At 42.1% G+C, this 72,089-nt stretch overlaps 2 protein-coding genes across 3 annotated transcripts; both read right to left on the minus strand.

Moving 5' to 3' along the window:
• Window positions 1-22,539: 22,539 nt before the first annotated feature.
• Window positions 22,540-26,203, minus strand: LOC145867248 (NLR family CARD domain-containing protein 3-like). Of its 2 annotated transcripts, none has more exons than XM_082971321.1 (4): window positions 26,044-26,203; window positions 25,688-25,916; window positions 23,536-25,301; window positions 22,540-23,191 (listed from the first exon to the last, which is right to left on the minus strand). In XM_082971321.1, exons 2-3 carry the CDS (start codon window positions 25,869-25,871, stop codon window positions 23,752-23,754), a joined length of 1,734 nt encoding a protein of 577 aa, XP_082827447.1. In that variant the 5' UTR covers window positions 25,872-25,916; window positions 26,044-26,203; the 3' UTR covers window positions 22,540-23,191; window positions 23,536-23,751. The 2 variants fall into 2 exon arrangements, with proteins under 2 accessions (XP_082827447.1, XP_082827446.1); XM_082971320.1 differs by having other exon boundaries at window positions 22,540-23,241; window positions 26,044-26,202.
• Window positions 26,204-31,782: 5,579 nt separating this feature from the next.
• Window positions 31,783-48,350, minus strand: LOC145867249 (uncharacterized). Its single transcript, XM_082971322.1, has 4 exons — window positions 48,232-48,350; window positions 45,681-45,824; window positions 37,461-37,577; window positions 31,783-36,848 (listed from the first exon to the last, which is right to left on the minus strand). Exon 4 carries the CDS (start codon window positions 34,636-34,638, stop codon window positions 33,259-33,261), a length of 1,380 nt encoding a protein of 459 aa, XP_082827448.1. The 5' UTR covers window positions 34,639-36,848; window positions 37,461-37,577; window positions 45,681-45,824; window positions 48,232-48,350; the 3' UTR covers window positions 31,783-33,258.
• Window positions 48,351-72,089: the final 23,739 nt, after the last annotated feature.

Genomic DNA, 72,089 nt, shown 5'->3' on the forward strand with positions numbered 1-72,089 from the left:
CTGCAGACAGATTGTGAACCTTGGAATGATGGGATGGAATCATGGAGATCATTGGTACTCAGCCACTTGCAGACATCATCAAGGGACCAGTCTTCCACAGCCACACTCTAATTCAAGTTGACACTAAAAGCAGAAGTGAAATGTATCAGTGTTGAGGCTAAAACAAAACCTCTCCTACTCTTTCCAGACAACCACCTTTCCTCCTAATGTGTATTCATGGTTGTTCTATAACGAAGCAGAGCTTGTCAGGAAAGGTGAAGATGTCCGTCTCTTATTTATCTGACTCCATATTTCTTAGTTTGGGACATGATGGGATTCTGCAGTCCCACATTTAAGTGTTCAGATAATATGATGGTCCAAATGGGGCATTAAGTTCTTCTTTCATGTCGACCCAAGTTGTCCTATTAGAGTTGTCAATAAAGAGCCTATCAGGGCAGTTATAAAGTCTTCTTGATATAATTACATGTTAGGGAGCTTTAATCCTCCCTTCTAAGTGTTTGTCTGTAAACTAGCTTGGTTCATCCTGGTCCTTTTAATAGTCCAGATTAATAATTTTGTCTCTGGTGTTAAAGGTGTAGTCAGGTATGGACAGTGGAAACATGCTGATGACGTCATTCAGTTAAGGAGCTTTAACCATCTTTATAACATGTGTCCATCATTCAGTTTAGGAGCTGTAACCATCTTTATAACATGTGTCCGTCATTCAGTTTAGGAGTTTTAACCATCTTAATAACATGTGTCCTTCATTCAGTTTAGGAGCTGTAACCATCTTTATAACATGTGGTCTTCATTCAGTTTAGGAGCTGTAACCATCTTTATAACATGTGGTCATCATTCAGTTTAGGAGCTGTAACCATCTTAATAACATGTGGTCTTCATTCAGTTTAGGAGCTGTAACCATCTTTATAACATGTGTCCTTCATTCAGTTTAGGAGCTGTAACCATCTTTATAACATGTGGCCGTCATTCAGTTTAGGAGCTGTAACCATCTTTATAACATGTGGCCGTCATTCAGTTTAGGAGCTTTAACCATCTTAAAGCGTCCCACCTACTCAACAGCCAGTGTAATCCCGTGGCGCAATATTCAAATACCTCAAAAATGCAAAAACTTCAATTTTTCAAACATATGACTTTTTTACACCATTTTAAAGACAAGACTCTCGTTAATCTAACCACACTGTCCAATTTCAAAAAGGCTTTACAACGAAAGCAAAACATTAGATTATGTCAGCAGAGTACCCAGCCAGAAATAATCAGACACCCATTTTTCAAGCTAGCATATAATGTCACATAAACCCAAACCACAGCTAAATGCAGCACTAACCTTTGATGATCTTCATCAGATGACAACCCTAGGACATTATGTTATACAATGCATGCATGTTTTGTTCAATCAAGTTCATATTTATATCAAAAACCAGCTTTTTTACATTAGCATGTGACGTTCAGAACTAGCATACCCCCCGCAAACATCCGGTGAATTTACTAAATTACTCACGGTAAACGTTCACAAAAAACATAACAATTATTTTAAGAATTATAGATACAGAACTCCTCTATGCACTCGATATGTCCGATTTTAAAATAGCTTTTCGGTGAAAGCACATTTTGCAATATTCTCAGTAGATAGCCCAGCCATCACGGCTAGCCATTTAGACACCGACCAAGTTTAGCCCTGATCAAACTCCGATTTACTATTACAAAAGTTTGATTACCTTTGTTGTCTTCGTCAGAATGCACTCCCAGGAATGCTACTTCAATAACAAATGTTGGTTTGGTCCAAAATAATCCATCGTTATATCCAAATTGCGGCGTTTTGTTCGTGCGTTCCAAGACACAATCCGAAATGGTAAATCAGGGTCGCGAGCATGGCGCAATTCGTGACAAAAGATTTCTAAATATTCCATTACCGTACTTCGAAGCATGTCAACCGCTGTTTAAAATCCATTTTTATGCCATTTTTCTCGTAAAAAAGCGATAATATTCCGACCGGGAATCTCCGTTTAGCTAAACAGAGGAAAGAAAACAAAGCTTTCGGTCGACGCGGGCACGAGCCTGAGTCTCACAGTACTGTAACCAGCCACTACCCAAACACGCTACTTTGTTTCAGCCAGAGCCTGCAAAGCCACGATTCAGCTTTTTGCCGCCTTCTGAGAGCCCATGTGAGCCGTAGAAAGTGTCACGTAAGAGCAGAGATCCCCTGTAATGAATAGAGATAATCAACAAGGCCAAGAAATGGTCAGACAGGGTACTTCCTGTACAGAATCTTCTCAGGGTTTGGCCTGCCAAATGAGTTCTGTTATACTCACAGACACCATTCAAACAGTTTTAGAAACTTTGGAGTGTTTTCTATCCAAAGCTAATAATTATATGCATATTCTAGTTTCTGGGCAGGAGTACTAATCAGATTAAATCGGGTATGTTTTTTATCCGTCCGTGAAAATACTGCCCCCTATCCATAACAGGTTAAGAAATCATGTAAAGCGCAATGCCTTATTTTTATATTGCCAAACAGCTTAAAACAGATTTACGTCAACTTCTGCAGATCTCAGTGGGGAAATGATTTATGTCTCTCATGGTTCTGAACTCTCTGCTGGAGTTACCACTCTAATGAATCAGTTCAATGGTTTCTGTCTCTCTCATGGTTCTGAACTCTCTGCTGTTGTTACCACTCTAATGAATCAGTTCAATGGTTTCTGTCTCTCTCATGGTTCTGAACTCTCTGATGGAGTCACCACTCTAATGAATCAGTTCAATGGTTTCTGTCTCTCTCATGGTTCTGTACTCTCTGATGGAGTTACCACTCTAATGAATCAGTTCAATGGTTTCTGTCTCATGGTTCTGAACTCTCTGCTGGAGTTACCACTCTAATGAATCATTTCAATGGTGTCTTGTCATCAACTGTAACAACATCATTATAACCAACATTTATTGGTTCAATTCCAAACTTGAAAATGATCAGTGACTTGAATCTTTGGAAAAGCGTATTCTCCATTGGCTAACCAAGTTCCCTAATGCTTTACTTATAGTAGGTGGGGATATTATTACTTTGAGGCAGTTTATGTAAAGGTTTGATATTATAGATATTTGGAGAGTAAAGTTTCCTAATGACTAGTCTTCCACTTGGAGTAACTAGACCCGGTCCAGACAATCACCACAGATCTTTGGTTGGTGTCTCAATGTTTTGATAAACAGGCTATTTCTGTTAACATCCTGGTCACTCCCCTTACTGACCATAGAGCTGTTTATATTGACATTACACTGTTTATCTCTGATAATGTCCCTTACTGATCATAGAGCTGTTTATATTGACATTACACTGGTCATCTCTGATAATGGCCCTTACTGATCATAGAGCTGTTTATATTGACATTACACTGTTTATCTCTGATAATGGCCCTTACTGATCATAGAGCTGTTTATATTGACATTACACTGTTTATCTCTGATAATGGCCCTTACTGATCATAGAGCTGTTTATATTGACATTACACTGTTTATCTCTGATAATGGCCCTTACTGATCATAGAGCTGTTTATATTGACATTACACTGTTTATCTCTGATAATGGCCCTTACTGATCATAGAGCTGTTTATATTGACATTACACTGTTTATCTCTGATAATGTCCCTTACTGATCATAGAGCTGTTTATATTGACATTACACTGTTTATCTCTGATAATGGCCCTTACTGACCATAGAGCTGTTTATATTGACATTACACTGTTTATCTCTGATAATGGCCCTGGCAGAGCATCCTAAAGGAAGATTAATATCTCTATTAAAACATGAGTTGGTCAAGATGGAGATAAACAATGTAATTACTTCTGGAATAAAGCTATAAATAACAATTCATACAGTAATAACTGGGAGCTTTTTAAATATGAGGTTGGAAAATATGCAAGTAAACATGGGAGTATTGTTGCCAAGACCAGGAGAGCTGAAGTAGAAAGTGTAATTACAAAGATCACCTGTCTTGTTCAAAAGCCTGTTGAAAGTGTTTCAGAGGAGGATAAATCTGTTCTGTTTGATCTACAACACCAGTTGGATGATATTTATAGACTGAAAGCAGACGGAACCTTTGTCACATGTAGGTAGAAATGGCTAGAGGAGGGTGGACAAAATTAATCCCGCCAAAAAATTCAGGTTGGAAAAATACCACTCTAGAAATAATACAATTTAGCAATTAAATATGACTGGTCTCATCACAGATGATACCACATTATTCTCCATCTTTAGTTCAACTACTACAGTATTGTGAGGTGTCCTCAACTCTTTGTTTTGATTGTCTGGGGGATGTGAAATCAGTTGGTGAGGCTGACAGGGAACAGTGTGATGACCCTATTATAGTTGAACACATCATTTATTCTATTGAACAACTTAAAATAATACGTCTCCTGGGACTGATGGTGTATCTGCTGAGTTTAACACAACTGTTTCTGTTGGAGGTCTCCTGGGACTGATGGTGTATCTGCTGAGTTTAACAGAACTGTTTCTGTTGGAGGTCTCCTGGGACTGATGGTGTATCTGCTGAGTTTAACACAACTGTTTCTGTTGGAGGTCTCCTGGGACTGATGGTGTATCTGCTGAGTTTAACAGAACTGTTTCTGTTGGAGGTCTCCTGGGATTGATGGTGTATCTGCTGAGTTTAACAGAACTGTTTCTGTTGGAGGACTCCTGGGACTGATGGTGTATCTGCTGAGTTTAACACAACTGTTTCTGTTGGAGGTCTCCTGGGACTGATGGTGTATCTGCTGAGTTTAACAGAACTGTTTCTGTTGGAGGTCTCCTGGGACTGATGGTGTATCTGCTGAGTTTAACACAACTGTTTCTGTTGGAGGTCTCCTGGGACTGATGGTGTATCTGCTGAGTTTAACAGAACTGTTTCTGTTGGAGGTCTCCTGGGACTGATGGTGTATCTGCTGAGTTTAACAGAACTGTTTCTGTTGGAGGTCTCCTGGGACTGATGGTGTATCTGCTGAGTTTAACAGAACTGTTTCTGTTGGAGGTCTCCTGGGACTGATGGTGTATCTGCTGAGTTTAACACAACTGTTTCTGTTGGAGGTCTCCTGGGACTGATGGTGTATCTGCTGAGTTTAACACAACTGTTTCTGTTGGAGGTCTCCTAGGACTGATGGTGTATCTGCTGAGTTTAACACAACTGTTTCTGTTGGAGGTCTCCTGGGACTGATGGTGTATCTGCTGAGTTTAACAGAACTGTTTCTGTTGGAGGTCTCCTGGGACTGATGGTGTATCTGCTGAGTTTAACACAACTGTTTCTGTTGGAGGTCTCCTGGGACTGATGGTGTATCTGCTGAGTTTAACAGAACTGTTTCTGTTGGAGGTCTCCTGGGATTGATGGTGTATCTGCTGAGTTTAACAGAACTGTTTCTGTTGGAGGACTCCTGGGACTGATGGTGTATCTGCTGAGTTTAACACAACTGTTTCTGTTGGAGGTCTCCTGGGACTGATGGTGTATCTGCTGAGTTTAACAGAACTGTTTCTGTTGGAGGTCTCCTGGGACTGATGGTGTATCTGCTGAGTTTAACACAACTGTTTCTGTTGGAGGTCTCCTGGGACTGATGGTGTATCTGCTGAGTTTAACAGAACTGTTTCTGTTTGAGGTCTCCTGGGACTGATGGTGTATCTGCTGAGTTTAACAGAACTGTTTCTGTTGGAGGTCTCCTGGGACTGATGGTGTATCTGCTGAGTTTAACAGAACTGTTTCTGTTGGAGGTCTCCTGGGACTGATGGTGTATCTGCTGAGTTTAACAGAACTGTTTCTGTTGGAGGTCTCCTGGGACTGATGGTGTATCTGCTGAGTTTAACAGAACTGTTTCTGTTGGAGGTCTCCTGGGATTGATGGTGTATCTGCTGAGTTTAACAGAACTGTTTCTGTTGGAGGACTCCTGGGACTGATGGTGTATCTGCTGAGTTTAACACAACTGTTTCTGTTGGAGGTCTCCTGGGACTGATGGTGTATCTGCTGAGTTTAACACAACTGTTTCTGTTGGAGGTCTCCTGGGACTGATGGTGTATCTGCTGAGTTTAACAGAACTGTTTCTGTTGGAGGTCTCCTGGGACTGATGGTGTATCTGCTGAGTTTAACAGAACTGTTTCTCACCAGTTGGTCCCTTTTCTGTTGGAGGTCTCCTGGGACTGATGGTGTATCTGCTGAGTTTAACACAACTGTTTCTGTTGGAGGACTCCTGGGACTTATGGTGTATCTGCTGAGTTTAACACAACTGTTTCTGTTGGAGGTCTCCTGGGACTGATGGTGTATCTGCTGAGTTTAACACAACTGTTTCTGTTGGAGTACTCCTGGGACTGATGGTGTATCTGCTGAGTTTAACAGAACTGTTTCTGTTGGAGGTCTCCTGGGACTGATGGTGTATCTGCTGAGTTTAACAGAACTGTTTCTCACCAGTTGGTCCCTTTTCTGTTGGAGGTCTCCTGGGACTGATGGTGTATCTGCTGAGTTTAACAGAACTGTTTCTGTTGGAGGACTCCTGGGACTGATGGTGTATCTGCTGAGTTTAACAGAACTGTTTCTGTTGGAGGACTCCTGGGACTGATGGTGTATCTGCTGAGTTTAACAGAACTGTTTCTGTTGGAGGTCTCCTGGGACTGATGGTGTATCTGCTGAGTTTAACACAACTGTTTCTGTTGGAGGACTCCTGGGACTGATGGTGTATCTGCTGAGTTTAACAGAACTGTTTCTGTTGGAGGTCTCCTGGGACTGATGGTGTATCTGCTGAGTTTAACACAACTGTTTCTGTTGGAGGTCTCCTGGGACTGATGGTGTATCTGCTGAGTTTAACACAACTGTTTCTGTTGGAGGACTCCTGGGACTGATGGTGTATCTGCTGAGTTTAACAGAACTGTTTCTGTTGGAGGTCTCCTGGGACTGATGGTGTATCTGCTGAGTTTAACACAACTGTTTCTGTTGGAGGTCTCCTGGGACTGATGGTGTATCTGCTGAGTTTAACAGAACTGTTTCTCACCAGTTGGTCCCTTTTCTGTTGGAGGTCTCCTGGGACTGATGGTGTATCTGCTGAGTTTAACACAACTGTTTCTGTTGGAGGTCTCCTGGGACTGATGGTGTATCTGCTGAGTTTAACACAACTGTTTCTGTTGGAGGTCTCCTGGGACTGATGGTGTATCTGCTGAGTTTAACAGAACTGTTTCTGTTGGAGGTCTCCTGGGACTGATGGTGTATCTGCTGAGTTTAACACAACTGTTTCTGTTGGAGGTCTCCTGGGACTGATGGTGTATCTGCTGAGTTTAACACAACTGTTTCTGTTGGAGGTCTCCTAGGACTGATGGTGTATCTGCTGAGTTTAACACAACTGTTTCTGTTGGAGGTCTCCTGGGACTGATGGTGTATCTGCTGAGTTTAACAGAACTGTTTCTGTTGGAGGTCTCCTGGGACTGATGGTGTATCTGCTGAGTTTAACACAACTGTTTCTGTTGGAGGTCTCCTGGGACTGATGGTGTATCTGCTGAGTTTAACAGAACTGTTTCTGTTGGAGGTCTCCTGGGATTGATGGTGTATCTGCTGAGTTTAACAGAACTGTTTCTGTTGGAGGACTCCTGGGACTGATGGTGTATCTGCTGAGTTTAACACAACTGTTTCTGTTGGAGGTCTCCTGGGACTGATGGTGTATCTGCTGAGTTTAACAGAACTGTTTCTGTTGGAGGTCTCCTGGGACTGATGGTGTATCTGCTGAGTTTAACACAACTGTTTCTGTTGGAGGTCTCCTGGGACTGATGGTGTATCTGCTGAGTTTAACAGAACTGTTTCTGTTGGAGGTCTCCTGGGACTGATGGTGTATCTGCTGAGTTTAACAGAACTGTTTCTGTTGGAGGTCTCCTGGGACTGATGGTGTATCTGCTGAGTTTAACAGAACTGTTTCTGTTGGAGGTCTCCTGGGACTGATGGTGTATCTGCTGAGTTTAACAGAACTGTTTCTGTTGGAGGTCTCCTGGGACTGATGGTGTATCTGCTGAGTTTAACAGAACTGTTTCTGTTGGAGGTCTCCTGGGATTGATGGTGTATCTGCTGAGTTTAACAGAACTGTTTCTGTTGGAGGACTCCTGGGACTGATGGTGTATCTGCTGAGTTTAACACAACTGTTTCTGTTGGAGGTCTCCTGGGACTGATGGTGTATCTGCTGAGTTTAACAGAACTGTTTCTGTTGGAGGTCTCCTGGGACTGATGGTGTATCTGCTGAGTTTAACAGAACTGTTTCTCACCAGTTGGTCCCTTTTCTGTTGGAGGTCTCCTGGGACTGATGGTGTATCTGCTGAGTTTAACACAACTGTTTCTGTTGGAGGACTCCTGGGACTGATGGTGTATCTGCTGAGTTTAACACAACTGTTTCTGTTGGAGGTCTCCTGGGACTGATGGTGTATCTGCTGAGTTTAACACAACTGTTTCTGTTGGAGTACTCCTGGGACTGATGGTGTATCTGCTGAGTTTAACAGAACTGTTTCTGTTGGAGGTCTCCTGGGACTGATGGTGTATCTGCTGAGTTTAACAGAACTGTTTCTCACCAGTTGGTCCCTTTTCTGTTGGAGGTCTCCTGGGACTGATGGTGTATCTGCTGAGTTTAACAGAACTGTTTCTGTTGGAGGACTCCTGGGACTGATGGTGTATCTGCTGAGTTTAACAGAACTGTTTCTGTTGGAGGACTCCTGGGACTGATGGTGTATCTGCTGAGTTTAACAGAACTGTTTCTGTTGGAGGTCTCCTGGGACTGATGGTGTATCTGCTGAGTTTAACACAACTGTTTCTGTTGGAGGACTCCTGGGACTGATGGTGTATCTGCTGAGTTTAACAGAACTGTTTCTGTTGGAGGTCTCCTGGGACTGATGGTGTATCTGCTGAGTTTAACACAACTGTTTCTGTTGGAGGTCTCCTGGGACTGATGGTGTATCTGCTGAGTTTAACACAACTGTTTCTGTTGGAGGACTCCTGGGACTGATGGTGTATCTGCTGAGTTTAACAGAACTGTTTCTGTTGGAGGTCTCCTGGGACTGATGGTGTATCTGCTGAGTTTAACACAACTGTTTCTGTTGGAGGTCTCCTGGGACTGATGGTGTATCTGCTGAGTTTAACAGAACTGTTTCTCACCAGTTGGTCCCTTTTCTGTTGGAGGTCTCCTGGGACTGATGGTGTATCTGCTGAGTTTAACACAACTGTTTCTGTTGGAGGTCTCCTGGGACTGATGGTGTATCTGCTGAGTTTAACACAACTGTTTCTGTTGGAGGTCTCCTGGGACTGATGGTGTATCTGCTGAGTTTAACACAACTGTTTCTGTTGGAGGTCTCCTGGGACTGATGGTGTATCTGCTGAGTTTAACACAACTGTTTCTGTTGGAGGTCTCCTGGGACTGATGGTGTATCTGCTGAGTTTAACACAACTGTTTCTGTTGGAGGTCTCCTGGGACTGATGGTGTATCTGCTGAGTTTAACAGAACTGTTTCTGTTGGAGGTCTCCTGGGACTGATGGTGTATCTGCTGAGTTTAACACAACTGTTTCTGTTGGAGGTCTCCTGGGACTGATGGTGTATCTGCTGAGTTTAACACAACTGTTTCTGTTGGAGGTCTCCTGGGACTGATGGTGTATCTGCTGAGTTTAACAGAACTGTTTCTGTTGGAGGTCTCCTGGGACTGATGGTGTATCTGCTGAGTTTAACAGAACTGTTTCTGTTGGAGGTCTCCTGGGACTGATGGTGTATCTGCTGAGTTTAACAGAACTGTTTCTGTTGGAGGTCTCCTGGGACTGATGGTGTATCTGCTGAGTTTAACACAACTGTTTCTGTTGGAGGTCTCCTGGGACTGATGGTGTATCTGCTGAGTTTAACACAACTGTTTCTGTTGGAGGTCTCCTGGGACTGATGGTGTATCTGCTGAGTTTAACAGAACTGTTTCTGTTGGAGGTCTCCTGGGACTGATGGTGTATCTGCTGAGTTTAGCAGAACTGTTTCTGTTGGAGGTCTCCTGGGACTGATGGTGTATCTGCTGAGTTTAACACAACTGTTTCTGTTGGAGGTCTCCTGGGACTGATGGTGTATCTGCTGAGTTTAACAGAACTGTTTCTGTTGGAGGTCTCCTGGGACTGATGGTGTATCTGCTGAGTTTAACACAACTGTTTCTGTTGGAGGTCTCCTGGGACTGATGGTGTATCTGCTGAGTTTAACACAACTGTTTCTGTTGGAGGTCTCCTGGGACTGATGGTGTATCTGCTGAGTTTAACACAACTGTTTCTCAACAGTTGGTATCTTTTCTGTTGGAGGTCTTTTCTGAAAGCATTGTAAATAATGCTCTCCCTCCCAGTTTGACTCAAGCTCTGACTACATTAATACCTGACCCCAAGAAAGACCTGTAAATGTATTAAACTGTGATAGAGGTTCACTCTGTAAATGTATTAAACTGTTATAGAGGATCACTCTGTAAATGTATTAAACTGTGATAGAGGATCACTTTGTAAATGTATTAAACTGCGATAGATGATCACTCTGTAAATGTATTAAACTGTGATAGAGGATCACTTTGTAAATGTATTAAACTGTGATAGAGGATCACTTTGTAAATGTATTAAACTGTGATAGAAGATCACTCTGTAAATGTATTAAACTGAGATAGAGGATCACTCTGTAAATGTAGCATAAAAATTGATTTTAACCTGTTGGGTCTAGGGGGCAGCATTTGCACGTCTGGATAAAAAAAATGTACCCGATTTAATCTGGTTACTAATCCTACCCAGTAACTAGAATATGCATATACTTATTATATATGGATAGAAAACACTCTAAAGTTTCTAAAACTGTTTGAATGGTGTCTGTGAGTATAACAGAACTAATTTGGCAGGCAAAACCCTGAGACATTTTCTGACAGGAAGTGGATACCTGATGTGTTGTATTACCTTTAAACCTATCCCATTGAAAAACACAGGGGCTGAGGAATATTTTGGCACTTCCTATTGCTTCCACTAGATGTCACCAGCCTTTACAAAGTGTTTTGAGTCTTCTGGAGGGAGATCTGACCGAACAAGAGCCATGGAACGATGATGTCCCATTAGACACCTGGCGCGCGAGTTGATGTTGGGTACCCTCGTTCCAATACGTTATAAAAGAGTATGCATTCGTCCACCTTGAATATTATTCATGTTCTGGTTAAAAAAGGCCCTAATGATTTATGCTATACAACGTTTGACATGTTTGAACGAACGGAAATATATTTTTTCCCCTCGTTCATGACGAGAAGTCCGGCTGGCTTACATCATGTGCAAACGAGACGGAGATTTTTGGACATAAATGATGAGCTTTTTTGAACAAAACTACATTCGTTATGGACCTGTGATACCTGGAAGTGACATCTGATGAAGAGAATCAAAGGTAATGGATTATTTACATAGTATTTTCGATTTTAGATCTCCCCAACATGACGTCTAGTCTGTATCGCAACGCGTATTTTTCTGGGCGCAGTGCTCAGATTATTGCAAAGTGTGATTTCCCAGTAAGGTTATTTTTAAATCTGGCAAGTTGATTGCGTTCAAAAGATGTAAATCTATAATTCTTTAAATGACAATATAATATTTTACCAATGTTTTCTAATTTTAATTATTTAATTTGTGACGCTGACTTGACTGCCGGTTATTGGAGGGAAACGATTTCCTCAACATCAATGCCATAGTAAAACGCTGTTTTTGGATATAAATATGAACTTGATAGAACTAAAAATGCATGCATTGTCTAACATAATGTCCTAGGAGTGTCATCTGATGGAGATTGTAAAAGGTTAGTGCATCATTTTAGCTGGTTTTATGGTTTTGGTGACCCTGTCTTTGACTTGACAAAACATTACACACAACTCTTGTAAATGTACTGTCCTAACATACTCTAAATTTATGCTTTCGCCGTAAAACCTTTTTGAAATCGTAAAACGTGGTTAGATTAAGGAGATGTTTATCTTTCAAATGGTGTAACATAGTTGTATTTTTGAAAAATTTGAATTTTGACATTTATTTGGATTCAAATTTGCCGCTCTTGAAATGCACCTGCTGTTGATGGAGTGCACCACGGGTGGCACGCTAGCGTCCCACCTAGCCCCAAGAGGCAACAAATTCTTATTTACAATGATGGCCCAGGGGCGAAAATCTGATATCAACTTTGGAGGGGACAATTACATTACATTTTCTCAAGAGCAATTCCTGAGGGGGACACCAAAAGTAGTGCTGTAACACATAGCCTACGTTTAATATGGTAAATGTATATTGAGGAACCAAAGAAATAAGGTGTTTGCCGTACTCCTAACTACCGGTACCCAAAACTACACAACTAATCACAACAGCAATACCATTGCCTTTAACACATCTTAGTTCAGTCACCAGTTTAAGTTGAGAGTGGGGGTATCCATGGCATTTTCCAATTATGTTCCTATTTTACAAGTAAAAAAAATTGAGAACCTTTCATAATGTTGCCAAACAAAGACTCAACAAACTTACCTGAGACTCCCTGTCTCTGCCAGTCTGTCCCTGCATATCTGTCCCCAACTCTGCTGTCTGTGTGCCATCTGTTGCCTGCTCTGCCTAATGACATCATTGTGAAACATTTCCATTAGAATTTCATTTCTTTCTTATGAACATTTTATCAACTAGTCTTTGAGATATTAGGCTACGAGGGTTCTTACTTTGCGTTTTGGTGTACTGAAAAATACTCTGATGTCCGTCTTTTTTCTGCCATTTTTCTGCCATTTTTCTACCTGGTTGGCTACACACACACAGTATGTAGGTTATTTACAGTAGGAGATGGGCTTCTATCATCTTATCTTCTATCATTCTATATGGGCTTCGATCTAAAAGGTAGCTAGCAAATGTGAAACGGATTGCAGTGACAAGAGTTGACAGCTGTATGAGTTCACCATTTACACAACATATGCTGCAACCTTTTGTAATTTTAATCGTTTGTTTCATATTGGCTGGCTTCTAACAATAGCTGAATTTGCAAAGCTAGCGAGCACCAATTCAGTGGTGTTTGCTATAATCTTTGCTACCCAGGTTAAATAAAGGTGAAATAAAATATATTAATAAAAGTTCCCTTGCGACAATTTAGCTTTTGCAACGAGACCATTAAATATATTTAAAACAATGGTAGAAGAGAGTGAAGTTCTGTTCAGTTTATCGCTAACCTTATCACAGGGACTTTGAAGCACTAACTTACATGCATGCTGATCTTGGAATAAATTGACGATAGCAAAGATTCCATCTTTGACGACGCCACATACATGGAATAGGTACTAGCTAGCTTAATAGTTAATATTTGCGCGCTAGCTCTGCATATTCAGCTAGTGTGTGTGCGCGATTGACTGGATTAACCTCACGTCAGTTACGTGTATTGAGTGCCTTTCAGACAGTAGATACGACCTCTACGTTACCTCGCAAGCTAAGGAACTGGCAGTGGATCAAACCATTGTGAGGCAAAGGGTGGGGGGGGTCGCAATCTTTTGAAACTTAAAAACAAGCTATTAAGTGTCTATAATCAGCACAATTGCTTTCATTGCATATTATTAATATTATTTAAATTACATAGTTATGTTTCAGTGATATATTGGGGGGGACAAATCATATTTTTCCCAGGATGGGGGGGTTGTGTCCCCCCCGTCCCCCCCGGCATTTCCGCCCCTGTGATGGCCTACCGGGGAACAGTGGGTAACCTGCCTTGTTCAGGGGCAGAACAACCGAATTTTACCTTGTCAGCTTGGAGATTCGATGCAGCAACATTTCAGTTACTAGCCCAATACTCTAACAACTAGGCTACCTGCCACCCCCATTAAAAGTGTGTGGTTGTTAACAAGTGTTAAAAAAAACTGTACATATAGGCATACAACTACAATTAAAACATATATATTAATAAAGACACTGTATATTCATAACGCTAGCAAAACTTATTTTAGATTGTTGTTGCAAAGGCTTCTGTTAATTTCACCCAAAAATGTGGGTCTTTTCTCATGAAGTCAAAATAAAATCTGCTACAATACTTTTTGTAAATATTTGCAGGTATTGAGTGTGAGATTTTGTTGCCTGAGATGTCTGTCTGTTTAGTGCTGCATGCTTGATATTGCTGACCCCTTATTGGGAGGTGGCTTACTAGTTTGTATATTGTACTGATTCATATGGATACCTGTCCATACATTGTCTGTAAAAGTGTATAAAAACAGAAAAGCATATAACTGTAGCTATGTGGTCTTTACTTGAGTGTGTTTCAGCAGGGTGAGGTCAGAGAGATGCTTCCAAGTCACTGTTTTTCTGAACTCATAAAATCCTTTACACAATCTGATGGGATGGATGTTCAACCCCATTAAAATGACCATAAGGTCAATATAGAACCTTTAAGTTAAGACCTCACAGATCTGTTCATGGCAAAGCAGTTCAATGAATGATACTAATTGATTCTGTGACAGTATTCATAAAGAGTAGGACAGCTGATCTAGGATCAGTTAAGTATTTTAGATCATAATGTATTAGATTACATGGAGTGGGGGACCTGATCCTAGATCATAATGAATCAGATTACATGGAGAGGGGGAACCTGATCCTAGATCATAATGAATCAGATTACATGGAGAGGGGGGACCTGATCCTAGATCATAATGAATCAGATTACATGGAGAGGGGGGACCTGATCCTAGATCATAATGAATCAGATTACATGGAAAGGAGGACCTGATCCTAGATCATAATGAATCAGATTACATGGAGAGGGGGGACCTGATCCTAGATCATAATGAATCAGATTACATGGAGAGGGGGAACCTGATCCTAGATTATAATGAATCAGATTACACGGAGAGGGGGGACCTGATCCTATATCATAATGAATCAGATTACATGGAGAGGGGGGACCTGATCCTAGATCATAATGAATCAGATTACATGGAGAGGGGGGACCTGATCCTAGATCATAATGAATCAGATTACATGGAGAGGGGGACCTGATCCTAGATCATAATGAATCAGATTACATGGAGAGGAGGGACCTGATCCTAGATCATAATGAATCAGATTACATGGAGAGGGGGACCTGATCCTAGATCATAATGAATCAGATTACATGGAGAGGAGGGGACCTGATCCTAGATCATAATGAATCAGATTACATGGAGAGGAGGGACCTGATCCTAGATCATAATGAATCAGATTACATGGAGAGGGGGGACCTGATCCTATATCATAATGAATCAGATTACATGGAGAGGAGGGACCTGATCCTAGATCATAATGAATCAGATTACATGGAGAGGGGGGTTATGAGAGAACTCCCACATCATAGCTTATCTTTATTCAACCTGCCATCTACCCACCTGGGGACTGAGGGTTATGAGAGAACCCCCACATCACTAGCTTCTCTTTATTCAACCTGCCATCTACCCACCTGGGGACTGAGGGTTATGAGAGAACCCCCACATCACTAGCTTCTCTTTATTCAACCTGCCATCTACCCACCTGGGGACTGAGGGTTATGAGAGAACCCCCTCATCACTAGCTTCTCTTTATTCAACCTGCCATCTACCCACCTGGGGACTGAGGGTTATGAGAGAACCCCCACATCACTAGCTTCTCTTTATACAACCTGCCATCTACCCACCTGGGGACTGAGGGTTATGAGAGAACCCCCACATCATAGCTTCTCTTTATTCAACCTGCCATCTACCCACCTGGGGACCGAGGGTTATGAGAGAACCCCCACATCACTAGCTTCTCTTTATTCAACCTGCCATCTACCCACCTGGGGACTGAGGGTTATGAGAGAACCCCCACATCACTAGCTTCTCTTTATTCAACCTGCCATCTACCCACCTGGGGACTGAGGGTTATGAGAGAACCCCCACATCACTAGCTTCTCTTTATTCAACCTGCCATCTACCCACCTGGGGACTGAGGGTTATGAGAGAACCCCCACATCACTAGCTTCTCTTTATTCAACCTGCCATCTACCCACCTGGGGACTGAGGGTTATGAGAGAACCCCCCCACATCACTAGCTTCTCTTTATTCAACCTGCCATCTACCCACCTGGGGACTGAGGGTTATGAGAGAACCCCCACATCACTAGCTTCTCTTTATTCAACCTGCCATCTACCCACCTGGGGACTGAGGGTTATGAGAGAACCCCCACATCACTAGCTTTCATGTTCTGCAGCCTTGTAAAGATAAGGAGGGGACGACTGGGAGGCAGGTTGGCATTTATTGTCATGAATTACATTTTACATTTACATTTTAGTCATTTAGCAGACGCTCTTATCCAGAGCGACTTACAGTCGTGAATGTATACATTTCATACATTTAAAAAAAAAAAAAAATTGTTCTGGCCCCCCGTGGGAATCGAACCCACAACCCTGGCGTTGCACACACCATGCTCTACAAACGGAGCCACAGGTAAGACTTGCCCTGGAGGTAGGTTGGCATTTATTGTCATGAATCTTGCCCTGGAGGCAGGTTGGCATTTATTGTCATGAATCTTGCCCTGGAGGCAGGTTGGCATTTATTGTCATGAATCTTGCCCTGGAGGCAGTTCAGCAAAGTGGTTACTAGCTGGCACAGGCACAAAGTAATACAATCCGATTTTAATCCTAACCTCAACCCTAACCACACTGCTAATCCCTCCCTTAAATTAAGACCATAAAACAACATTTTCCACAGCCAATTCTGACATTGCAGCTGACATATCTAGAGGAAATCGCACAGTTCTGCCTCCAGGTCAAGATTCATGACAAACGTCAACATGAGACAGGGAGAAGCAATGTAAAAATCAATAACAAAATTGTTTTCCACTATTAACATGCTTTTTCTTGTTTCAAGTATGTTTTATTATGAAAAGTACAATATATCCATGTATACTTGTACAACTATGGAGCGTATGTCTACATATAATTGTACAATTTGTTTTTCCAACATAAAAGACAAGAAATGATCACATTGGTATTTTAACAGTGTTATTGTAAGAGTTTAAATGTTTAAACAGAGGATACATCTAAAACAGGATAAAACAAGTGCAGTATGTTGTGAGAATGTTACTTTAACGTCGACTCATAACGTCACACTATAACTTCATGGGAGTCTTGTGGAAAGACTGCATGTTGTTTTGGGTGGATTGAGTGACGTCTTCATCAACATTTTGCAGAATATTCCGGTAATATTTTCACCTCTGTGTTTGTGGTGGAAGTTATTGCTGGAATGAGGTGTCTGTTTGTTCCCAATTTGAAGGTCCTGGGTCAAGGTCCAATTATAGGAAGATGCGTATGTCTGAATGTGTCCAGTCGTGTGTGTGTGTGTCCAGCATGTGTGTGTCCAGTTTGTGTGTGTCCAGTTTGTGTGTGTCCAGTGTGTGTGTGTGTCAGTGCGTGTGAGTCCAGTGTGTGTGTGTCCAGTGTGTGTGTCAGTGCGTGTGTGTATGAGTCCAGTGTGTTGGTGTGTCAGTGTGTGTGTGTGTGTGTGAGTCCAGGATGTTTGTGAGTCCAGTGTGTGTGTGTGTGTGTGTGTGTGTGTTGGTGTGTCAGTGTGTGTGCCCTTGCAATTGTGCCAGTTCAAGTAAAGATGGCAAATGGAAGCAAGTCTGTGTTAACCTATGCGTTTCTCGAATCTGGTAGCTCAGCAACATTTTGTACAGAGAGACTCATGAGGCAGCTCAAGGCAATGAGATGGAAATTCTGCTACACACAATGGGGCAGGAGCTTTGAGATTAGAGATTGGCAATGTGGAGGGCGTCACATTTCTTGCATTACATCTACACCCAGAGTAAGATCCCAGTGACAAAAGAGAGCATTCCCACTCAGAAAGAACTCAAAAGCCATACCTGAAAGAGGTTCAGTTGAAGGAGATTGATGCCGACGTCGAACTCCTGATTGGCGTAAATGCTCCAAAGGCAAGTGTGTGTGTGTGTGTGTGTGTGTGTGTGTGTGTGTGTGTGTGTGTGTGTGTGTGTGTGTGTGTGTGTGTGTGTGTGTCCATTGTGTGGGTGTGTGTGTGTGTGTGTGTGTCAGATTATTATTTACAGGGACACTGAGGAGTCATCATACCAAACCCTAAACCCTGGATAGAGGGGCTCAGTGAATGTGGAGGTGAATGTGATCAGGTGGGTCAGTGTGTCAGAGGAGGCTCTATAGAAGGACAGAGTGCCAGCTGGCCAGTCCAGATACACTCCTACTCTGTGGAAGCTGGAGGAGGGGACGTCTATGGTAGTGGAGTTATTATTATGACAGGCAGAGTAATTGTTGTCAGAGCAGAACAGACTCCAGGACTTGTCATTCCATCCAATCACACAGTCCTCAACCCTTCCTCTCCTGCTGATTCCTTTATATGTCACTCCTATACCAGCCCCCCCACTCCACTCTACCTCCCAGTAACAGCGCCCAGTCAGACCCTCTCTACACAACACCTGTCCACAGTCCTCAAATCTCTCTGGGTGATCAGGATACGGCTGCTCCTCTCTCCTCCATGTCACCTTTCTGTTCTCCTCAGACAGAGAGAGGCGTCTGTCTACTGTGTTTGGGTCCAGTGTGAGATCACAGACATCTGATGGATGAAACCAGACACAATATTAGAAATCATCATCATTCACATTAGAATGTTAACTCACTTTTCACTAATTCATTTAATGTAGATGTTTCTAGGTATCAAAAGGAGAAGTTAAGGTAACTTGAGACTTGTTTAATGATCACATGTTATACTGTATGGTAATATAATACACACTTATTCACAATAATTACACACACACACACACACACACACACACACACACACACACACACACACACACACACACACACACATTGTCAAAGCAACTCTTTGTAAACTTTGGTGTCCCTGATTTCTGTTTCTGTAGAACTACAGCTGATATTTAATATGACCAAGTCAGTAATGATGGTGGTCTTTGACTTTGACTTAACTTGAATTAAGACTTATTCTTAGTCATAATCTTCACAGCAGTCAACACTCACATTGTCTAAGCCCAGGTCTCATTGTGTTCTCTCCACCATGTTCCACACTGTAGCGGTAAGCAGAAGAACAGACAGTCAATAAGTACACCTGAACTAACACACAGACTGGACACACACACGGTCAGCAGATAACTTCAAGCGAATGTTTGTGTTTGTGTGTGTCCTGTGTGTGTGTGTTTGTATTTCCAGTGTGTGTGTGTGTGTGTGTGAGTGTGTGTGTGTGTGTGTGTGTGTCTGTGTCCTTTGTGTGTGTTTGTCCAGTGTGTGTGTGTCCAGTTTGTGTGCGTGTCCTGTTTGTGTGTGTGTGTATGTCATTGAGAGATTGTCACTGGACACACACACACTGCACACACACTGGACCCATACACACAGACGACACACACACACACACTGAACTCTCTCACACACACTGAACTCTCTCACACACACACACACACACACACACACACACACACACACACACACACACACACACACACACACACACACACACACACACACACACACACACACAGTCAGCATATAACTTTGTCCAAGTGGTGGTCAGAATGTTTGTCTTAAATAGCCTGATAAGTCAAACATGTCTGATATGAACATTGACATAAACCCTCCACATACTTGAGTTTCTCCAGTCTGCAGTGTGGATCCTCCAGTCCAGCAGAGAGCAGTCTGACTCCTGAGTCTCCTGGGTGATTGTAGCTCAGGTCCAGCTCTCTCAGGTGTGAGGGGTTTGACCTCAGAGCTGAGACCAGAGAAGCACAGCCTTCCTCTGTGACTTGACAGCCTGACAGCCTACAAAGAGTCAAATCTCACCATTACCAATACCATTGAAGCTCGTCTAGAGGTTAGTTAACACAGTGTCCAAAGAAGGGCCAGAAGTATACAGAATAACACCAATAACAGAGGGGGTCTGATCTTTGTGCCTCTGTAACTTTCTCATTCATCATCATTAATGATTCATTCATGATTATTCATAATCATGGTAGCATCCACATGAATGTAGAAGTGTTCAGAAACATCTTCTATTCTTACTGACAATACAAGAGAAGTGACTCCAAAATGACAGGACATTATTCACCATTCAGTTTCTATTAGGAAAAACATAATCCAAAACACAACCAAGACAAACTACAAATGCATTCAACAAGTTAGTAGAATCACAAGCTTGATGTAATCACTGCAGGCATGGAATATGGGACTAAATACTAAACTTATGGCTACTTTAATACAATATAAGTGAATTTGTCCAAATAATTAAGACTTCTTCAAATGGGAGAACTACGTACAGAAAGTGCTTTCATTTCTAAACGGTAAAACAGATATGTATGAAAATACCCTCAAATAAAAGGTGACATTCTGTACTGTCACCTAATATGAAACATCTCAAATCCAAAATGCTGGAGCATAGCACCACATTTAGAACTGTAAGCTTCACTGTCCAAACACATATGGTGTGGACTATGTGTGTCTGGTAAAAACATGTGGATCTGGTGAACAGTTATCACTTGTTGACCAACTACAGGAATACTGACCTCAGAGTCTCCAGTTTACAGTGGGGATTCCCCAGTCCAGCAGAGAGCAGCTTCACTCCTGAATCCTTCAGGTCATTGTTACTCAGGTCCAGCTCTCTCAGGTGTGAGGGGTTTGAACTGAGAACTGAGGCCAACACTTTACAGGATGTCTTTCTGAGTTTACAGCCTGACAGCCTGCAAAGAGTCAAATCATATTAAAATCACACTGCTATTCTTTGGTGGTGAAAAAAGTGGCAGTATATTTCTTCAACATATTCAGATATATCAGTGTCCTGAAACCTGCCATATCTAATAATAAATTAATGTATCATTATTATAAATGAAAAATTATCAAAGTATTGCTTGTAGATAGAAAAATGCATATTACAAATATTTGAGTAGACTGACCAGACCAGTTTAAAAGCAGTATCAGTCAAAAGACAGACAGTGAGGTATCAGATTTAGATTGTATTGAGTATACAGTCCACATCATATCTATGTTGACAGTGAAGATAACATTTTAAATGTGGCTTTATACTCCAGCATTTTGGATTTGAGATCAAATGTTTCATATGAGGTGACAGTATATAATGTCACCTTTTATTTGAGGGTATTTTAATACATGCACTACCGTTCAATAGTTTATGGTCACTTAGAAATGTCATTGTTTTTGAAAGAAAAGCACATTTTTTGTCTATTAAAATAACATCAAATTGATCTGAAATACAGTGTAGACATTGTTAATGTTGTAAATGACTATTGTAGCTGGAAACAGCTGATTGTTTATGGAATATCTACATAGGCGTACAGAGGCCCATTATCAGCAACCATCACTCCTGTGTTCCAATGCCACGTTGTGTTAGCTAATCCAAGTTCATCATTTTAAAAGGCTAATTGATCATTAGAAAACCCTTTTGCAATTATGTTAGCCTGTTAGGGCTAGGGGGCAGTATTGACACGGCAGGATAAAAAACATACCCGATTTAATCTGGTTACCACTCCTACCCAGTAACTAGAATATGCATATACTTATTACATATGGATAGAAAACTCCCTAAAGTTTCTAAAACTGTTTGAATTGTGTCTGTGAGTATAACAGAACTCAAATGGCAGGTCAAAACCTGAGAGATTCCTTTACAGGAAGTGGCCTGTCTGACCATTTCTTGAACTTCTTTTCCATCTCTATCATTTACTAAGGATCTCTGCTCTAACGTGACACTTCCCACGTCGTCCATAGGCGCTCAGAGCCCGGGAAAAAACAGAATGTTGTCATTCCAGCCCCAGGCTGAAACACATTATCGCCTTTCTCAAGTGGCCGATCAAGGGACTCTGGGCTTATGCGCGTGACCCCGACCGCCCCCGCCTTTATGATTTTTTCCTCTGTTTGCCGAAAAGGAGATTCCCTGTCGGAATATTATCGCTTTTCTACGAGAAAAATGGCGTAAAAATTGATTTTAAACAGCGGTTGACATGCTTCGAAGTACGGTAATGGAATATTTAGAATTTTATTGTTACGAATTGTGCCATGCGCGCGACACTTCTTTACCATTTCGGATAGTGTCTGGAACGCACGAACAAAACGCCGCTATTCGGATATAACGATGGATTATTTTGGACCAAACCAACATTTGTTATTGAAGTAGACGTCCTGGGAGTGCATTCTGACGAAGACAACAAAAGGTAATCAAACTTTTATAATAGTAAATATGATTATGGTGAGTGCTAAACTTGCCGGGTGTCTAAATAGCGAGCCCGTGATGCCTGGGCTATGTACTTAGTATATTGCAAAATGTGCTTTCACCAAAAAGCTATTTTAAAATCGGACATATCGAGTGCATAGAGGAGGTCTGTATCTATAATTCTTAAAATAATTGTTATGCTTTTTGTGAACGTTTATCATGAGTAATTTAGTAAAATGTTAGCGAATTCCCCGGAAGTTTGCGGGGGGTATGCTAGTTCTGAACGTCACATGCTAATGTAAAAAGCTGGTTTTTGATATAAATATGAACTTGATTGAACAAAACATGCATGTATTGTATAACATAATGTCCTAGGGTTGTCATCTGATGAAGATCATCAAAGGTGAGTGCTGCATTTAGCTGTCTTCTGGGTTTTGGTGACATTATATGCTGGCTTGAAAAATGGGTGTCTGATTATTTCTGGCTTGGTACTCTGCTGACATAATCTAATGTTTTGCTTTCGTTGTAAAGCCTTTTTGAAATCGGACAGTGTGGTTAGATTAACGAGAGTCTTATCTTTAAATGGCTGTAAAATAGTCATATGTTTGAGAAATTGAAGTAATAGGATTTTTTAAGGTTTTGAAAATCGCGCCACAGGATAGCCGTGGCTGTTACGTAGGTGGGACGAATTCGTCCCGCCTAGCCTAGAGAGGTTAATAGACGCTGTGGGTACGACATCGCCGAAGCTATAAACTCGCACACCGAATCAGCATATTCGTCAATGTTGTTGTTCGCCGCAATGCGGAACATATCCCACGTGATCGAAGCAATCTTAAAGCGTTATCACTTGTTGACCAACTACAGGAATACTGACCTCAGAGTCTCCAGTTTACAGTGGGGATTCCCCAGTACAGCAGAGAGCAGCTTCACTCCTGAATCCTTCAGGTCATTGTCGCTAAGATCCAGCTCTCTCAGGTGTGAGGGGTTTGACTTCAGAGCTGAGACCAGAGAAGCACAGCCTTTCTCTGTTACTCCACAGCCTGACAGCCTGACAAAGAGATCATCATGACTTCACAAACACACTGTTAATTTAACGAGTAGTGTGGAAGGACAATGGCAGATGCATTTGGTTTATTCTTCCAAACAACATATAGATTAATCTTCCATCTCCTAGATTTGTATGGACATATTGTTATACTAATGTGAACACCAATGCACTGATTCAGTAATTTTTTCATATTAATATATTTCATATTAATATTATATTTTAATACATATATTTTCTCTAAACGGAATATTTGTTCCAGATGATTAGTTCTCAAATGTCATTTTATTTACTCACAGAACAGCTCTGGAGGCTTTGACCACTGGCAGCAGCCTCAGAAGACCTTCCTCCGATCCAGAGTATTTCTTCAGGTCAAACACATCCAGCTCCTTTTCTGAAGTCAGCAACACAAAGACCAGAGCTGACCACTGTGCAGGTGACAGTTTGGCTCTAGAGAGACTTCCTGATCTCAGGTAGCTTTGGATCTCCTCCACCAGAGAATGGTCATTCAGTTCATTCAGACAGTGGAACAGATTGATGCTCCTCTCTGGAGAGGGATTCTCCCTGATCTTCTCCTTGATGTACTGGACTGTTTTTTTCATGGGTCTTTGAGCTGCTTCTTGTCTTTGTCAGTAGATTTTGTAAGTGCTTCTGATTGGACTCCAGTGAGAGGCCCAGAAGGAAGCGGAGGAACAGGTCCAGGTTTCCCGTCTCACTTTGTAAGGCTTTATCCACAGCACTCTTGTAGAAAGTAACTTTAGGCTCATCTTTTGTTTGCGGTTCGGCCATTAGATTCTCATTGTTGTTGATGAATGAGAGGAACACATATAAAGCAGCCAGAAACTCCTGAATGCTCAGATGAACAAAGCAGTACACCTTGTCCTGGTACAGCCCACATTCCTCTTTAAAGAGCTGTGTGCACAATCCTGAGTACACGGAGGCTTCATTGACATCAATGCCAGCCTCTTTCAGGTCTTCTTCATAGAAAATCAGATTGCCATTCACAAGCTGTTGAAAAGCCAGTTTTCCCAGTGACAGAATGCTCTCTTTATTCCATTGTGGACCTGTCTCTTCGTTCCCAAGATACTTTTCATTCTTCTGTTTGGTATGAAACACCACAAGGTGTGTGTACATCTCAGTCAGAGTCTTGGGCATCTCTTCTCTCTTATGTTTCAGCATGTGTTCAAGGACTACTGCAGAAATCCAACAGAAGACTGGAATGTGGCACATGATGTGGAGGCTCCTTGATGTCTTTATGTGTGAGATGATTCTGCTGGCCAGGTCCTCATCACTGAATCTCTTTCTGAAGTACTCCTCCTTCTGTGGGTCATTGAACCCTCGTACCTCTGTCACCTGGTCAACACATCCTGAAGGGATCCTATTGGCTGCTGCAGGTCGGGTAGTTATCCAGAGGAGAGCAGAGGGAAGCAGATTTCCCTTGATGAGATTTGTCAGCAGAACATCCACTGAGGTTGACTCTGTGACGTTACAACAGATCTTGTTCTTCTGGAAGTCTAGGGGCAGTCGACACTCATCCAGACCATCAAAGATGAACACAACTTTGTACTTGTTGTAGATGGAGATTCCTGATTGTTTGGTTTCCATTGAGAAGTGATTAAGAAGTTCAATCAAAGTGTGTTTGTCCCCTTTCATCAAATTCAGCTCCCGAAAAGGGAATGAAAACACAAATTGAACATCCTGATTTGCTTTTCCTTCAGCCCAGTCCAGAATGAACTTCTGCACAGAGACTGTTTTTCCAATGCCAGCGACTCCCTTTGTCAGCACAGTTCTGATACGTTTGTCTTGTCCAGTTAAGGGTTTGAAGATGTCGTTACATTTGATTGCAGTCTCTGGTCTTGCTTGTTTCCTGGTTGTTGTCTCAATCTGTCTCAGCTCATGTTCATTATTGACCTCTCCTGTTCCACCCTCTGTGATGTAGAGGTCTGTGTAGATCTTATTGAGAAGTGTTGGGTTTCCTTGTTTAGCGATCCCCTCAAATACACATTGAAACTTCTTCTTTAGATTAGATTTGAGTTCACGTTGGCAAATCACAGCAAGCTCATCTGAATGAAGAAATAACACAGAGGATATTAATATTACGTCTGTTTTAATGTCTACAGTATTGAAGGACTGTTAAAGTTTTAAAATAATAATTTATTCTCTTAAGTGACTGTATAAATGTATCAATGTTTTCTTAATGCATTACAGACTGGTGTGACTGATTATATTATTATTGGTGTTATTGATGGTATTATTAATGTTGTCTCTCTCTGTCTCTCTCTCTAAATTAATCAACACAACACATCCCTTCTGCTACTTGATGAGGTCACAAGGTGTTGTGTTAAGGTTGCTACAATATCATTGAGTTACACAGCTACTTTAGCTGTACTTTAGCCACAGCTTTTAAATGTTATAAAACAGCATTCAACATGAGGCAGACATATCTTACATTTCTCCAGTGTGTCAGCAAGCTCCTTCCGGTTCATTTTCCTCAGGACGTGCAGTGTGATCTTCAGAGCCCCCTCTCTGGCACTGCTCTCCTGCTTCTCATCTTCAGCATCCACCACTTCCTCCTCCTGCTTCTGACTCTCAAAGCCTTCTGGGAGTTCAGGACCAAGAATCCTCTTGAACATCTTCAGCTCGTTCTTCACAAATGTTATAATTTTCTCTTCAAGCAACTGAAATAAATCAAGTAAATAAGTTAAGCAAGAGAAGAAATGCTTTCTCATTAACACATGAATTAATAATTGAAAGAAACATTACTTGAGGAAAACAAAAACAAATGTACATAACAGGATCACATACACTGAATATAGAGTCCAGGTCTGTTTGATGACTCTGGGAAGACTGACCACTGAGAATCTCTGACTCTGATCTCTCCTGTTGGTTTCTGTGGACAAAACATGAGATTACAGTACACACACACACACACACACACACACACACACACACACTGTTTTAGGACTATGAAAATGGACTAAAGTAGGAGAAATGACTAGAGACAGTGTTGTTTAACACACTGACCATGACCCATGAGTTCTTCTTACCTTTGTTCAGTAGAAAAGTCTCCCTCTCTAAAGTGTATAGGATGATTCATAGACTTGTCACTCTTCATGGACACACAGCTGGGAACAGGGGAGGCTGGTCTCTCCTGCTTGATTGGTCTTCAACACAACAGAGACAAACATTACATCTCTCATCTACTCTGATCTCAGATGGGGAACATAAGAAGAGTTCCAAAACGCAACATATCACTTTACAGAAATGAGCTTTTATTGTTTAAAGAAATTATGTATAAATTATTACATCTCTCACAGACAAGGATTTGTTTCAAATCTATCACTTGATGGTTTCATTTCAGAGAGACAAAAATCTTTTTTTTTATGCAAAATGCTATATATCTCCCTCACTCTCAAATGTGACCGACCGGCTCAATTTGGTCATTAACTAAATAACTACATATATAGTGATTTTGGTTTATGTCAGTTTAATTGTTTGTTATGTATAAGTTGTTATTTTATGATTGTAAGTGATAAAATTAACTAGTAATTCTCAGTAATTACTACTTTAGTAAGGAATAACACATTTTTTCAGCACTACTGCAGTTGCTAAATAATTCCAATAGATGGGAACATAAGACCACAATGACATTTCAGAATATTAGTTTAGTTTTCTCCCTGGATACACCACCACTCCCCGCGCTTCCTGCAGAACCCCTGCAGTACCTCCGCAGACCCCGGATTGAGAACCCCTGATTTAGCAGATGCTCTTATCCAGAGAGATTTACAGTAACTGCATTCACCTTAAGATAGCTATTTATTTAGGAAATAAACTTAGTTAATTATTCATAAAATTGTCATCTTACCTCTTAGCTTTGGTGTTATGTCCGCCAGAGAGATGCATTTTGGAGGCAGGGCCCCCCTTCTCTCTCTCGCCAGAGAGACTCATTTTAGAGGCAGGGCCCCCCTCCTCTCTCTCCCCAGAGAGACTCATTTTAGAGGCAGGGCCCCCCTCCTTCCTCTCGCCAGAGAGACTCATTTTAGAGGCAGGGCCCCCCTCCTCTCTCTCCCCAGAGAGACTCATTTTAGAGAACTGACCCCTAAACAGAGATCCAACATGTTGGTTGTGGTTAACACAGTGACGTCCTAAACAGAGATCCAGCATGTTGGTTGTGGTTAACACAGTGACAACTAAACAGAGATCCAGCATGTTGGTTGTGGTTAACACAGTAACAACTAAACAGAGATCCAGCATGTTGGTTGTGGTTAACACAGTGACAACTAAACAGAGATCCAGCATGTTGGTTGTGGTTAACACAGTGACAACTAAACAGAGATCCAGCATGTTGGTTGTGGTTAACACAGTGACTAATTCTTGAATGTCAATTGTTCTCATTCATTCATTATCTCTTTGAGAAATATATTTTTAACAACTTTCTCTTTTACTTCACTACATTCATGAAGAAAATGATGTACTTTTTACTCCATACATTTTCCCTGACACCCAAAAGTACTCGTTACATGTTGAATGCTTAGCAGGACAGAAAACGGTCCAATTTGAACACTTATCAAGAGAACATCCCTACTGCCTCTGATCTGGAGGACTCACTAAACAGAGAACATCCCTGGTCATCCCTACTGCCTCTGATCTGGAGGACTCACTAAACAGAGAACATCCCTGGTCATCCCTACTGCCTCTGATCTGGAGGACTCACTAAACAGAGAACATCCCTGGTCATTACTGCCTCTGACCTGGAGGACTCACTAAACACAAATGCTTCATTTTTAAATGATGTCTGAGTGTTGGAGTGTGACCCTGGCTATCCGTAAATTAAAATAACAAGAAAATTGTGCCGTCTGGTTTGCTTAATAAAATGATTTTTAAATGATCACTACTTTACTTTTACTTTTGATGCTTAAGTATATTTTAGCAATTACATTTACTTTTGATACTTAATTATATTTTAAACCAAATACTTTTAGACTTCTACTGAAGAAGTATTTTACTGGGTGACTTTCACTTTTAATTGAGTCATTTTCTATTAAGGTATCTTTACTTTAACTCCAGTATGAGAATTGAGTACTTTTTCCACCACTGTTCTAACGTTCTAGAGACATATGAGCCACAGTTTCAACAGACATTTTGTAACTGCGTGGGCTACAAAGTTACTTTCAGTTTCATATAAGGAAATAAAGTAACGGTCACTGGGTGAATTCGTTTTGCATTGCCCGGCTCCCCGGGTGCGCAGAGTTTACGCATTTTAGACCATTCCATTGTGCCTTAAAATAAAACTCCACTCACCTGTAGCACCGGGCCATGCAAAACGAACTTCCCACTGTCGCAGGGCACTGAGACACAGAGTTCTAAACCCAGAGGCATTTACAACAGTAACCAGAGGTAACAGTCAGTTGCATGCGACAGCAGCAAATCATGACATTGTACCGAATCTTGCTTCAGTTTTTTTATTATAGTCCTTCTTATGTTATTTTTGCTAAACATATAATTTACTCGTAACCAAGTTTAGCTGTGTTTTTTTCCTCCAAAATATGAATTACTGTAGGACTTTAATAATTGTAAACAGGCCTACAAACCCAAAAGGTTTTAATGATGCCTTAAATCTATCTTCAAATATATATTTGATGATTAGTTGAATCCGGTGTGTAAGTGCTGGTAAGAACAAAAGGATTGAGAAACCCTGAGATAAACATAAAACTATATAATGTAAAAGCTCCTCCACCATCTTTACCAGACGTTTTACTGATAACATGTAGACCTACTGATTAGTTTCCACTTTGAAAACTGCTGTCAGCAAGTCAGCTCAAGAAACAGTTCTACTAACTAGTAATATCTTATTCCAGGTATTTATTCTCTTACTCTGTCCAGTAGAATCAATTATTGTTCAGAAATTCTTACTTTATTATTTAATTTAATAATTTTTATTTTATACTTTACTTTACCCTCAAAACACCAGTCTCAACGTCAACAGTGAAGAGGCAACTCCGGGATGCTGGCCTTCTAGGCAGAGTTGTAAAGAAAAAGCCATATCTCAGACTTGCCAAAAAAATTTAAATATTAAGATGGGCAAAAGAACACAGACACTGGACAGAGGAACTCTGCCTAGAAGGCGAGACGTTGAGACTGGTGGTTTGTGGTTACTATTCAATGAAGCTACCAGTTGAGGACTTGTGAGGCGTCTGTTTCTCAAACTAGACACTCTGATGTACTTGTCCTCATGCTCAGTTGTGCATCGGGGCCTCCCACTCCTCTGTCTATTCTGGTTAGAGCCAGTTTGCGCTGTTCTGTGAAGGGAGTAGTACACAGTGTTGTATGAGATCTTCAGTTTCTTAGCAATTACTCGCATGGAATAGCCTTACTTTCTAAGAACAAGAATAGATTGATGAGTTTCAGAAGAAAGTACTTTGTTTCTGGCCATTTTGAGCCTGTAAACAAACCCACAAATACTAATGTTCTAGATACTCAATTAGTCTAAAGAAGGCCAGTTTTATTGCTTCTTTAATCAGAACAACAGTTTTCAGCTGTGCTAACATAATTGCAAAAGGATTTTCTAATGATCAATTACCCTTTTAAAATTATAAACTTGGATTAGCGAACACAACGTGCCATTGGAACACAGGAGTGATGGTTGCTGATAATGGGCCTCTGTACGCCTATGTAGATATTCCATAAAAAATCAGTGTTTTCCAGCTACAATAGTCATTAACCTCTTGGGTATGTGGGACGTGACTGTCCCAACTGCGGGACACACTATTCAACAGCCAGTGAAATAGCAGGGCGCCAAACTCAAAACAACAAAAATCTCATAATTCAAATTTCTCAAACATACAACTATTATATCCCATTTTAAAGATAAACTTCTCGTTAATCCAACCACAGTGTCCGATATCAAAAAGGCTTTACGGCGAAAGCATAGCATTAGATTATGTTAGGACAGCACCTAGACAAGAAAAACCACACAGCCATTTTCCAAGCAAGGGGAGGCGTCACAAAATCCAGAAATACAGCTAAAATTAATCACTAACCTTTGATGATCTTCATCAGATGGCACTCATAGGACTTCATGTTACACAATACATGTATGTTTTCCTCGATGAAGTTCATATTTATATCCAAAAACCCCATATTACATTGGCGTGTAATGTTCAGAAATGTCCCAAAACTTCTGGTGAATGAGCACATCAATTTACAGAAATACTCATCATAAACGTCGATAAAATATTAAACTGTTATTCAAAGAATTATAGATACACTTCTCCTTAATGCAACCACTGTGTCAGATTTCAAAAAAACTTTACAAGAAAACACACTTTGCAATAATCTGAGTACGGCGTTCAGACACGAAACCAAACCCGCCATTTTGTGGAGTCAATAAAACTCAGAAATAATATTATAAATATTCCCTTACCTTTGATGATCTTCATCAGAATGCACTCCCAGGAATCCCAGGTCCACAATAAATGTTTGTTTTGTTCGATAAAGTTCTTCATTTATGTGCAAATACCTCCTTTTTGTTCGCGCGTTCAGTCCACTCCTCCAAATGCAGGAAGCGCGCAAAAAAGTCACGAAGAAAAGTAAAAAGAAGTTCTATTTACGTTCGTAGAAATATGTCAAATGATGTATAGCATCAATCTTTAGGATGTTTTTAACATAAATCTTCAGTAATATTCCAACCGGACAATTCCAATGTCTTCAGAAAAGAAAAGGAACACAGCTCACACTCACGTGAGAGCGCACCTCTGAGCTCATGTCATTTCGTCACTCATCTGACTCAATATTCACAGTAGAAGCATGAAACAACGTTCTAAAGACTGATGACATCTAGTGGACGCCTTAGGAAGTGCAAAATTAACCCTAAGTCACTGTGTAGGCAATAGGCAATCACTTGAAAAAACTACAACCCTCAGATTTCCCACTTCCTGGGTGGATTTTTCTCAGGTTTTTGCCTGCCATATGAGTTCTGTTATACTCACTGACATCATTCAAACAGTTTTAGAAACTTCAGAGTGTTTTCTATCCAAATCTACTAATACTATGCATTTCCTACCTTCTGAGCCTGAGTAGCAGGCAGTTTAATTTGGGCATGCCTTTCATCCGGACGTCAAAATACTGCTCCCTACCCTAGAGAAGTTAACAATGTGTACACTGTATTTCTGATCAATTTGATGTTATTTTAATGGACACATTTTTTTACTTTTCTTTCGAAAATATGGACATTACTAAGTGACTCCAAACTTTTGAACGGTAGTGTACATGTAGGTAGGGGTAAAAGTGACTAGGCAATCAGGATAGAGATTACATCTCCTCATCCAGGGAGTGCACACACACACACACGGAGGGAATGTTGTGTTTGTTTAATATTGTTTAAGGACTATGAAAATGGAAAAAAAGATTAGCCTACGGATTATGAAAACAACAAAAAGAAATGGGAAAATGGGAGAGGAGAAATGACTAGAGACAGTGTTGTTTAACTCACTGACCATGACCCATGAGTTCTTCTTACCTTTGTTCAGTAGAAACGTCTCCCTCTCTAAAGGATATAGGAGGCGCCATAGACTGCTCACTCTTCATGGACACACAGCTGGGTACAGGGGAGGCTGGTCTCTCCTGCTTGATTGGACTTCAACACAACAGAGACAAACATTTCATCTCTCATCTGCTCTGAGCTCAGATGGGAAACATAAGAAGAGTTTTATTCCAAAACGCTATATATAACTTTTCAGAAATGTTCGTAAATTAGCTTTTATTGTTTAAAGATATTATGAAAGAGATTGGTGTGATTTTTCACTATCTAATCATGGCATTGGATTATTCAATGACAGACATGTATTAGTTTAAAATCTATCACTTGATGGTTTCATTTCAGAGTCAAATGTTTTTTTTTGCAAAATGCTATATATCTGCCTCACTCTCAGAGAAATCGGTAGTACTGCTAGGTTTTACACAGTAATAATATATATCTGCCTCTCTCTCAGAGAAATCAGTAGTATTGCTAGGTTTAACACAGTAATAATATATATCTGCCTCACTTTCAGAGAAATCAGTAGTACTGCTAGGTTTTATACAGTAATACTATATATCTGCCTCACACTCAGAGAAATAAGTAGTACTGCTAAGTTTTACAAAGTGAAATGTAACAAATAACTACATTTTTAATAAAGAACTGTACAAATGATACACTTGTGACATCAATATTAAAACATTTAAATATAATAATCCAATACAGAAATATGAGATCAGTTTGTAAAACATTTACATTTGACATTTTAGTCATTTAGCAGATGTTTTTATTCAGGGTCTGGTTTCCCAAATGCATTTTAAGGAAAAGTTAATAATTTGAATATTCGCAGGAGCATTGTTAAATCTCTGAGCTGTTTAAAAAAAAACATTGTTATTAACGTTGAAAGCATCGTCGGAAAAGGAGGACCAATATGCAGCAGAATTGTTTTGGCTCATCTTGAACATTTATTAGACTCAAAATTAACATACAAAATAACAAAACAAACTCACGATATAGACAGTCTTCTCAGGCTCACATACGCTAGACAAGAAACAATCTCCCACAAATGACAAACACACCCTAATATATGGAACTCTCAATCAAAGGCAAAGAGAAAACACCTGCCTTCAATTGAGAGTCCCAACCCCAATTAACCAAACATAGAAACACACTCACTAGACTCCACATAGAAATATATAAACATAGACCATAAACCAAAAACCCGGAAATACTAAATCAAACGCCCTTTTACCAAAACACCACCCCGAACCACATAAAACAAATACCCTCTGCCACGTCCTGACCAAACTACAATGACAATTAACCCTTATACTGGCCAGGACGTGACAGTACCCCCCCCCCCTAAAGGTGCTAACCCCGGAAGCACCTCAAGAAAAACAAAAACCCCAAACAACAACAAAAATCCCCCTAAAGTAAAGGGAGGGAAGGGAGGGTGGCTGCCGTCACTGATGGCACTTGTGCTACACCCCCCCTCCCCAACCCACCTATGCAAGTGGTGGTTCAGGCTCCGGCCTATTGTCCTCCAGAGTGCCGACCCCGATCAGCCTCGGACCGTAGGCAGACTCCCCTTGCTCTGGATCCTGGGCAGACCTCCTCCTCTCCACCCTGTATACAGACTCATTAATTGAACAGTTAATCATTTTAAGTTCTGGATTGTCAGGCTTACTCAGTTCAGGGTTGCTGCTCGACTCCCTTGGTTCTTCGTAATCGGCAGACTCTGGGCCGATGGGGCAGTCTGGCAGCTCCGGGCAGTCTGGCCACTCTGGCAGCTCCGGGCAGTCTGGCCACTCTGGCATCTCTGGGCAGTCTGGCCACTCTGGCATCTCCGGGCAGTCTGGCCACTCTGGCAGCTCCGGGCAGTCTGGCCACTCTGGCATCTCTGGGCAGTCTGGCCACTCTGGCATCTCCGGGCAGTCTGGCCACTCTGGCATCGCCGGGCAGTCTGGCCACTCTGGCATCTCCGGGCAGTCTGGCCACTCTGGCATCTCCGGGCAGTCTGGCCACTGGCATCTCTGGGCAGTCTGGCCACTCTGGCATCTCCGGGCAGTCTGGCCACTCTGGCATCTCCGGCCACTCTGGCAGCTCCTGACTAGTGGGTGGCTCTGGTGGCTCTTGACTGGCGGGCGGTCTGGCGACTCTTGACTGACGGGCAGCTCTGGCGACTCCGGACTGACGGGCAGCTCTGGCGACTCTTGACTGACGGGCGGCTCTGGCGACTCTTGACTGACGGGCAGCTCTGGCGACTCCTGACTGACGGGCGGCTCTGGCGACTCTTGACTGACGGGCAGCTCTGGCGACTCTTGACTGACGGGCAGCTCTGGCGACTCTTGACTGACGGGCAGCCCTGGCGACGTCGGACTGGGATGACGCACTTGAAGCCTGGTGCGTGGTGCTGGTACTGGACTTACCAGACTGGGAACACGTACCTCCAGGCTAGTGCGGGGAGCGGGAACAGGACGAGTCGGACTGGGCTGACGCACTTCCGGGTCCGCACGAGAGACAGGAACTGGAAACACCGGGCTATGGAGGCGCACAGGCGGTCTTGATCTTACCTCCTGCACAACCTGTCCTGGCTGGATGGAACTAGTAGCCCTGTATGAGCGGGGTGCTTGTACAGGGCGGACTGGGCTGTGCAGGGGCCTGATGGTAGCCGTGCGTAGAGCGGGAGTTGGGTAGCCTGGTCCTCGGAGGCGTACCGGCGACCAGATGCGCTGCGCAGGCATCCTCCTACCAGGCTGGATGCTCACTCTAGCACGGCACCTGCGAGGGGCTGGAATAACGCGCACCGGACTGTGCGTGCGTATGGGTGAGATATTGCGCTCTTCAGCGAAACATGGCGCCCTCCACCTCATACGCTCCTCCATATAACCACGGGTAGCTAGCTTCCGGCTCTTCCTAGGCCTAGCCAAACTACCCGTGTGCCCCCCCAAAAAAAATTATTGGGGGTGCCTCTCGTGCTTCAACGCCAGTCGTGTTCCTCGGAAACGTTCCCGGTCCTTACCAGCCATTCTCCATGGGCCCTCTCCGGCCATAACTTGCTCCCATGTCCATCTCTCCCGTTTGTCCAATTCAAAATCCCTCTGCTCCTTCCTCTGCTGCTTGGTCCTGGTTTGGTGGGAGATTCTGTCAGGGATTTCGTCGTCGTCAGACGATATGGCGAAATCATCGTCGGAAAAGGAGGACCAATATGCAGCAGAATTGTTTTGGCTCATCTTGAACATTTATTAGACTCAAAATGAACATACAAAATAACAAAACAAACTCACGATATAGACAGTCTTCTCAGGCTCACATACGCTAGACAAGAAACAATCTCCCACAAATGACAAACACACCCTAATATATGGGACTCTCAATCAAAGGCAAAGAGAAAACACCTGCCTTCAATTGAGAGTCCCAACCCCAATTAATCAACCATAGAAACACACTCACTAGACTCCACATAGAAATATATAAACATAGACCATAAACCAAAAACCCGGAAATACTAAATCAAACGCCCTTTTACCAAAACACCACCCCGAACCACATAAAACAAATACCCTCTGCCACGTCCTGACCAAACTACAATGACAATTAACCCTTATACTGGCCAGGACATGACAGCAAGATGCAGTAGATGGTATAGAGTACAGTATATACATATGAGATGAGTAATGTAGGGTATGAAAACATATAAAGAGGCATTGTTGAAAGTGGCTAGTGCTAAATTACATCAAGATGGCAAGATGCAGTAGATGGTATAGCGTACAGTATATACATATGAGATGAGTAATGTAGGGTAAGTAAACATTATATAATATAAAGTGGCTAGTGATGAATTGAATACATCAATTTTTTATTATTAAAGTGGCTTGAGTTGAGTCAGTATGTTGGTAACAGCCACACACACAGACCTCACTTCCCTCTGGAGAGCCTTACGGTTATGGGCGGAGCAGCTGCCGGACCATTTCAGTTTGTCCGTGATGTGTACGCCTAGGAACTTAAAACTCTCCACCCTCTCCACTACTGTCCCATCAATGTAGATAGGGGGCTGCTCCCTCTGCTGTTTCCTGAAGTCCACGATCATCTCCTTGTTGACATTAAGTGCGAGGTTATTTTCCTGACACCACACTCCGAGGGCCCTCACCTCCTCCCTGTAGGCCGTCTTGTCGTTGTTGATAATCAAGCCTACCACTGTAGTGTCATCTGCAAACTTGATGATTGAGTTGGAGGCGTGCATGGCCACGCAGTCGTGGGTGAACAGGGAGTACAGGAGAGGGCTGAGAACGCACCCTTGTGGTGCCCCAGTGTTGAGGGTCAGCGGGGTGGAGATGTTGTTACATACCTTCACCACCTGGGGGCGGCCCGTCAGGAAGTCCAGGACCCAGTTGCACAGGGCGGGGTCGAGACCCAGGGTCTCGAGCTTAATGACGAGTTTGTAGGGTACTATGGTGTTAAATGCTGAGCTGCAATCAATGAACAGCATTCTTACATAGGTATTCCTCTTGTCCAGATGGGTTAGGGCAGTGTGCAGTGTGATGGCGATTGCGTCGTCTGTGGACCTATTGGGTCGGTAAGCAAATTGGAGTGGGTCTAGGGTGACAGGTGATATGGTCCTTGACTAGTCTCTCAAAGCACTTCATGATGACAGAAGTGAGTGCTACAGGGCAGTAGTCATTTAGCTCAGTTACCTTAGCTTTCTTGGGAACAGGAATAATGGTGGCCCTCTTGAAGCATGTGGGGACAGCAGACTGGGATAGGGAGAGATTGAATATGTCCGTAAACACACCAGCCAGCTGGTCTGCGCATGCTCTGAGGACGTGGCCGGGAATGCCGTCTGGGCCTGCAGCCTTGCGAGGGTTAACACGTTTAAATGTTTTACTCACGTTGGCTACGATGAAGGAGAGCCCGCAGTTTTTGGTAGCGGGCCGTGTCAGTGGCGCTGTGTTGTCCTCAAGGTGAGTAAAAAAGCTGTTTAGTCTGTCTGGGAGCAAGGCATCGTGATCAGCGACGGGGCTGGTTTTTCTTTTGTAGTCCGTGATTGACTGTAGACCCTGCCACATACCTCTCGTGTCTGAGCCGTTGAATGAGGCTATAAGGAGTACCAGTACTGAGTCAATGTGCAGGGGTACCAGGTAGTTGAGGTAATAATGAGACTATAAGGAGTACCAGTACTGAGTCAATGTGCAGGGGTACCAGGTAGTTGACGTAATAATGAGACTATAAGGAGTACCAGTACTGAGTCAATGTGCAGGGGTACCAGGTAGTTGAGGTAATAATGAGACTATAAGGAGTACCAGTACTGAGTCAATGTGCAGGGGTACCAGGTAGTTGAGGTAATAATGAGACTATAAGGAGTACCAGTACTGAGTCAATGTGCAGGGGTACCAGGTAGTTGAGGTAATAATGAGACTATAATTGAGGTAATATGTACATGTAGGTAGTGGCAAAAGTGACTAGGCAATCAGGATAGAGATTTCATTTCCTTGTCCAGGGAGTGCAAACACACACACTTTCACACACACACACACACAGGGAGGGAACGTTGTGTTTGTTTAATATTGTTTTAGGACTATGAAAATGGACAGAAGGATTAGCCTACGGATTATGAAAACAACAAAAAGGAATGTGAAAATGGGAGAGGAGAAATGACTAGAGACAGTGGTGTTTAACTCACTGACCATGACCCATGAGTTCTTCTTACCTTTGTTCAGTAGAAAAGTCTCCCTCTCTAAAGTATATAAGAGGATCCATAGACTGGTCACTCTTCATGGACACACAGCTGGGAACAGGGGAGGCTGGTCTCTCCTGCTTGATTGGTCTTCAACACAACAGAGACAAACATTACATCTCTCATCTACTCTGATCTCAGATGGGAAACATAAGAAGAGTTTCATTCCAAAACGCAACATATCACTTTACAGAAATGTTGGTAAATGAGCTTTTATTGTTTAAAGAAATTATGAAAGAGATTGGTGTGTTTTTCACTATCTAATTATGACATGGTGTTGTTCAATGACAGACATGAATTTGTTTATAAACTATCACATGACGGTTTCATTTTAGAGAGTCAAATGTTTTCTTTGCTCAATGCTATATATCTGCCTCACTCTCAGAGAAATCAGTAGTACTGCTAGGTTTTACATAGTAATAATATATATCTGCCTCACTCTCAGAGAAATCAGTAGTACTGCTAGGTTTAATACAGTAATAATATATATCTGCCTCACTCTCAGAGAAATCAGTAGTACTGCTAGGTTTTACATAGTAATAATATATATCTGCCTCACTCTCAGAGAAATCAGTAGTACTGCTAGGTTTTACACAGTAATAATATATATCTGCCTCACTCTCAGAGAAATCAGTAGTACTGCTAGGTTTTATACAGTAATAATATATATCTGCCTCACTCTCAGAGAAATCAGTAGTACTGCTAGGTTTTACACAGTAATAATATATATCTGCCTCACTCTCAGAGAAATCAGTAGTACTGCTAGGTTTTATACAGTAATAATATATATCTGCCTCACTCTCAGAGAAATCAGTAGTACTGCTAGGTTTTATACAGTAATAATATATATCTGCCTCACTCTCAGAGAAATCAGTAGTACTGTGAGGTTTTATACAGTAATAATATATATCTGCCTCTCAGAGAAATCAGTAGTACTGCTAGGTTTAACACAGTAATAATATATATCTGCCTCTCTCTCAGAGAAATCAGTAGTACTGCTAGGTTTTATACAGTAATAATATATATCTGCCTCACTCTCAGAGAAATCAGTAGTACTGCTAGGTTTAACACAGTCAAATGTAACCGCCCGGCACGATTCGGTCTTATTTTAGAAACATTTTCAAATGTGTTTTTTACACTGGATAAAAGTAGAGACTCAGGGCTAGAAAATGGTATATCATACAAAACAGTTGATGAACAATGGGAAAGTAATTCTTCTTTGAACGTTGATGAACTTGTAACCTCACTTTTGAGAAAATGGCCTTTGAATGTTTTGGTACCTACTGGAGAGCTCTTCTTTGTCTACAGGGCTGTTACTTTGGCTGATAATGTCTCCCATCTAATAAATAGTTTTTCATATATATAATTAACTAAATATATTATGTTTTTGGTTTCGTCAGTTTCATTGTTTATTATGCAATAAATTGTTATTTTATGGTTGTAAGTTGTAAAATTAACTAGAAAATATTCAATTTTGCAATTCTGAGAAATTACTACTTTAGTAAGGAATTACACATTATTCAATATTACTGCAGTTTCTAAATCATTTCATTAGATGGCAGCATAACACCACGAATGACTTATCAGAAGATTAGTTTAGTTCTCCCTGGATACACCACCACTCCCCGCGCTTCTTTCTGTCCCTTTCCACACTGCTAACACAAGAGGAAGGACTGAAAAAGCATTTAACAGATTACTGTTTAGTAATATAATGATGATTCATGTTTATTATTACCTGTTTTTATGCTCATGTTTGAAATTATACTTCATTAATATAACGATTATCAATAAGCCTGAACATTAATTCCGTCACCTCTAGTTGAGAAGAATGTATTTTCCCAGTACATTCATTGTCAAATTCATCAACCAGCATCAACCCGCGATGCCTTCTCGCGCATGAAGTCAGCTCAAGGAGATATATAGCTAACTAAAGTAATGAGTGACCATTTTAGAAAATCATGGGACATATAGTCTGTGGTTGCATGCTATTTTATGTCAATCATATTGCTGCTTGTAGCCTATAACTGATGCTTCGTGGTCTTATGCTGCCATCTATTGGAAATATTTACCAATTAAAAGTCAGTCATTCATAGACAGACATTAGTGAGACACCTGAGAAGAAAAAAAAACATTGTTAATTCCTTAGATTAGTCTCAAACCTGCCCTGTCTATCCCACGCCAATTGCTGGACATTCACAAAGAGGTTACTAGGTCTCCCAGTTCAAACCACATTTGAAAAATAAAAACACATGTGGCTTGTTGTGTGCCTTGCAATAATAGATATTAGAAAAAAACGAATAACAAAATAAAAACAGCAAAAGGCTTAGACAGGTTTGATTAACAAAATAATCAACATGCTGTTTGGTACTATACTTGTATTTACTAACATAATATTATTACTAAAATAGTTTCTAAAAGTGTTTTAGGCTACCCTACCCTAGAATTAGGGTTAGGGGTTAAGGCTAAAATAGGTAATACACAGGATTAGGGGTTAAGGCTAAAATAGGTAATACGTAGGGTTAGAATTTCTGTACAGCACTTTGTGACATCTGCTGATGTAAAAAGGGCTTCATAAATACATTAGATTGATTGTTAGGTTTAAGGGTTTTAAGGCTAAAAACGTTATGGGTTTATAGCTCTCTAGCTCCTCCCTGTGGTCTTCTGTGGGTACTACATAACTCATTCACCACACTTGCAAGGCTCAACTGCGTCAGATCTACAAATCAATGAGCTAGACCTATCCATTTGGGTTGTAACTCAGTGAACCTGTGCAGCATTTGCTCAATTCAATGCCTACAAACGAAGATTTCGATGCATATCAAATTACCCAGTAGCCATTCAGAAACAATAACTCCTCAAAAAAAGTGTTATATCTTAATTACATTTTTTATTATGTCTGTATAAATCGGCCACATCTTGAAAAAGAGGGCAGGGACATGTGTTCTGTTTAGGTTGTATACATTTTTCTGAAAACAAAATTGGTTAACTATGACCAGAAAATGCTTAACGTTTGATCGGTTTGCGCCAGCCATCACTAGTACTGTGGGTCACCACAACGTGTACCCAGGTGAAGTGTGCACCAAGTAGCTGTGATAATATTAGTAATAATACTAATAATAATACTTGAGGTCAGCCTACAATGTTAACGCAGGCAGGTCTCATTGATAACAATAGCGAAGCTGGCATTGTGACGCAGAACAATGGGCAATGGTATAGAACGTTCAGAATGTCAGGTGGTGCCACAGTGCTCAATTAAACTAATAGGAGCTGGAAGGGTGAAAAATGACCTAAAATAAGGCCGGTTTTTTCGCTATAACTTCATAACTAGGGACATAAGGTAATATTATGAAACTGAGCTCCATGGCGGATGCAATGAACTAGTTTTATCAGAAAAAAAAACATTGTTAAAAATGGAATGTGTCCAGACTACTTGAGGCGTCACAATTTTTTTTTTTAAACTTCGGTCATTGGACACAGAGGGGTTAAACACTAAAGTTACCGTCCATCTAGTGAAGAGAGGAGAACCGGACAGAGGTAGCCAGCATCCGTCAACGAGAGAGACGGAAGCCTTCCATGGGATTTAACTGGTGGATGAAACAACCAGGGAGCTCCATCGGTCCACAAGTAATGCGGGCAGCTAGTGATGATGTAGTGGTAGCTAGGAAAAATGAGGATGCTGCTGGTAGAGTAGCTAGCTTACCTAGCTGTACTGACTAGCTTGGCTAGCTAGCAGGTCGTTCGTCTGTCCCTCGTCTCGAGGATGAGGACGAATCCAGTGAACCACAAAATGAAACAAGGATAGAGAGTGAAAAGGATCTGGCTACACTCATACTGTCCCTGACCGTAAAGCAAAAAGCTAATTGAACAATAAACTTTGGCGTCTCAACAATGTAGCGAACTCCGTCGTTATTCCCCAAGATCACCTCAGCCCACTCTGCACGTAACCTGACAATATCCTTGGTGCCACACCGTACGTGGACGCGGGCAGTTCCAGAACGCAGACATGAGCAGTGCAACACAATCAACTAAACCCAGTCTTTACAGTGGGTTACATTAGTAATATTGTGTCCCATCTACTGGCAGATATTTAGGACCTCAGCAGGTATCTGGATAATAGCCTCATGAGCTGTCCTAACCAGTTAAGAGGTACCAGCAGGTATCTGGATAATAACCTCATGAGCTGTCCTAACCAGTTAAGAGGTACCAGCAGGTATCTGGATAATAACCTCATGAGCTGTCCTAACCAGTTAAGAGGCACCAGCAGGTATCTGGATAATAGCCTCATGAGCTGTCCTAACCAGTTAAGAGGCACCAGCAGGTATCTGGATAATAGCCTCATGAGCTGTCCTAACCAGTTAAGAGGTACCAGCAGGTATCTGGATAATAGCCTCATGAGCTGTCCTAACCAGTTAAGAGGTACCAGCAGGTATCTGGATAATAACCTCATGAGCTGTCCTAACCAGTTAAGAGGAACCAGCAGGTATCTGGATAATAACCTCATGAGCTGTCCTAACCAGTTAAGAGGTACCAGCAGGTATCTGGATAATAACCTCATGAGCTGTCCTAACCAGTTAAGAGGTACCAGCAGGTATCTGGATAATAGCCTCATGAGCTGTCCTAACCAGTTAAGAGGTACCAGCAGGTATCTGGATAATAGAAACATGAGCTGTCCTAACCAGTTAAGAGGTACCAGCAGGTATCTGTATAATAGCCTCATGAGCTGTCCTAACCAGTTAAGAGGTACCAGCAGGTATCTGAATAATAGAAACATGCAGCCAGTCAGTGGTTCCTGTGCCACATGTAATTGCTTTGGAGCAGTGGCAACCTGTTATTCAAGGCAGATTTTTTAATTTTTTAAAATTTATTTCACCTTTGTTTAACCAGGTAGGCTAGTTGAGAACAAGTTCTCATTTACAACTGAGACCTGGCCAAGAAAAAGGCAAAGCAGTGTGACACAGACAACAACACAGATTTACACATGGAATAAACAAACATACAGTCAATAATACAGCATAAAAAGTATATATACAGTGTGTGCAAATGAGGTAAGATAAAGGAGGTAAGGCAATAAATAGACCATGGTGACGAAGTAATTATAATATACCAAATAAACACTGGAGTAATTGATGTGCAGAAGATGAATGTGCAAGTAGAGATTTACAGTGAGGGAAAAAAGTATTTGATCTCCTGCTGATTTTGTACGTTTGCCCAATGGCAAAGAAATTATCAGTCTATAATTTTAATGGAAGGTTTATTTGAACAGTGAGAGACAGAATAACAACAAAAAAATCCAGAAAAACGCATGTCAAAAATGTTGTATATTGATTTGCATTTTAATGAGGGAAATAAGTATTTGACCCCTCTGCAAAGCATGACTTAGTACTTGGTGGCAAAACCCTTGTTGGCAATCACAGAGGTCAGACGTTTCTTGTAGTTGGCCACCAGGTTTGCACACATCTCAGGAGGGATTTTGTCCCACTCCTCTTTGCAGATCTTCTCCAAGTCATTAAGGTTTGACGTTTGGCAACTCGAACTTTCAGCTCCATCCACAGATTTTATATGGGATTAAGGTCTGGAGACTGGCTAGGCCACTCCAGGACCTTAATGTGCTTCTTCTTGTGCCACTCCTTTGTTGCCTTGGCCATGTGTTTTGGGTCATTGTCATGCTGGAATACCCATCCACAACCCATTTTCAATGCCCTGGCTGAGGGAAGGAGGTTCTTACCCAAGATTTGACGGTACACGGCCCCGTCCATCGTCCCTTTGATGCGGTGAAGTTGTCCTGTCCCCTTAGCAGAAAAACACCCCCAAAGCATAATGTTTCCACCTTCATGTTTGACGGTGGGGATGGTGTTCTTGGGGTCATAAGCAGCATTCCTCCTCCTCCAAACACGGCGAGTTGAGTTGATGCCAAAGAGCTCCATTTTGGTCTCATCTGACCACAACACTTTCACCCAGTTGTCCTCTGAATCATTCAGATGTTCATTGGCAAACTTCAGACGGGCATGTATAGGTGCTTTCTTGAGCAGGGGGACCTTGCGGGCCCTGCAGGATTTCAGTCCTTCACGGTGTAGTGTGTTACCAATTGATTTCTTGGTGACTATGGTCCCAGCTGCCTTGAGATCATTGACAAGATCCTCCCATGTAGTTCTGGGCTGATTCCTCACCGTTCTCATGATCATTGCAACTCCACGAGGTGAGATCTTGCATGGAGCCCCAGGCCGAGGGATATTGACAGTTCTTTTGTGTTTCTTCCATTTACGAATAATCGCACCAACTGTTGTCACCTTCTCACCAAGCTGCTTGGCGATGGTCTTGTAGCCCATTCCAGTCTTGTGTAGGTCTACAATCTTGTCCCTGACATCCTTGGAGAGCTCTTTGGTCTTGGCCATGGTGGAGAGTTTGGAATCTGATTGATTGATTGCTTCTGTGGACAGGTGTCTTTTATACAGGTAACAAACTGAGATTAGGAGCACTCCCTTTAAGAGTGTGCTCCTAATCTCAGCTCGTTACCTGTATAAAAGACACCTGGGAGCCAGAAATCTTTCTGATTGAGACGGGGTCAAATACTTATTTCTCTCATTAATATGCAAATCAATTTATAACATTTTTGACATGCGTTTTTCTGGATTTTTTTTGTTGTTATATAAAAGATGACTGCTATGGTGTGTGGGCATCCACACCCCCTCCCAAAATGGCTGCTGTGCCATTTCTTCCCCATGCATTACTTGACTGTTCAAATAAACCTACCATTAAAATGATAGACTGATCATCTCTTTGTCAGTGGGCAAATGTACAAAATCAGCAGGGGATCAAATACTGTTTTCCCTCACTGTATGGAGTGTGCCACTCTCCTTATTTTTATAGCTTATAGTTTATTAGCCATTAGTCAGAACTTCCACATAAAAAAATAAAAATCTTTGGGTGTGCGCCAGCTCATGTGTTTTATTGGAAATACTATTGGAACCATTTCCCTGTTTGACCGCTAGGTGTTATGGGTATTATGACACCTCCACTGTGGGGCTCTATAAAACTATTGGATCCATTTCCCTGTTTGACCGCTAGGTGTTATGGGTATTAGGACACCTCCACTGTGGGGCTCTATCAAACTATTGGAACCATTTCCCTGTTTGACCGCTAGGTGTTATGGGTATTAGGACACCTCCACTGTGGGGCTCTATCAAACTATTGGAACCATTTCCCTGTTTGACCACAAGGTGTTATGGGTATTATGACACCTCCACTGTGGGGCTCTATAAAACTATTGGAACCATTTCCCTGTTTGACTGCTAGGTATTATGGGTATTATAACACCTCCACTGTGGGGCTCTATAAAACTATTGGAACCATTTCCCTGTTTGACCGCTAGGTGTTATGGGTATTATAACACCTCCACTGTGGGGCTCTATAAAACTATTGGAACCATTTCCCTGTTTGACCACTAGGTGTTATGGGTATTATGACACCTCCACTGTGGGGCTCTATAAAACTATTGGAACCATTTCCCTGTTTGACCGCTAGGTGTTATGGGTATTATAACACCTCCACTGTGGGGCTCTATAAAACTATTGGAACCATTTCCCTGTTTGACCGCTAGGTGTTATGGGTATTATAACACCTCCACTGTGGGGCTCTATAAAACTATTGGAACCATTTCCCTGTTTGACCACAAGGTGTTATGGGTACTATGACACCTCCACTGTGGGGCTCTATAAAACTATTGGAACCATTTCCCTGTTTGACCGCTAGGTGTTATGGGTATTATGACACCTCCACTGCGGGGCTCTATAAAACTATTGGATCCATTTCCCTGTTTGACCACTAGGTGTTATGGGTATTATGACACCTCCACTGTGGGGCTCTATAAAACTATTGGAACCATTTCCCTGTTTGACCGCTAGGTGTTATGGGTATTATGACACCTCCACTGTGAGGCTCTATAACACAAATGAAATGTGAGAATCTGGTGAATGCAGAATCTAGAGAATGCAACAATATTTGTTTCATCTTGCTGTGATGTTCTCAGTAAAATGTCATAAGCTAAAATCTATGAATTTAAAATCTTAGAACAGTAATATTTTACACACTCATAAGCCTCCATTTCTGATGAAAAAACACAAATGTGAAAAAATGGTGGATATAGCATTTTGTGTATAAACTCTTCATAAATTCTTTAAAAAATTGTCATCTCACCTCTTAGATTTGGTGCCATGTTCCCCAGAGACACTCCTTTTCGAGGCAGGGCCCCCCTCCTCTCTCTCCCCAGAGAGACTCATTTTAGAGGCAGGGCCCCCCTCCTCTCTCTCCCCAGAGAGACTCATTTTAGAGACAGGACCCCTGTAAACAGAGATCCAGCATGTTGGTTGTGGTTAACACAGTGACAACTAAACAGAGATCCAGCATGTTGGTTGTGGTTAACTCAGTGACAACTAAACAGAGATCCAGCATGTTGGTTGTGGTTAACACAGTGACAACTAAACAGAGATCCAGCATGTTGGTTGTGGTCAACACAGTGACAACTAAACAGAGATCCAGCATGTTGGTTGTGGTTAACAGTGACAACTAAACAGAGATCCAGCATGTTGGTTGTGGTTAACACAGTGACAACTAAACAGAGATCCAGCATGTTGGTTGTGGTTAACACAGTGACAACTAAACAGAGATCCAGCATGTTGGTTGTGGTTAACACAGTGACAACTAAACAGAGATCCAGCACGTTGGTTGTGGTTAACACAGTGACAACTAAACAGAGATCCAGCATGTTGGTTGTGGTTAACACAGTGACAACTAAACAGAGATCCAGCATGTTGGTTGTGGTTAACACAGTAACAACTAAACAGAGATCCAGCATGTTGGTTGTGGTCAACACAGTGACAACTAAACAGAGATCCAGCATGTTGGTTGTGGTTAACACAGTGACAACTAAACAGAGATCCAGCATGTTGGTTGTGGTTAACACAGTAACAACTAAACAGAGATCCAGCATGTTGGTTGTGGTTAACACAGTGACCCCTAAACAGAGATCCAGCATGTTGGTTGTGGTTAACACAGTGACAACTAAACAGAGATCCAGCATGTTGGTTGTGGTTAACACAGTGACAACTAAACAGAGATCCAGCATGTTGGTTGTGGTTAACACAGTGACAACTAATTATTGACTGTCAATTGTTCTCATTTATTAATTATCTCTTAGAGAAATAAAACATTTACTAACAGACATAGAAACAGTCAGGTGATTTAAAGCATCACATGAACATGTAGTTGTGACATTTCATCTCCATGGTAACTGTCAAAAATAATAATAAGTCACTGTTTGTTAAGGTAGTTATAGACAGAACAACAACAACAACAACAATAATAATAATAATAATAATAATAATAAGTCACTGTTTGTTAAGGTAGTTATAGACAGTACAACAACAATAACAACAATAATAATAATAATAACAATAATAATAATATTAATAATAATAAGTGACTGTTTGTTATGGTATTTCTACACAGTACAGCAACAATAATAATAATAATAACAATAATAATAATAATAATAATAAGTCACTGTTTGTTTAGGTAGTTATAGACAGAACAACAACAATAAAAATAACAATAACAATAATAATAATAATAATAATAATAATAATAATAATAAGTCACTGTTTGTTAAGGTAGTTATAGACAGTACAGCAACAATAATAATAACAATAATAATAATAATAATAATAATAATAAGTCACTGTTTGTTAAGGTAGTTATAGACAGTACAGCAACAACAATAATAATAATAATAATAATAAGTCACTGTTTGTTAAGGTAGTTCTAGACAGAACAGCAACAATAACAATAATAATAATAATAATAATAAGTCATTTTTTGTTAAGGTAGTTATAGACAGTACAGCAACAATAACAATAATAATAATAATAATAATAATATGTCACTGTTTGTTAAGGTAGTTATAGACAGTACAGCAACAATAATAATAATAACTATAATAATATTAATAATTATAATAAGTCACTGTTTGTTATGGTAGTTATAGACAGAACAACAACAATAATAATAATCATAATAATAATAAGTCACTGTTTGTTAAGGTAGTTATAGACAGAACAGCAACAATAATAATAATAATAATAATAATAATAAGTCACTGTTTGTTAAGGTAGTTATAGACAGTACAGCAACAATAATAATAATAATAATATTAATAATAATAATAAGTCACTGTTTGTTAAGGTAGTTATAGACAGAACAACAACAATAATAATAATAATAATAATAAGTAGGACAGAGAATGTACTGTATATAACCTACATATCATAGATGACCAGTCTAAACCTGTTCAGATCAACATAATGTTATAGTCCTACCAGTAGCAGGACAGAGAATGTACTGTATATAACCTACATATCATAGATGACCAGTCTAAACCTGTTCAGATCAACATAATGTTATAGTCCTACCAGTAGCAGGACAGAGAATGTACTGTATATAACCTACATATCATAGATGACCAGTCTAAACCTGTTCAGATCAGTTCACATAAACTATCAGTAGCAGGACTGACCACCTACAAATCAGTTTTCAGTCTAAATACCAGAGCATGTTGCCTAGACCTGATATGTTCACAACATTTCCTACAGAGACCTTCAGGTCAGTCAGCATGATAAAGGATCATATCTCAAGCTTTGTCTGACCACAACCTAACTTTATAATAGTTATATTTAGCCTACAGTAGACTTACCAGTCTGCCCGTCTTTCCTTCAAATCAACACATTTATCCCACTTCTAATGTTGTTGACAAATGTTTGCGATAGTTTCAACAGCCGTTTTGAAACTGCGTAGGCTTCAAACACGCTTTTAGTTTCCTATGAGGAAATCACATAACTTCAGTCACGGGATGTGGACGACTGGTTTTCTTGCAGAGGAAGTAGCCTCTATTACAATCTCCAAAAGCCTTTTTAAATCTCAAATACAATACAAGTTTAAAATTAACTGCATTGCAGCAACGTTGTCCTGCAACAGGATGATCAAATTAAGATCCTACATTTGTACAGAGATTGTCTTTATCTGAATAAGGCAGTTTAAGTTATTAGCAATGATGGTACAACTGTCAGCTGCTGTAAACCTCTGTGATTGGATGTTATGACCCCCATCTAAACAGTTTCTTTCCTTATGCTGTGGCCCTCAATAACTGGCCCATAGAGACTAAAGGACTATGCTGCACACCGCAAAAAGCCATCTCTAAACTGGGGGAAGGAATTGGGAAGGCTGAAAGATAACAGTGAATATGACACATGGATGACGGTAGAAAGATAACAGTGAATATGAGACATGGAGGAAGGTAGAAAGATAACAGTGAATATGAGACATGGGGGAAGGTAGAAAGATAACAGTGAATATGAGACATGGAGGAAGGTAGAAAGATAACAGTGAGACATGGAGGAAGGTAGAAAGATAACAGTGAATATGAGACATGGAGGAAGGTAGAAAGATAACAGTGAGACATGGAGGAAGGTAGAAAGATAACAGTGAATATGACACATGGATGACGGTAGAAAGATAACAGTGAATATGAGACATGGGGGAAGGTAGAAAGATAACAGTGAGACATGGAGGAAGGTAGAAAGATAACAGTGAATATGAGACATGGAGGAAGGTAGAAAGATAACAGTGAATATGACACATGGATGACGGTAGAAAGATAACAGTGAATATGAGACATGGAGGAAGGTAGAAAGATAACAGTGAATATGAGACATGGAGGAAGGTAGAAAGATAACAGTGAGACATGGAGGAAGGTAGAAAGATAACAGTGAATATGAGACATGGGGGAAGGTAGAAAGATAACAGTGAATATGAGACATGGGGGAAGGTAGAAAGATAACAGTGAATATGAGACATGGGGGAAGGTAGAAAGATAACAGTGAGACATGGAGGAAGGTAGAAAGATAACAGTGAATATGAGACATGGGGGAAGGTAGAAAGATAACAGTGAATATGAGACATGGGGGAAGGTAGAAAGATAACAGTGAATTTGAGACATGGAGGAAGGTAGAAAGATAACAGTGAATTTGAGACATGGAGGAAGGTAGAAAGATAACAGTGAATATGAGACATGGAGGAAGGTAGAAAGATAACAGTGAATATGAGACATGGGGGAAGGTAGAAAGATAACAGTGAATATGAGACATGGGGGAAGGTAGAAAGATAACAGTGAGACATGGAGGAAGGTAGAAAGATAACAGTGAATATGAGACATGGGGGAAGGTAGAAAGATAACAGTGAATATGAGACATGGAGGAAGGTAGAAAGATAACAGTGAATATGAGACATGGAGGAAGGTAGAAAGATAACAGTGAATATGAGACATGGAGGAAGGTAGAAAGATAACAGTGAATATGAGACATGGAGGAAGGTAGAAAGATAACAGTGAATATGAGACATGGGGGAAGGTAGAAAGATAACAGTGAATATGAGACATGGGGGAAGGTAGAAAGATAACAGTGAATATGAGACATGGAGGAAGGTGGAAAGATAACAGTGAATATGAGACATGGGGGAAGGTAGAAAGATAACAGTGAATATGAGACATGGGGGAAGGTAGAAAGATAACAGTGAATATGGGACATGGGGGAAGGTAGAAAGATAACAGTGAATATGAGACATGGGGGAAGGTAGAAAGATAACAGTGAATATGAGACATGGAGGAAGGTAGAAAGATAACAGTGAATATGAGACATGGGGGAAGGTAGAAAGATAACAGTGAATATGAGACATGGGGAAGGTAGAAAGATAACAGTGAATATGAGACATGGGGGAAGGTAGAAAGATAACAGTGAGACATGGAGGAAGGTAGAAAGATAACAGTGAATATGAGACATGGGGGAAGGTAGAAAGATAACAGTGAGACATGGGGGAAGGTAGAAAGATAACAGTGAATATGAGACATGGGGGAAGGTAGAAAGATAACAGTGAATATGAGACATGGAGGAAGGTAGAAAGATAACAGTGAATATGAGACATGGGGGAAGGTGGAAAGATAACAGTGAATATGAGACATGGGGGAAGGTAGAAAGATAACAGTGAATATGAGACATGGAGGAAGGTAGAAAGATAACAGTGAATATGAGACATGGGGGAAGGTGGAAAGATAACAGTGAGACATGGAGGAAGGTAGAAAGATAACAGTGAATATGAGACATGGAGGAAGGTAGAAAGATAACAGTGAATATGAGACATGGAGGAAGGTAGAAAGATAACAGTGAATATGAGACATGGAGGAAGGTAGAAAGATAACAGTGAGACATGGAGGAAGGTAGAAAGATAACAGTGAGACATGGAGGAAGGTAGAAAGATAACAGTGAATATGAGACATGGGGGAAGGTAGAAAGATAACAGTGAATATGAGACATGGGGGAAGGTAGAAAGATAACAGTGAATATGAGACATGGGGGAAGGTAGAAAGATAACAGTGAGACATGGGGGAAGGTAGAAAGATAACAGTGAGACATGGAGGAAGGTAGAAAGATAACAGTGAGACATGGAGGAAGGTAGAAAGATAACAGTGAATATGAGACATGGGGGAAGGTAGAAAGATAACAGTGAATATGAGACATGGAGGAAGGTAGAAAGATAACAGTGAATATGAGACATGGGGGAAGGTAGAAAGATAACAGTGAATATGAGACATGGGGGAAGGTAGAAAGATAACAGTGAATATGAGACATGGGGGAAGGTAGAAAGATAACAGTGAATATGGGACATGGGGGAAGGTAGAAAGATAACAGTGAATATGAGACATGGGGGAAGGTAGAAAGATAACAGTGAATATGAGACATGGAGGAAGGTAGAAAGATAACAGTGAATATGAGACATGGGGGAAGGTAGAAAGATAACAGTGAATATGAGACATGGGGAAGGTAGAAAGATAACAGTGAATATGAGACATGGGGGAAGGTAGAAAGATAACAGTGAGACATGGAGGAAGGTAGAAAGATAACAGTGAATATGAGACATGGGGGAAGGTAGAAAGATAACAGTGAGACATGGGGGAAGGTAGAAAGATAACAGTGAATATGAGACATGGGGGAAGGTAGAAAGATAACAGTGAATATGAGACATGGAGGAAGGTAGAAAGATAACAGTGAATATGAGACATGGGGGAAGGTGGAAAGATAACAGTGAATATGAGACATGGGGGAAGGTAGAAAGATAACAGTGAATATGAGACATGGAGGAAGGTAGAAAGATAACAGTGAATATGAGACATGGGGGAAGGTGGAAAGATAACAGTGAGACATGGAGGAAGGTAGAAAGATAACAGTGAATATGAGACATGGAGGAAGGTAGAAAGATAACAGTGAATATGAGACATGGAGGAAGGTAGAAAGATAACAGTGAATATGAGACATGGAGGAAGGTAGAAAGATAACAGTGAGACATGGAGGAAGGTAGAAAGATAACAGTGAGACATGGAGGAAGGTAGAAAGATAACAGTGAATATGAGACATGGGGGAAGGTAGAAAGATAACAGTGAATATGAGACATGGGGGAAGGTAGAAAGATAACAGTGAATATGAGACATGGGGGAAGGTAGAAAGATAACAGTGAGACATGGGGGAAGGTAGAAAGATAACAGTGAGACATGGAGGAAGGTAGAAAGATAACAGTGAGACATGGAGGAAAGTAGAAAGATAACAGTGAATATGAGACATGGGGGAAGGTAGAAAGATAACAGTGAATATGAGACATGGAGGAAGGTAGAAAGATAACAGTGAATATGAGACATGGGGGAAGGTAGAAAGATAACAGTGAATATGAGACATGGGGGAAGGTAGAAAGATAACAGTGAATATGAGACATGGGGGAAGGTAGAAAGATAACAGTGAGACATGGAGGAAGGTAGAAAGATAACAGTGAATATGAGACATGGGGGAAGGTAGAAAGATAACAGTGAATATGAGACATGGGGGAAGGTAGAAAGATAACAGTGAATATGAGACATGGAGGAAGGTAGAAAGATAACAGTGAATATGAGACATGGGGGAAGGTAGAAAGATAACAGTGAATATGAGACATGGGGGAAGGTAGAAAGATAACAGTGAGACATGGAGGAAGGTAGAAAGATAACAGTGCATTTGACTGCAACACAAAGCTGTGTTCTGTGGTTTATCAGCTGGTTTACTGAAACTGTCACGTCTCCTCCAGCTCCCCCCCCCCCCCCCCCCCCCCCGGCGCGTGCATCACTCCTATCATCCATTACGCACGCCTGCTTTCCCTCGTCACGCACATCAGCGTTATTGGACTCACCTGGACTCCCTCATCACCTGTTTATTTCCTCCCCTGTATTTGTCAGTTCCCTGCTCTGTTCCCCGCTGCTGTATTCATTGTTTTTGTCTGTTGCTCGTTTTCTGACGCTGTTCCTGTCTCGTTCCATATTAAGTGTTTGACTCCCCGTACCTGCTTTTGTCTCTCCAGCGTCATCCCATGTGACAGAAACTCTGGTTAGTAGAAGGTGAAGACAATGAATGATCTCAGTTCCTTAAACTATTCAGCTTTAACCAGTATTGCCCATGTTGCCATGGAGACAAATGATGTGCCCAAAAAACGAATAACTTTCAGTCAACAGTCTCTTCTGTGTAGCTTCACTCCGTAGCCCACATTCTAGTCTGTATAACACAGTGAAGTAGAGGTGGGATAGGGTCAGAAAGGTCAGTATGTTTGATATGCTTGTTATGTCACCTCTGTCCATTATAACACAGTGAAGTAGAGGTGGGCGCTAAAAGCAGACATGGACAGTGAGACGGTGTGAGGAGGTCAGGGGTCAAACACTAGATCAGGACAGGTAGAAATGGCAGGGCTGGAAATAGACAGAGACACATTCTGATCATGGCAAGACACATCTCCTTCGCATAGAGAGGATCAGGCTGTTGATTGTGGCCTGTGGAATGTTGTCCCACTCCTCTTCAATAGCTGTGAGAAGTTGCTTGATATTGGTGGGAATTGGAACACGCTGTCGTACTCGTCGATCCAGAGCATCCCAAACATGCTCAATGGGTGACATGTCTGGTGAGTACTCAGGCCATGGAAGAACTGTTTTTTTTCAGATTCCAGGAATTGTGTTCAGCGACATCGGGCCCGTGCATTATCATACTTAAACATGAGGTGATTGGTGTGGATGAATGGCACGACAATGGGATCTCATCACGGTATCTCTGTGCATTCAAATTGCCCTCGATTAAATGCACTTGTTTTTTGTTGTCCGAAGCTTATGCCCATTCCATAACCTCACCACCACCATAGGGCACTCTGTTCACAAAGTTGACATCAGCAAACCGCTCGCCCACATGATGCCGTACATGTGGTCTGCTTTTTTTAGGCCGGTTGGACGTACTGCCAAATTCTATAAACCAACGTTCAAGGTGATTTAGAGAAATTAGCTTTCAATTTTCTAGCAACATCTCTGTTGGACATTCCTGCAGTCAACATGCCAACTGCACACTCCCTCAAAACAGAGACATCTCTGGTATTGTGTTATGTGAAAAAACTGCACATTTTAGAGTGGCCTTTTATTGCCCTCAGCACAAGGTGCACCTGTGTAATGATCACGCTGTTTAATCAGATTGTTGATATGCCACAGCCTGTCAGGTGGTGGATTATCTTGGCAAAGGAGAAATGCTCACTAACAGGGATGTAAAGAAATTTGTGCACAACATTTGACAGAAATAAGCTTTTGTGTGTATGGAACATTTCTGGGATCTTTTATTTCAGCTCATGAAACATGGGACCAACACTTTACATGTTGCCTTTATATTTTAATTCAGTGTATTTACAGGAATAAGCTGGTCCAAACTGGTGTGTGTGTGTCATGTGTGTGTTGGTCCAGTGTGTGTGTGTGTGTGTCCAGTGTGTTGGTGTGTGTGTGTGTGTGTGTGTGTGTGGGTCCAGTGTGTGTGTGTGTCCAGTATGTGTGTGTGTGTGTGTGTGTGTGTGTGTGTGTGTGTGTGTGTGTGTGTGTGTGTGTGTGTGTGTGTGTGTGGGTCCAGTGTGTGTTTGTGGGTCCAGTGTATGTGGGTCCAGTGTGTGTGTGTGTGTGTGTGTGAGAGTGTGCGTCCTGTGTGTGTGTGTGTGTGTGTGTGTCCAGTTTGTGTGTCCAGTGTGTGTGTCCAGTGTGTGTGCCTGTCCGTGTGTGTGTGTGTGTGTGTGTGTGTGTGTGTGTGTGTGTGTGTGTGTGTGTGTGTGTGTGTGTGTTTGTCCAGTGTGTGTGTCGAGTTTGTGTGTGTTTTTCTGTCCAGTGTGTGTGTGTGTGTGTGTCTGTCCAGTGTGTGTGTGTGTGTGTGTGTGTGTGTGTGTGTGTGTGTCCTGTGTGTGTGTACTGTGTGTGTGACCAGTGTGTGTGTGTGTGTGTGTGTGTGTGTGTGTGTGTGTGTGTGTGTGTGTGTGTGTGTGTGTCCTGTTTGTCCGGTGTGTGTGTGTGTGTGTCAAGAATGTGTGTGTCAGTGTGTGTGTGTGTGTGTGTTTCCAGTGTGTGCGTGTGTGCCCTGTTTGTCCGGTGTGTGTGTGTGTGTGTTTGTCAAGAATGTGTGTGTGTCAGTGTGTGTGTGTGTGTGTGTGTGTGTTTTTCTGTCCAGTGAGTGTGTGTGTGTCTGTCCAGTGTGCATGTGTGCCCTGTGTGTGTGTGTGTGTGTGTGTGTGTGTGTGTGTGTGTGTGTGTGTGTGTGTGTGTGTGTGTGTGTGTGTGTGTGTGTGCGTGTGTGCGTGTGTGTCTGTGCCCTGTTTGTGTGTCCAGTGTGTATGTGTGTGTGTGTGTGTGTGTCGGTATGTGTGTGTGCCCACTGTGTGTGTCCTGTCTGTGTGTCCTGTGTGTGTGTCCAGTGTGTGTGTGTGTGCCCAGTGAGTGTGTGTGTCCTGTGTGTGTGTCCTGTGTGTGTGTGTGTGTGTGTGTGTGTGTGCCCAGTGAGTGTGTGTGCCCTGTGTGTGCATGTGGTCTGTGTGTGAGGAGTCCCACATTTCTGAGGTCCAGCAGGGGCCTGAAGGTATGTTAGGTTCTGAACAAATAGAGCAGAAACTGAAACGGACAACCAGAAAAAGCTCAAACCAAGTTTATTCAACCCACAAGCATGTATGTATACCTTCTGACTAGGAGTTTATTTAACCTTGCATATCTAAGATAAACACACCTTCTCTGTTGTTAGGCAGAAACACAATAGGTTCCTCTCACTGGTATTAAGTCTAGAACCCTGATGGGTGGTGTGTCTGTGTTGGATAGGACTGTAGTCAGATGGTTTTCAGGGTGGGTGTGTGTGTGTGTCCAGTTTGTGTGCCTGTCCGTGTGTGTGTGTGTGTGTGTGTGTGTGTGTGTGTGTGTGTGTGTGTGTGTGTGTGTGTGTGTGTGTGTTTGTCCAGTGTGTGTGTCGAGTTTGTGTGTGTTTTTCTGTCCAGTGTGTGTGTGTGTGTTTGTGTGTCTGTCCAGAATGTGCGTGTGTGTGTCTGTCCAGTGTGTATGTGTGTCCATTGTGTGTGTGTCCAGTGTGTGTGTGTGTGTGTGTGTGTGTGTGTGTGTGTGTGTGTGTGTGTGTGTGTGTGTGTGTGTGTGTGTCCAGTGGGTGTGTGTGTGTCCACTGTGTGTGTCCTGTGTGTGTGTGTGTGTGTGTGTGTGTGTGTGTGTGTGTGTGTGTGTGTGTGTGTGTGTGTGTGTGTGTGTGTGTGTGTGTGTGTGTGTGTGTGTGTGTGTGTGTGTGTGTTTGTCCAGTGTGTGTGTCGAGTTTGTGTGTGTTTTTCTGTCCAGTGTGTGTGTGTGTGTTTGTGTGTCTGTCCAGAATGTGCGTGTGTGTCCATTGTGTGTGTGTGTCCAGTGTGTATGTGTGTCCATTGTGTGTGTGTGTCCAGTGTGTGTGTGTGTGTGTGTGTGTGTGTGTGTGTGTGTGTGTGTGTGTGTGTGTGTGTGTGTGTGTGTGTGTGTGTGTGTGTGTGTGTGTGTGTGTGTGTCCAGTGGGTGTGTGTGTGTCCACTGTGTGTGTCCTGTGTGTGTGTGTGTGTGTGTGTGTGTGTGTGTGTGTGTGTGTGTGTGACCTGTGTGTGTGTGTGTGTGTGTGTGTGTGTGTGTGTGTGTGTGTGTGTGTGTGTGTGTGTGTGTGTGTGTGTGTGTGTGTGTGTGTGACACAGTGTGTGACACAGGGACACTGAGGAGTCCCACATTTCTGAGGTTCAGCAGTGGCCTGAAGGTATGCTAGGTTCAGGAGTGGCCTGAAGGTATGTTAGGTTCAGGAGTGGCCTGAAGGTATGTTAGGTTCAGGAGTGGGTTGCTGTGGTCCAGCAGTGGTCTGAAGGTATGTTAGGTTCAGGAGTGGCCTGAAGGTATGTTAGGTTCAGGAGTGGCCTGAAGGTATGCTAGGTTCAGGAGTGGGATGTTGAGGTCCAGCAGTGGCCTGAAGGTATGTTAGGTTCAGGAGTGGGATGTTGAGGTCCAGCAGTGGCCTGAAGGTATGTTAGGTTCAGGAGTGGGATGTTGAGGTCCAGCAGTGGCCTGAAGGTATGTTAGGTTCAGGAGTGGCCTGAAGGTATGTTAGGTTCAGGAGTGGGTTGCTGTGGTCCAGCAGTGGTCTGAAGGTATGTTAGGTTCAGGAGTGGCCTGAAGGTATGTTAGGTTCAGGAGTGGCCTGAAGGTATGCTAGGTTCAGGAGTGGGATGTTGAGGTCCAGCAGTGGCCTGAAGGTATGTTAGGTTCAGGAGTGGGATGTTGAGGTCCAGCAGTGGTCTGAAGGTATGTTAGGTTCAGGAGTGGGATGTTGAGGTCCAGCAGTGGCCTGAAGGTATGTTAGGTTCAGGAGTGGGATGTTGAGGTCCAGCAGTGGTCTGAAGGTATGTTAGGTTCAGGAGTGGCCTGAAGGTATGTTAGGTTCAGGAGTGGGATGTTGAGGTCCAGCAGTGGTCTGAAGGTATGTTAGGTTCAGGAGTGGGATGTTGAGGTCCAGCAGTGGCCTGAAGGTATGTTAGGTTCAGGAGTGGGTTGCTGAGGTCCAGCAGTGGTCTGAAGGTATGTTAGGTTCAGGAGTGGCCTGAAGGTATGTTAGGTTCAGGAGTGGGTTGTTGAGGTTCAGCAGTGGCCTGAAGGTATGTTAGATTCAGGAGTGGCCTGAAGGTATGTTAGGTTCAGGAGTGGGTTGGTGAGGTCCAGCAGTGGTCTGAAGGTATGTTAGGTTCAGGAGTGGCCTGAAGGTATGTTAGGTTCAGGAGTGGGTTGGTGAGGTCCAGCAGTGGTCTGAAGGTATGTTAGGTTCAGGAGTAGCCTGAAGGTATGTTAGGTTCAGGAGTGGGTTGGTGAGGTTCAGCAGTGGCCTGAAGGTATGTTAGGTTCAGGAGTAGCCTGAAGGTATGCTAGGTTCAGGAGTGGGTTGTTGAGGTCCAGCAGTGACCTGAAGGTATGTTAGGTTCAGGAGTGGGTTGCTGAGGCCTGAGTCTGATGGTTTTCAGGGTGGGCCCCTATGGACCCCCTCCCAGCAGACTCTGTATGGGATAGGACTGTAGTCAGAAGGTTTTCAGGGTGGGCCCCTTTGGCCCCCCTCCCAGCAGTGTCTGTATGGGATAGGACTGTAGTCAGAAGTGTTTCAGGGTGGGCCCATATGGCCCCCCTCCCAGCAGTGTCTTCTCTCTTCAACTGCTGACCTCATCTGGAGTTGAGTTCCACATCCCTCATTGTCCTGGTACCATAGCAACTGGCCTGCCTTATCAGGAACTGAAACCATATGCTACCCTTTGCCTCCTTACTTAGAAATATGAATTTTCACCAATAACATGTTTGAACAGAATATGATCTTTCTGCACTTCCCCTTGTCTCACTCAGTAACTGTCCATCCCCAAAGTTCCTCTTCAACCTTCATTGAGCCCCTTAACATCTCCATGTATTATTCAGTATGTGATTCAGATTGTTGTGTAATTGTGAGTTGTAATGGAGTCCTTGTTCTCAATGGGACTGCTAAAACAGATAGATAAAGGTGTTAATAAATAAATGCATTCAGCACTAACAGCTCTGAGTGTCTTTCCATCCCTTCCCTAGTATGAATGTATGATTGTGATGTAATAAATATGTGTTGGTGCAGCAGGCCGTTGCTGCTCCTTGCAACATTGTATGTTCAACATCATCTTTCTAAAATGTCACTTGCCAAATCTAACAGTAGCATATCGCTATCTAACAGGAGCCTATCACTATCTAACAGTAACCTATCACTATCTAACAGTAGCCTATCACTATCTAACAGGAGCCTATCGCTATCTAATAGTAGCCTATCACTATCTAACAGCAGCCTATCGCTATCTAACAGTAACCTATCACTATCTAACAGTAACCTATCACTATCTAACAGGAGCCTATCACTATCTAACAGTAGCCTATCACTATCTTACAGTAGCCTATCGCTACCTAACAGGAGCCTATCACTATCTAACAGTGGCCTATCACTATCTAACAGTAGACTATCACTATCTAACAGTGGCCTATCACTATCTAACAGTAACCTATCACTATCTAACAGGAGCCTATCACTATCTAACAGTAGCCTATCACTATCTAACAGTAACCTATCACTATCTAACAGTAGCCTATCACTATCTAACAGTAGCCTATCGCTATCTAACAGTAGCCTATCACTATCTAACAGGAGCCTATCACTATATAACAGGAGCCTATCACTATCTAACAGTAGCCTATCACTATCTAACAGTAGCCTATCACTATCTAACAGTAGCCTATCACTATCTAACAGTAGCCTATCACTATCTAACAGGAGACTATCACTATCTAACAGGAGCCTATCACTATCTAACAGTAGCCTATCACTATCTAACAGTAGCCTATCACTATCTAACAGTGGCCTATCACTATCTAACAGGAGCCTATCACTATCTAACAGTAGCCTATCACTATCTAACAGTAGCCTATCACTATCTAACAGTAGCCTATCGCTATCTAAAAGGAGCCTATCACTATCTAACAGGAGCCTATCACTATCTAACAGTAGCCTATCACTATCTAACAGGAGCCTATCACTATCTAACAGTAGCCTATCACTATCTAACAGGAGCCTATCACTATCTAACAGTAGCCTATCACTATCTAACAGTAGCCTATCACTATCTAACAGTAGCCTATCGCTATCTAACAGGAGCCTATCACTATCTAACAGGAGCCTATCACTATCTCACAGGAGCCTATCACTATCTAACAGGAGCCTATCACTATCTAACAGGAGCGTATCACTATCTAACAGTGGCCTATCACTATCTAACAGGAGCCTATCACTATCTAACAGTAGCCTATCACTATCTAACAGGAGCCTATCACTATCTAACAGTGGCCTATCACTATCTAACAGTAGCCTATCACTATCTAACAGTAGCCTATCACTATCTAACAGTAGCCTATCACTATCTAACAGTAGCCTATCACTATCTAACAGTAGCCTATCACTATATAACAGTAGCCTATCACTATCTAACAGGAGCCTATCACTATCTAACAGTAGCCTATCACTATCTAACAGTAGCCTATCACTATCTAACAGTAGCCTATCACTATCTAACAGGAGCCTAACAGTAGCCTATCACTATCTAACAGTAGCCTATCACTATCTAACAGGAGCCTATCACTATCTAACAGGAGCCTATCACTATCTAACAGTAGCCTATCACTATCTAACAGTAGCCTATCACTATCTAACAGGAGCCTATCACTATCTAACAGGAGCCTATCACTATCTAACAGTGGCCTATCACTATCTAACAGTAGCCTATCACTATCTAACAGTAGCCTATCACTATCTAACAGTAGCCTATCACTATCTAACAGTAGCCTATCACTATCTAACAGTAGCCTATCACTATCTGACAGTAGCCTATCGCTATCTAACAGTAGCCTATCGCTATCTAACAGTAGCCTATCGCTATCTAACAGTAGCCTATCACTATCTAACAGTAGCCTATCACTATCTAACAGTGGCCTATCACTATCTAACAGTAGCCTATCACTATCTAACAGTGGCCTATCAGGAGCCTTTCGCTATCTAAGGGTAGCCTATCGCTATCTAAGGGTAGCCTATCGCTATCTAAGGGTAGCCTATCGCTATCTAAGGGTAGCCTATCGCTATCTAAGGGTAGCCTATCGCTATCTAAGGGTAGCCTATCACTATCTAAGGGTAGCCTATCGCTATCTAACAGGAGCCTATCGCTATCTAACAGGAGCCTATCTAACAGGAGCCTATCGCTATCTAACAGGAGCCTATCGCTATCTAACAGTAGCCTATCGCTATCTAACAGTAGCATATCGATATCTAACAGTGGCCTATCGCTATCTAACAGTGGCCTATCACTATCTAACAGGAGCCTATCACTATCTAACAGTGGCCTATCGCTATCTAACAGTGGCCTATCGCTATCTAACAGTGGCCTATCGCTATCTAACAGGAGCCTATCGCTATCTAACAGTAGCCTATCGCTATCTAACAGGAGCCTATCGCTATCTAACAGTAGCCTATCGCTATCTAACAGTAGCCTATCGCTATCTAACAGTAGCCTATCGCTATCTAACAGTTGCCTATTGCTATCTAACAGTAGCCTATCGCTATCTAACAGTAGCCTATCGCTATCTAACAGGAGCCTATCGCTATCTAACAGTAGCCTATCGCTATCTAACAGTAGCCTATCGCTATCTAACAGTAGCCTATCGCTATCTAACAGCAGCCTATCGCTATCTAACAGCAGCCACTCACTATCTAACAGGAGCCTATCGCTATCTAACAGGAGCCTATCGCTATCTAACAGGAGCCTATCGCTATCTAACAGGAGCCTATCGCTATCTAACAGGAGCCTGTCACTATCTAACAGTAGCCTATCACTATCTAACAGTAGCCTATCACTATCTAACAGTAGCCTATCACTATCTAACAGTAGCCTATCACTATCTAACAGGAGCCTAACAGTAGCCTATTACTATCTAACAGTAGCCTATCACTATCTAACAGGAGCCTATCACTATCTAACAGGAGCCTATCACTATCTAACAGGAGCCTATCACTATCTAACAGGAGCCTATCACTATCTAACAGTAGCCTATCACTATCTAACAGTAGCCTATCACTATCTAACAGTAGCCTATCACTATCTAACAGGAGCCTAACAGTAGCCTATCACTATCTAACAGTAGCCTATCACTATCTAACAGGAGCCTATCACTATCTAACAGGAGCCTATCACTATCTAACAGGAGCCTATCACTATCTAACAGTGGCCTATCACTATCTAACAGTGGCCTATCACTATCTAACAGGAGCCTATCACTATCTAACAGGAGCCTATCACTATCTAACAGTAGCCTATCACTATCTAACAGTAGCCTATCACTATCTAACAGGAGCCTATCACTATCTAACAGGAGCCTATCACTATCTAACAGTAGCCTATCACTATCTAACAGGAGCCTATCACTATCTAACAGTAGCCTATCACTATCTAACAGGAGCCTATCACTATCTAACAGTAGCCTATCACTATCTAACAGTAGCCTATCACTATCTAACAGGAGCCTATCACTATCTAACAGGAGCCTATCACTATCTAACAGTAGCCTATCACTATCTAACAGGAGCCTATCACTATCTAACAGTAACCTATCACTATCTAACAGGAGCCTATCACTATCTAACAGGAGCCTATCACTATCTAACAGTAGCCTATCACTATCTAACAGTAGCCTATCACTATCTAACAGGAGCCTAACAGTAGCCTATCACTATCTAACAGTAGCCTATCACTATCTAACAGGAGCCTATCACTATCTAACAGGAGCCTATCACTATCTAACAGTAGCCTATCACTATCTAACAGGAGCCTATCACTATCTAACAGGAGCCTATCACTATCTAACAGTAGCCTATCACTATCTAACAGTAGCCTATCACTATCTAACAGGAGCCTATCACTATCTAACAGGAGCCTATCACTATCTAACAGTAGCCTATCACTATCTAACAGGAGCCTATCACTATCTAACAGTGGCCTATCACTATCTTACAGTAGCCTATCACTATCTAACAGGAGCCTATCACTATCTAACAGGAGCCTATCACTATCTAACAGTAGCCTATCACTATCTAACAGGAGCCTGTCACTATCTAACAGTAACCTATCACTATCTAACAGGAGCCTATCACTATCTAACAGTAGCCTATCACTATCTAACAGGAGCCTAACAGTAGCCTATCACTATCTAACAGTAGCCTATCACTATCTAACAGGAGCCTATCACTATCTAACAGGAGCCTATCACTATCTAACAGTAGCCTATCACTATCTAACAGGAGCCTATCACTATCTAACAGGAGCCTATCACTATCTAACAGTGGCCTATCACTATCTAACAGTAGCCTATCACTATCTAACAGTAGCCTATCACTATCTAACAGGAGCCTATCACTATCTAACAGGAGCCTATCACTATCTAACAGTAGCCTATCACTATCTAACAGGAGCCTATCACTATCTAACAGTAACCTATCACTATCTAACAGGAGCCTATCACTATCTAACAGTAGCCTATCACTATCTAACAGGAGCCTATCACTATCTAACAGGAGCCTATCACTCGATTTTATGTTTAACTTTAAATCAGTTAACGGTGTATCAATGAAAATCTGATACAGAGTGGAATGTACTGTTGACCAACCCATATATTTCAGCAGGGAAGTGTTCCTCACACCATCATTTCAAATGGTAGGACATGTGTCCTGTTGAAGCTAACTGGCTGATGGTAGGACATGTGCCGTTTGAAGCTAACTGGCTGATGGTAGGACATGTGTCCTGTTGAAGCTAACTGGCTGATGGTAGGACATGTGTCCTGTTGAAGCTTACTGGCTGATGGTAGGACATGTGTCCTGTTGAAGCTTACTGGCTGATGGTAGGACATGTGTCCTGTTGAAGTAAACTGGCTGATGGTAGGACATGTGTCCTGTTGAAGCTAACTGGCTGATGGTAGGACATGTGTCCTGTTGAACCTTACTGGCTGATGGTAGGACATGTGTCCTGTTGAAGCTTACTGGCTGATGGTAGGACATGTGTCCTGTTGAAGCTTACTGGCTGATGGTAGGACAATAACCTAGTATGCCTATTTACAGCAGCATATTAGTAACGGTTGTTGTCGTGTTGAATGGACCAAACTGCAGACGGAATGTGGATACTCATCTTTTTAATATATACGAGCAAAGCATCCACAGGAAAAACAATAACTACTAACTACAGGCTAACAGGCTACATACAAACAAAAGACTAGCGGTGTTAGCACAACCACCCACAAACCCAAGTGACAAACATACTCCTAAATATATGACTAACAATCAGGAACAACGATCCCCAGCTGTTCCTGATCAGGAGTCACAAGACTAACACAGAAACAGACATACTAGACAACACATACAGACTTCTTCTGCCACGTCCTGACCAAAATACTACACCACTACTCCCTCTACTGGTCAGGACGTGACAGTACCCCCCCCCCCTAAAGGTGCAGACCCCGGAATGCACCTTAAAAGAAAACACAAAAATCCCCAATACCACAACAAAAAATAATACCCCCTAAACAAAAAAAGGGAGGGAAGGGAGGGTGGCTGCCGTCAACGACAGCACTGTGCTACACCCTCCCTCCCCAACCCACCTATCCTGGAGGTGGCTCTGGTTCCGGCCTCCTGCCCTCCAGGTTGTAGGCAGACTCATTGGGGTCCTGGTCGTAGACAGACTCAATTTGTTGTGGCTCGTGGGCAGGTTCCCTCATTTCCACACTGTAGGCAGACTCATTTACAACACAGTTAGTCAATTTCAGTTCCGGGTCGCAGGCAGACTCACCCGGTTCCGGGTCACAAGCAGACCCCCTCGGTTCCGGGTTGCAGGCAGGCTCCCTCGGTTCCGGGTCACAGGCAGACCCCTCTGGTTCCGGGTCGCAGGCAGTCTCCCTCGGTTCCGGACTAGACACTGTTGCCGGATACTCTGGACTGCACACTGTTGCCGGATACTCTGGACTGCACACTGGTGCCGGATACTCTGGACTGCACACTGGTGCCGGATACTCTGGACTGCACACTGGTGCCGGATACTCTGGACTGAACGCTGGTGCCGGGCTCTTGAGGCTGGGCCGACGCACTGGAGGCCTGGTGCGTGGGGCTGGTAGAGGTGGTACCAGGCTGAAAACACGCACCCTAGGGCTAGTGCGAGGAGCGGGAACAGGCTGAATAGGACTAGGCCGACTCATGCTCTATTTGGATAGACAGTGAGAATTCAGTACATAACTGTCTTGTTATCAGAAATATGCTGTGCTGAACACCATGGTAATAGAGGTGAGGTTATGGACATTGTGTGGATAATGGATATAGGAGGTTGAATGGCCATATAAAGGGTGTAGAATGTTTTAGTTGTATATTTCCCAGGTCCTCAAGGCTCCAAAATCAATATAAAACAGTTTTTATAAACATTTACATACATACACTTGTTTTCTGCCATGAAGCTCTATACACCCCTAGAAAACCTTATATTTTAACAAGCCTTTTCTGGTCATGGAATCCCCAAAATTATTTGTTTTGTTTTTGGGAGCTCAGACTTGTGGCTTGGCACAAAATATATTTGGGGTGAATCAGACATATTTGTGCAATCCCATCCCCCTGGTGGCTATGGGGTACATATCAATTTACAGGCATATTATTATGATATTGGCAAATATATTTGATAAGAATCCAATTAGGGTTCGAAAAATAAACTACAAAATGTGGCCATATTTGTAGTTCCCAGTCAATGATGATTTCAGAAAACACAGATATTGCAAATGCAAACGTCAAAGTGATTCAAATGAATGACAGATGCAGCTACAACAATTGATGAAGACTATCAGACAGGTGCAGCTACAATAATTGATGAAGACTATCAGACAGATGCAGCTACAATAATTGATGAAGACTATCAGACAGATGCAGCTCCAATAATTGATGAAGACTATCAGACAGGTGCAGCTGCAATAATTGATGAAGACTATGAGACAGATGCAGCTACAATAATTGATGAAGACTATGAGACAGGTGCAGCTACAATAATTGATGAAGACTATGAGACAGATGCAGCTACAATAATTGAAGACTATCAGACAGGTGCAGCTACAATAATTGATGAAGATTATGAGACAGGTGCAACTACAATAATTGATGAAGACTATCAGACAGATGCCGCTACAATAATTGATGAAGACTATCAGACAGGTGCAGCTACAATAATTGATGAAGACTATGAGACAGATGCAGCTACAATAATTGATGAAGACTATGAGAAGGATGCAGCTACAATAATTGATGAAGACTATGAGACAGATGCAGCTACAATAATTGATGAAGACTATGAGACAGATGCAGCTACAATAATTGATGAAGACTATGAGACAGATGCAGCTACAATAATTGATGAAGACTATGAGAAGGATGCAGATACAATAATTGATGAAGACTATGAGACAGGTGCAGCTACAATAATTGATGAAGACTATCAGAAAGTAATAATACAAATCTGATACCTTTCCAACAAAGGAAGTATCAACGTCACGCAACATAACCTTAGCAGGGATCCAAACCTGCATGTTGACCATTCTCCCTCTTTATATGTCAGATAACCTTAGCAGGGATCCAAACCTGCATGTTGACCATTCTCCCTCTTTATATGACAGATAACCTTAGCAGGGATCCAAACCTGCATGTTGACCATTCTCCCTCTTTATATGTCAGATAACCTTAGCAGGGATCCAAACCTGCATGTTGACCATTCTCCCTCTTTATATGTCAGATAACCTTAGCAGGGATCCAAACCTGCATGTTGACCATTCTCCCTCTTTATATGACAGATAACCTTAGCAGGGATCCAAACCTGCATGTTGACCATTCTCCCTCTTTATATGTCAGATAACCTTAGCAGGGATCCAAACCTGCATGTTGACCATTCTCCCTCTTTATATGTCAGATAACCTTAGCAGGGATCCAAACCTGCATGTTGACCATTCTCCCTCTTTATATGTATTGTATTCTACCACCTGATAGAATGGTAATGTATTGTATTATTACACCTGATAGAATGGTAATGTATTGTATTCTACCACCTGATAGAATGGTAATGTATTATATTCTACCACCTGATAGAATGGTAATGTATTGTATTCTACCACCTGATAGAATGGTAATGTATTATATTCTACCACCTGATAGAATGGTAATGTATTGTATTCTACCACCTGATAGAATGGTAATGTATTGTATTATTACACCTGATAGAATGGTAATGTATTGTATTCTACCACCTGATAGAATGGTAATGTATTGTATTCTACCACCTGATAGAATGGTAATGTATTGTATTCTACCACCTGATAGAATGGTAATGTATTGTATTCTACCACCTGATAGAATGGTAATGTATTGTATTATTACACCTGATAGAATGGTAATGTATTGTATTCTAACACCTGATAGAATGGTAATGTATTATATTCTACCACCTGATAGAATGGTAATGTATTATATTATTACACCTGATAGAATGGTAATGTATTATATTATTACACCTGATAGAATGGTAATGTATTATATTCTACCACCTGATAGAATGGTAATGTATTATATTCTACCACCTGATAGAATGGTAATGTATTATATTCTAACACCTGATAGAATGGTAATGTATTGTATTCTAACACCTGATAGAATGGTAATGTATTGTATTCTACCACCTGATAGAATGGTAATGTATTATATTCTACCACCTGATAGAATGGTAATGTATTGTATTCTACCACCTGATAGAATGGTAATGTATTGTATTATTACACCTGATAGAATGGTAATGTATTATATTCTACCACCTGATAGAATGGTAATGTATTGTATTCTACCACCTGATAGAATGGTAATGTATTGTATTATTACACCTGATAGAATGGTAATGTATTGTATTCTACCACCTGATAGAATGGTAATGTATTGTATTCTACCACCTGATAGAATGGTAATGTATTGTATTCTACCACCTGATAGAATGGTAATGTATTTTAGTCGTTGCCTCAGACATAGCAATACATGCTGTTGATAACTTGGTTGACTTTCACTGTCATTGCTGGTACATTAATAAACAACTAAGATAACATGCTGTACTATAGAGATGGCAGCCCAGACTAGCATTGTGGACAGTGACAAATGGAAGATAGGTCCATGTACCTTTGCACTCATTTGGTTTCTGTCTTTTCTGTTCCTCTGCAGTGCCAGTGTCCTCCTCCATGTAATTTGGTTTCTGTCTTTCTGGCCCTCTGCAGTGCCAGTGTCCTCCTCCATGTTATTTGGTTTCTGTCTTTCTGGCCCTCTGCAGTGCCAGTGTCCTCCTCCATGTTATTTGGTTTGTGTCTTTCTGGCCCTCTGCAGTGCCAGTGTCCTCCTCCATGGTCACAATGGACCCCTGCTTCTCTTCCACTGTGAACTTCAACCTGAATGAACACACACAGACATGATTGGTATTGAAACTCTTAGGTGGCACATACAAATTATTTGCTGGTCCAAATTAACACCCTTCCCCTCCTCCTTGGCCCTGACTTAACCTTTAGATTATTCTGAAGGGTCTGGATAGGTATAATCAGGAAAGTGGTGGAGCTTACACCATATTGCTTACACCTTTCACATATACAAACATCTAAGGGTTAGGGCCAAGGGAAAGAGTTAGGTAGTGAACTGGGAACAGCTGATTCTCTATGGGCAAAGAGTTAGGTAGTGAACTGATTCTCTATGGGCAAAGAGTTAGGTAGTGAACTGATTCTCTATGGGTAAAGAGTTAGGTAGTGAACTGATTCTCTATGGGTAAAGAGTTAGGTAGTGAACTGATTCACTATGGGTAAAGAGTTAGGTAGTGAACTGATTCTCTATGGGTAAAGAGTTAGGTAGTGAACTGATTCACTATGGGTAAAGAGTTAGGTAGTGAACTGATTCTGTATGGGTAAAGAGTTAGGTAGTGAACGGATTCTCTATGGGTAAAGAGTTAGATAGTGAACTGATTCTCTATGGGTAAAGAGTTAGGTAGTGAACTGATTCTCTATGGGTAAAGAGTTAGGTAGTGAACTGATTCTCTATGGGTAAAGCCCAAACCACACGGGGAGCCTTTTTTATACGTGTGTGAACAAGCATGGTAATAGAATGCATGGGAGTCAATGAGAGAAGACAGACAGGCTGTGAGCGTTACTCTGGTAATAGAATGCATGGGAGTCAATGAGAGAAGACAGACAGGCTGTGAGTGTTACTCTGGTAATATAATGCATGGGAGTCAATGAGGGAAAATAGACAGGCTACGGGCATCAACGGCATCACAAATATATAGAAAGCCAAATTAGAAAGCTATTTTTCTCGTGGCGCAATGCTGGTAAAATGAGCTGATGAACTCACAGAAAATAGACTGTTTCTGCATTGTTACCGAGTCTGGAATTGTGAAGTGCAGGTTTGCCGTTTTCATCAGGAATCTTGTTCCAAAGGCAGCTCTGCAGAGTGGTGACTAGCTGCCACAGACACAAAGTCATAAAATCTGTTTTTAAACCCTAACCACAATGCTAACCCTAATGCCTAACCCAGGGTTCTCCAACTGGCGGCCCGCGGGCCAAATCTGGCCGCCAACAATATTATTTGGCCCCTACAAAGCCCACCAAATAAATTAATATTTTGTTCATTCAAAAAATCAATTAAAAATGTTTTATCTTGCACCTGAGATGCAAAAAGTCCCAAAAGCAATGTCCCAAGAAGGATGTGACCTCACTACATTATGCAAAAGTTACATTTTTAACTTTATTCATGAGGGGCGGCAGGATAGCCTAGTGGTTAGAGCATTGGACTAGTAACCGAAAGGTACAAATCTGTTGTTCTGCCGCTGAATAAGGCAGTTAACCCACATTTCCTAGGCCGTCATTGAAAACAAGAATGTTCTTAACTGACTTGCCTAGTTAAATAAAAAAATGGAGAGAGAATGCAGGAGACAGTCAACTAATAAAGCAGGCCATTTAGTGGTGTTGAAATGTAAAGCTGCAACCACAGCGTAATCAATAGGAGGTGAACAGTGCCTGGTGCTGAAAATATAGATAACTTGTTATGCAAGTGGCGCCAATCAACAGGTGGAGAAAAACTACACCAGTCGAGTAATTCATTTCAACAATAATCTTCATTTTAATTTGACTTTACAAACAACAAGAGGGCTTAATTTGAGTCAATGTCTTCAGAGCGAAGGCCCATATAAATAACTGGCTGAGCTAGGCTGTGTGGGGGCGAAGGCCCATATAAATAACTTAACTGTCTGAGCTAGGCTGTGTGGGGGCGAAGGCCCATATAAATAACTTAATTGGCTGTGCTAGGCTATGTGGGGGGCGAAGGCCCATATAAATAACTTAACTGGCTGAGCTAGGCTGTGTGGGGGCGAAGGCCCATATAAATAACTTAACTGTCTGAGCTAGGCTATGTGGCTGAACAGCATCTTTCACAAGAAAACAAAATGGCCTGATAGAAGTGGGATTTGTATTTATTTATTAGGCCGACTTACAATTGCATCTGGCCAAAAAGGCAGCATCCTACATAAAACAATAATTTATGAAAAACAGGTGATGTCTGTGTCTGAGTGTCTGTAGCCCTGTATCAGAGTGACCAGAGTAACCTGAGCGTCTGTAGCCCTGTACCAGAGTGACCATAGTAACCTGAGTGTCTGTAGCCCTGTATCAGAGTAACCAGAGTAACCTGAGTGTCTGTAGCCCTGTATCAGAGTAACCTGAGTGTCTGTAGCCCTGTATCAGAGTGACCAGAGTAACCTGAGTGTCTGTAGCCCTGTACCAGGAGTCTGGGATAACCTGAGTGTCTGTAGCCCTGTATCAGGAGTCTGGGATAACCTGAGTGTCTGTAGCCCTGTACCAGAGTGACCAGAGTAACCTGAGTGTCTGTAGCCCTGTATCAGGAGTCTGGGATAACCTGAGTGTCTGTAGCCCTGTACCAGAGTGACCAGAGTAACCTGAGTGTCTGTAGCCCTGTATCAGAGTGACCAGAGTAACCTGAGTGTCTGTAGCCCTGTATCAGAGTGACCAGAGTAACCTGAGTGTCTGTAGCCCTGTATCAGGAGTCTGGGATAACCTGAGTGTCTGTAGCCCTGTATCAGAGTGACCAGAGTAACCTGAGTGTCTGTAGCCCTGTATCAGAGTAACCTGAGTGTCTGTAGCCCTGTATCAGAGTGACCAGAGTAACCTGAGTGTCTGTAGCCCTGTACCAGGAGTCTGGGATAACCTGAGTGTCTGTAGCCCTGTATCAGGAGTCTGGGATAACCTGAGTGTCTGTAGCCCTGTACCAGAGTTACCAGAGTAACCTGAGTGTCTGTAGCCCTGTATCAGGAGTCTGGGATAACCTGAGTGTCTGTAGCCCTGTACCAGAGTGACCAGAGTAACCTGAGTGTCTGTAGCCCTGTATCAGAGTGACCAGAGTAACCTGAGTGTCTGTAGCCCTGTATCAGAGTGACCAGAGTAACCTGAGTGTCTGTAGCCCTGTATCAGGAGTCTGGGATAACCTGAGTGTCTGTAGCCCTGTATCAGAGTGACCAGAGTAACCTGAGTGTCTGTAGCCCTGTACCAGAGTGACCAGAGTAACCTGAGTGTCTGTAGCCCTGTATCAGAGTAACCTGAGTGTCTGTAGCCCTGTATCAGAGTGACCAGAGTAACCTGAGTGTCTGTAGCCCTGTATCAGGAGTCTGGGGATAACCTGAGTGTCTGTAGCCCTGTATCAGGAGTCTGGGGATAACCTGAGTGTCTGTAGCCCTGTACCAGAGTGACCAGAGTAACCTGAGTGTCTGTAGCCCTGTATCAGAGTGACCAGAGTAACCTGAGTGTCTGTAGCCCTGTACCAGAGTGACCAGAGTAACCTGAGTGTCTGTAGCCCTGTACCAGAGTGACCAGAGTAACCTGAGTGTCTGTAGCCCTGTATCAGGAGTGACCAGAGTAACCTGAGTGTCTGTAGCCCTGTATCAGAGTGACCAGAGTAACCTGAGTGTCTGTAGCCCTGTACCAGGAGTCTGGGATAACTTGAGTGTCTGTAGCCCTGTATCAGGAGTCTGGGATAACCTGAGTGTCTGTAGCCCTGTACCAGAGTGACCAGAGTAACCTGAGTGTCTGTAGCCCTGTATCAGGAGTCTGGGATAACCTGAGTGTCTGTAGCCCTGTACCAGAGTGACCAGAGTAACCTGAGTGTCTGTAGCCCTGTATCAGAGTGACCAGAGTAACCTGAGTGTCTGTAGCCCTGTATCAGAGTGACCAGAGTAACCTGAGTGTCTGTAGCCCTGTATCAGGAGTCTGGGATAACCTGAGTGTCTGTAGCCCTGTACCAGAGTGACCAGAGTAACCTGAGTGTCTGTAGCCCTGTATCAGAGTAACCTGAGTGTCTGTAGCCCTGTATCAGAGTGACCAGAGTAACCTGAGTGTCTGTAGCCCTGTATCAGGAGTCTGGGGATAACCTGAGTGTCTGTAGCCCTGTATCAGGAGTC

The sequence above is a fragment of the Salmo salar genome, unplaced genomic scaffold (assembly GCF_965601325.2).
Source record: "Salmo salar unplaced genomic scaffold, fSalSal1 ptg000257l, whole genome shotgun sequence".
Classification (NCBI taxonomy): domain Eukaryota; kingdom Metazoa; phylum Chordata; class Actinopteri; order Salmoniformes; family Salmonidae; genus Salmo; species Salmo salar.

Bases quoted from the DNA above. Each gene is read 5' to 3' on its own strand.
- LOC145867248 (XM_082971321.1), bottom strand. From the start codon at position 25,871: ATGTTCAAGAGGATTCTTGGTCCTGAACTCCCAGAAGGCTTTGAGAGT. The intron at 25,302-25,687 runs GTAAGATATGTC...TTCTTCATTCAG, and splicing joins TGCTGACACACTGGAGAAAT to ATGAGCTTGCTGTGATTTGC.
- LOC145867249 (XM_082971322.1), bottom strand. From the start codon at position 34,638: ATGGAGGAGCGTATGAGGTGGAGGGCGCCATGTTTCGCTGAAGAGCGC.